The sequence below is a fragment of the Ambystoma mexicanum genome, chromosome 10 (assembly GCF_040938575.1).
Source record: "Ambystoma mexicanum isolate Mex_15411 chromosome 10, UKY_AmexF1_1, whole genome shotgun sequence".
Classification (NCBI taxonomy): Eukaryota; Metazoa; Chordata; class Amphibia; order Caudata; family Ambystomatidae; genus Ambystoma; species Ambystoma mexicanum.
The window spans coordinates 135,336,719-135,408,807 of NC_090932.1; positions in this window are offsets into that span (position 1 = coordinate 135,336,719).

Sequence of the window (72,089 nt, forward strand, 5' to 3'; positions counted from 1 at the left end):
TTGAGGAATACAAAGTTCAAAGAACCACACACAGTGATCATAATTTGCTAACATGTAAATGGACAGGATCACAAACAGAAAATCATGTGTACAAACACAATCTCGAAATAAACAACTAGCAATCTAGAGTCCGTCTGACAGAAGAAGATGTAAATACGATAACAGCAAGATATAGACTTCCAGATGAAGCCCAAGGACAAGTACCACAAATTCGACCGAACTACCTACCATTACTAATACCATATAAAAAACCAGCGAGGAGTCAACAGAAGATAACGTCAAATGCATTGCACACATATGATAAACTGGTGGTTGAAAGAAGAAAAGTGGTGAGGAGGTTAAAAAAAATTGCAATAAAAAGAGACCAGCAGGAAGACTGGGAAAACTGGCAGATGGAGGCTAAGAAATATAATCAGTGGCTAAAGCAACATAGATTACGGATGTATCAACAAGACGCGGAAAGTATGTTGAAAAGTCTTGGCTCAAAGAAAACAAACGATTTCTGGAGAATAATGAAAGCAACAAATCCCTCGAAGCCACCGGAACTGACAAATCAAGTCCCTGAGTCAAGTTGGAAAGCATATCTAACAGCACAATTTGAGAGACCGAAAACACAAACAACTAAAGGATTATCGGACCCGACAGCCACTTGGTGAACGTGGCAAACGCTACAGACATTGAAAGGACTATCAAAAATTTAAAAACATCAAGGGCCCCCGGACCCGACGGGTTGTCAAATGTCGACCTAAAGCAATCGGCGAACGCTTGGGCAGTGATAATAAGCAAAATCGTCTCGCATTGTGCCCAGACAAAAATAGTCCCGGAAACATGGCTAAAGGCCATAATTGTGGCAGTGTATAAAAAAGGCGAAAGAGAAGACCTGGAAAGCTACAGGCCCGTAGCGCTGTTAGACATTGTGGGCAAAATCTATGCAACCCAGCTGTTGATCCATTTCAAAATATGGGCAAATACTGCACACTGCTTTGACACTTTTCAGACAGGATTTCAGAAGAAGGGAGGCACGACAATAAATATACTGATCCTGCAGATTCTGAAAGCGAAAGTTAAAGAAGGAGCCCCAAGAATCTACCTAGCGTTCGTAGATCTCTCAAAAGCTTTTGATAAAATCGACCGAGAAAAACTATGGCTAAAACTGAGCAAGTGGAAATGCCCAACGTCCATCATGGCCCCAATAAAAGCGCTTCATGAAAATACAAAAATTAGAGTAAAATTGAGCAAACAAGGCACCTTGTCGGAAGAGATTGCAATCCAGCGAGGTGTCAAACAAGGCTGCCCACTAGCTCCAGCCCTGTTCATTGCTTTTTTGGGTGACTATCTGATCGAAGAGGAAAAAATACGAGCTTTCCCACCAAAAATTGGAAATGAAACCATCCCACGACTATTGTACGCAGACGATGCCATCATTATCGACCAAACTCCAATTGGGCTGCAACGAAAATTGAACAATCTGGCAAAATATATGTCAACAAATAATCTGGAAATCAACACAACAAAAACTAAAGTGATGGTCTTCGAAAAAAACGCAAACAAAAATACGAAGCAGCTGAATTGGCATTTGGAGAACGCTAAATTGGAAGTAGTCGACAAGTTTAAATACCTAGGGGTAACCTTAGATGGATCATCAGGCGACAAAGCAATACAAGATCAGTTATGGGACAAAGTTAAAAGACTTACAGCACAAACTAGACTGGTTGACAAAAAATTTGGGAAATTTTCCATTGTTCCAGCGAACAAATTTTACAAGGCAAATGTTGTGCCTTCTATCATTTATGGTATGGAAGCCGCCTTCAACTTACCGAACTCAATATGGCAAAAACTGGAAGGCCATGTGTGGAAGGCAGTATTAGGCCTACCCAAATCAACCTCCATACCCGCAATTAGAAGGGAATTGGGCCTGGTCTCATTGGCCTCATCAGTGAAACAAAGCAAGCTGAGACTATATAGAAAAATCATAATGGCCGATTCCTTACCAATATTTGTGGTGATATCAGAAGAATTGAAAATGGGCACCTGTAAAGCGCTCAACAATTGGGCAGCAACAATACAAGAAACGCTAAATGAAATATCATGCACAGAAGAAGATCTCAAAACAACCCCAGACCGAGTAAAGATAAAAATTGAACTCATGGATTGGATCCGTACTGTAGATACAGCGAGAGTAAATAAGCTACTCACCCACCTTCCACCGACTTTTAATAGGGTGAAAGAGCAACTGAATTACTGCAAAAATTTTCTGAATAAAAAGATGAGGAGCACATTTTTGAAGGCAAGATTAAACCTGCTGATGACCCACCAAATTCTAGCCATTAGATCATCGAAAATGGATAAAAGCTGCCGCCTATGCAAAAACAAAGAAGAAGTGGAAACATTGCAACATCTAGTCCTAAAATGCCCAAAAACCAGTACAAACAGAGACAGATATTTACAATCATGTCTGCAAGGGGCGACGACGCTAGATGAAGAGGCGGTCTGGAATAGGCTAATCTCAGGAGAAACAACGAGATGGACCATAGCGGCAGTAAAATTGATAGATCTAGCTTTCGAAATGATTTCCAACACACAGACCCATACGAAACCAGCAGAGATGGCCGGGCCAGTGAAATCGCCTATTGTAATTTAAACACGATGAACAATTAAATGACAGGGTAATCCTGAGAGAGATGTCGCAAAATGACTATGACCTGAGAATTGTCATCGCAAAAATGACCATGACAAGCGCCTTGGCGCATCTGAAGAAGAAGAAAGGTTCTTGTAAAAATCGTTAACATTTTTCGATTAAAAGCAAGTAAATAAAAAAAAAAAAAGAAATACTAACATTTAAAAGTACATCCGCTGAAGTACCAAACCATGTGTGTGTGTGTGTTCCTGCAGAACTTTGTATAAAAATAACACAAAAACTAAAGCCGTAACATACAAAATAGAAGACAATGAAGATTCCAAATGGGTTCAATGAGCTCTCTACCTTATAGCAGAAACCAAATACGAAATAACTGACCCCTTAATACTTTGCAGTTACTGCACTACAAAACTTGACAACAACCAAACTCCTTCACGTGCTATCACAAATAACTTGGAATTATTCCCACTACCAAAACCCCTGTAACAACTCAACTTAAATGAGAGCATCATAATTCAAACAGTGCACCCATTTCAAGCAATAATATGCCTTCAACCAAAAACAGCAAAATTACCTCCCAATGAATTGGTTATAGGCATTTGTGGCAAAGTAGTTTATTTACCATTAGATCTGAAAGAAAATGTGCACACTCTGGGAATGCAACGTCCAATAGAGCAATCTTTAATTGTCTTAGTAAATGGTGTACCAACAAAAGACAAAACAATTTGGCAACAACTCGTAGACTCACACAAAGTTAGACAAGCCTTTCAATATCTAAAAGACAATAATGAATACTACAAAGAAAATAAATAAATATTGAAGAAAACGTAAGGGAAACAACTGAAATAATTCAAGAGTCACCAGAAACTGGTCAATTTGAACTTCTAGACCCTGCTACAGCATCCAATATTTTAGACCATTATACAATTCATCCATTACACTCTAATGACACCATAGATGATGCACTAGAAACATACCAAATGCGACAAACCAAAGTATGACAAATCAGCATATGGGAAAAAAGAATAGAACCATGTGCTTTTCCTCTACTCTTTTCTACTGGCAAAGGAGGAAGGTACGATGATAGACCCCTCAGATGGCGTCATCAGAATACCGCTAGTTATGAATGTATTCTGAAGATCCCAGATTTAGACAAAATGTGGAATACATACTCTAATCAGGAACCCACTTTCAAAATATATCAGCTACACAATTAATACAAAAAGTGCAAGAAAAAGATGAGGTTTTACAATCAAGCATTACAAATCTGTTACCAAACATGCGCGGTACAAAAGAGTACTGGTTCTGACGTCACAGAGATGTATGTTGTATGATAAGAAACCTTGGCCCACCCACTTGGATTGTTACATTAAGTTGTGTAGAATATGCATGGGAAGATTTACATGATTTCCTACGCATATCAAACAAAAACAAAACAAACATAGATATACTAACACCTGGAGAACTTTGCTCTCTAGATCCTGTTAATATTTCAAGATATTTCCATCATTGTTTCATTGCTATGCTACACTTTATTTGTAATAAAACTGTTCCTCCCCTCGGAGAAGTGCAACTCTTCTTTTGGAGAAAAAAATACCAAGCCAGAGGAGCATCACATATCTACACGCTTTTATGGATTAAAGATGCTCCTAAATTTGGTCCAGACAGTTATTCCACTGTTTTACAGTTTATGGAAAAATATGTCACTTGTGAAATTCCATCCAAAGCAACAAATAGTGATCTTCATTCACAAATTGTACAATTTCAAAGACACAAATGTGGCAAATATTGTCGTCCTAAATACAAAAACAAAGGGAAATATTACACCAAATGCTGCTATGCTTTCCCTAGATAAGTTACAGAAACAGGTGAAGTGAACAACTTCATGTCTTCAGTTAGACATAGTGTTAAAGGTAAATCACCTAAGAACACATATTACATAAAAAAAACAGAAGCATCCAAATATATCAATGATTACAATGCAATCATTGCCCTCTAATGGAATGCAAACACAGATGTGCAGTACATTGCAGACAATTGCACTGCAGTTGCACAATATGCTACAGCCTACTTAACAAAAGCAGAAAGAAACAGAGCTTCAAGACCTCTGGAATGACCTATCATCAGACAAAACACTATCTCAGAAATTGTACAGTTTAGGCATAAAAATGCTCTCATAGAGAATGTGGCTCATATGAAGCTGCCGGTCGTTTAACCGGTACTGCTTTGTATGGAAAATCTGAAAATATAGAATGGCTAAGTCTTGGTCCTGCTAAATCTAGAAAAATAGTTCTCAAATCATATGAGGACAAAGAAAAAATAGCCAAAAATGATCCCAACAGCCAAGACATTTTGAAAAACAATTTACTGGACACATACTACCCGAACAGGAGTACCACTTTGGAAACCATGTGTCTATACCACATAGCCAAAAACTTTGCATACAAAAATAATATAAAACCTGATGAAAAAAAAGGTAGATATAGAGTGACAGATTGTGAAGGCAGCTTAGTGAAACTTACCAAACAAAGCTTAATTAATCATATCAAATTGTCTTAGAAACTCCTCAACAGAAAGAACTATATTACATGTCCCTGCTACAACTTTTTAAACGATGGAGAAAAGAAGAAGAAATACTAGATAATTATGACTCCTATGAAGACGCTTTCAAAGCAAATGAAAGCACTATCACTGATGTAAACTTTACGCAGTACAAAACAATGTTGCACAATGACCAGCAATACGAAGAAGAACTCCAGGCCCAAATAGATAAGGACACTCCCGACAGAAGTCAACCTTCTGTAACAGGAAGCCAAGAACCACTGGGACAGCCACTAATAGCAAATGAGGCAGAATTACCTATGACAGAAGTAGAAAACACCATGAGTCACTATGAAGAAGATACAAAAGACTTAACTGTACTACAATCAAAACTGAACAAAGAGCAGCGCACCATTTTTCAAGAAGTAACAAAAGAAATTGCACATGGTGTGCAACATGAAAATAAAGAATGTACCTGCCAAAATTACAAAGCTATACTACTATACGTCAGTGGTGAAGCTGGTTCAGGCAAAACATTCTTAATCAAAATCATCAGCAAGTTCCTTCAAAAATTGACAAACAACAAACTGTCAGCTGTTGTAACTGCCCCCACAGGTTTAGCTGCCTACAACATAGGCAGTGTCCCTTTACACCGATTACTACTCCTTCCAGTGAACACCAAAACAAATTAGATTATTACAAACTTTCTACAGAAGCTGCAATGGACCTACGCAGAGTGTTAAAACAAAGGAAAATGCTACTTATAGATGAAGTGAGCATGGTCTCCAACCTAATGTTGGCTTTGATTCACCTCAGATTGCAAGAAGCACTTAATACAAACTACGAAGAGCTCTTTGGAGGAAAACACATTATTGTTTTCGGAGATCTTCTTCAATTGACACCAGTGAAAGGTGAACCTATTTTTAAAACCTCAGGAAACAAACTCTGCCATAAAACTGTTGGTAGCATAGGAAATGTCAACCTTTGGCACCATTTCCATACAGAGAATTAACAGAAAACATGCAGCAATCTGCAGACCTCACTTACGCCAACATTTTAAAAAGGATTAGAGTTGGTGTACTATCTCAAGAAGCACAAGCAATATTAAAAACCCGGCACATCCATGCACTTTCTGGCGATAACTCATGTGCTATCGATGTAATGGAACAATTAGCACACACAAATGTCAATTGTATGTCCTTAATGCCAACACTTGTAAGCTGTTCCAAATTCAATGAAACAATGTTGAAAAAAAAATGCAACTAATAATTGAAATTTGCTCCACAGACAAACTGGACCAACATGGTATGACACTACCCATGTGTCAACAAGCCACAACAAGACTAAATACCTTAGAAAATTCTATCTACAACACAGCTGATTTGGAGAAAATATTAAAAGTATCCTTAAACTGTAGAGTAATGCTTAAACGTAACCTTGACGTGGAGCAAGGACTAGTTAATGGAGCACTGGGTACAGTTGTTGGCTTTCAAACATACCCACGTGACAACAACATTCAGTTTGTCAATATTCTCTTTGACAAACTTTCAGAAGTAAAAAGGATAGGGCGCTCAAGAGCTCGATTCCTTCTCTTCAAAGACATGTATGTACGCAGAGAACAATTTTCTCTAACTCTAGCATATGTAGTCACCATTCATAAATCACAAGGTCTTACCCTAGACAAAGCATTGATATATATTGGTAACACAGTCTTTGAAGAAGGCATGAGCTACGTAGCACTATCACGCTTACGTACACTTGACGGTCTGTTTCTAATCAACTTTGATGCAAGTAAACGCTGATATTCCTTGCATTATAGAATACAATAGACTACGTTCACTGTACACCCCACATCTAAAAACATATCCTGTTCCACAGAAATGAAAACCTTGTAAAAGAAAACTAATTCAAACAGATTTGCGACAGGATCTCACTGCAAATCCTACAAAGAGAGTAAAAGAAGCTAATACTTTATCAATTACCACAACCAAGAAGACCCTATTACTCAAAGTTACTCTGGTACTTCTTCAAAGAAGCAACACACACTCCAAAAAAATGACTTGGACACAGAACTATCTGGTCCATTCAAATTTTCAAATATAACTGGTGTAAATTGCTACGCAAATGTAGCAATTAATATTCTATTTCAATTGCCACCAATTGATAACAACATTTACTTACACAATACAGACCAATTGTGTTAGTAAATGTTAGTCCTTCATAGAAACGCAAAAAACAATCCTAACAACACGTATAGTGTTCATGGAATAAGACAAGAATTCAACTACTGTGCTGGAATGGTGAAATTCACTATAAATGCACAAGAAGATCCACAAGAATTTCTAATGTACTTACTACAAGTACTGGAAAACAAAAACATACCTATAAATAAATCTTCCAGATTTCATACATGTTGAAACATACATGCACTCTCTGCAACAATGTGACACAGGAACAAATCCCTAATGAGCGCTTTGTGTATGTATCCATACCTAATTGTGAATCTGTTCCATTTTAGCAACTTGTACAAAATGCAAACCATGGTAGATTATGTACTACCTGCAATTCAGGTAATCGCTCCACCTTACTAATACAAACACATAGTAAATACGTAATACTAATTCTTCTACGTTACAATGCAATTGGCACCAAAAACAACTACAAGCTGAATGGATGCACACATGGTCAAGTATCTCTTGGTAAGAAAACAGTCACAACAATAGGTATAATCTACCACACAGGAGACACAACCAATGCCGCTCACTACACTGCATATATAAAAAAGAAATGTGGATGGTTCGAATGTAATGATAGTACCATTACTCTAAAGCAAAGATTACCAGCAAATCTTACAAACGCTTATTTAATCTGCTTAAAATCAAAATTTAATAACTAATCTGTACTTAACCATTAACAAAACATCAATTAAAAAACTATAAACTGTTAGAATACGCCAACAGGTATCTAACTGCCCCAAGATTATATAACAAACAAACAGATAAATGAATAGCACTAAATTATAACAAAAAATAGACAGACAGAATACGCCAACAGGTATCTAACTGCTCCAAAAATCTGCAACAAGCCAATAGATAGAACATTTGCCAGAAACAACAAGTGAACACTGAAAACAAACAAACAAATAGATTGTAGCATAACAAAAAAAGGTTTTTTTAATCCGAAAAGGGTTTTTTTTCTCACAGACCCAATGATTTGCAAAACAAACACAGAAACTGAGCAAATTGCACAGTACACTGGTTTGTAAACTACTAAATATGAGGGTCGAAAAAAAAGCTGAAATGTCTATTATGCAATTTAATAAGTCTTTATAAAATACATACACTAACATGCTCTTTTCTTTTATCTCTTTACCAAACTCATGAAAACAATATATCCAATCTCAACAAATCAAACAGTAAGTATATTCTAATACAACGCATAAATACTGCTCCATAACAAAACCATTGAAGCAAACATCTAACCATACACCACAATACAAAATGTTCACCTCCATGGATATGTTATACTACAGTGCTTGTCACCAAACTCTACAATCTTAATGACATGACCAAAACTTCACATACAAACTATACAAATCAAACTGTACAGAAACTGTAGAGTTCAAATATTAGATAGATATTCGATTCTATGGGAGTGATCTATAGGTGTGATATGGTGCGGTGGTTGTGGCAAGGTCCTAAAATCTTGGGTGCATGGCCCCATATATATACGGTGAATTATAACTTCAGTACTTATAACTTAGGTCTTGGGTGCATGGCATTCGGCCATGCACCCAAGACTCTAGGTCCGGGTCACAACCACTGCAGCATATCATACCCACAACCACCACAGCATATCACACCCATGCTGGTTTATAACTTCAGTGCTTATAACTTCGGTCTTGGGTGCAGGGCCTTCAGCCATGCACCCAAGACTCTAGGCCCTGGCCACAACCACCGTAGCATATCACACCCATAGATCACTCCCATTGAATCAAACATTTTAAATGTCTATATGGGCCCATCCATATCACACTTTCTGCAAAGTTTGGTGAGAATTCATTGAGGGAGAGCGAAGTTGTAAGCCACCCATATCACACCGATGGTGGCTTATAACTCCAGTACTTATAACTTCGGCCATGCACCCAAGACCCTAGGCCCTGGCCACAACCACTGCAGCATATCACACCCATAGAATCAAACATTTCAACTGCGGCATATGGTCAATTATGATGTCCGCTGACACCGCACGTGTCCTTAGAACAGTTTCAACTTGCCTGCGCACAGCACGGATGGGAATACTATCCTTAGGACACCCCTCATTTTCACTAATTACGAACATCCCGGACAGCGCGGGCATGGCGAATACATCAGTAGCACCTGCCACCTAAACAAATACAGTATTTTACCCATCTCTTACTCCCCAAACCTCCCCAAGCACTCTTGCACACCAAAACACTCCCCAAAATTGCATTTCGCCTCTGTTTGCTGCCGCACTGTCGGTGGATCCAAGATGGCGGGCACATCGGAACAATCTGATGTACATCACGCCTCACTCCAGCCAATCGGCGGACATGTTGCATGTCTGCAGACATGACGTGAGCCGATTAGCCAATCGGTGTCCTGCCTGTGGAGCGAACAGGGAAGTGTTTCCGCGGAGCGGACATAGATATCACTAATTTTTGGAGACCTACTTTTTGATCATTTTTAAAAAACTACTGGATGGATTTTCACCACGCTTTCGGGACCAAGCAGCTGCTCCTGCTGCAAATTTGGTGAAAATCCGTCCAGCGGTTTGGGCTGTAGGCATGCACAAAGTTTTCCCCCCCATTCAGTCTATGGGAAAAAAATACATTTTGCGACCCCCCCATAACTTTTCCCCCCCTGGACCAAACCTCACCAAACTTTGCAAAGTTTGGTGAGGATTTGTCCAGTGAGAGCAAAGTTATAAGCCGCCCATACAGTGTTCTTCCTATGGGATTAGCAATTTAACCATAACTACACGGCCACTACTGTGGCCGTGCAATATATCTGTATTCTTGTGTTTCAAATTGATAGGACATTTGCTATCTTTTCTTCTAAATATCTTTGTTTTTTTACTAACTACTAAAGGATTTAATTTATTTTTCTTTCATCAGTTTCATCTAAAATATGCTGGGTTCCATTCATGTGTTGAATTGGCACAACTCTTATCTGAAATTGCACATTTTCAAAATTATTATTGATAACAGCTATAGATGTATTGTCAGCACTATTTCAATGTACCAATTTGGATACAGTGCTTTTTAAAATATTATATTGTAAAACTTTACTTCCATGCAGGCGATCCCTTCTTCTAGCACGTTGTTTACGCTTCTTCATAGGCACTATAAACAAATGCAATAAAATAAAGAATATAATTACTGTATGCACACCTAGTCTTGTAAAATAGAAATAAAAACTGTTAAATGTTGGCTACAATGCAATATTGATGCCCAAAGTGTACCTCTTTTTTGAGAAATTGCATTCAGAAAAATGAGTCTGTGACTCTTTCACCTAATCAGACATTTCACTACTGAGAGCAATCTAATGGTGTTTATGTGAGCAGACTTAACTACTAGGCCCATAGTTATATATATACATACTATGTGCAGCAACTGTGCACAACTAAGGTGCTTACAACACCCATTTTAATTGATTAATGTATCTACGTGTATCTCTCATGCTTCTACAAACTGAATAGATGGGCAGTTACATGACACAAATACAGGCAACAAGACTCTTTTCCACTTGACTGAATATTTTTACAATAAGGGCAAAACTGATTTCTTCAAAGAGAGTGCTTCCATTTCTACAGTTTACACTGAAAAAGCTTACATTAAGGGAATATTTCCTTCCACCATTATACCTCATAAGTGTCTTTTCAATGTCAGGAAACTTCTTAAAACACAGTGCACATCCTACATAACATAACCTAGACAGAACCTGCTCAGACTGAATGGAAAGTCACTTGTAGGTTGAGAGCAAAGAGCTTCATATCCAACTGCAAATCACATACACGGCTGGAATATATTTCAAATATAAAGGTATACTGTGTGTTTGATTCTTCCTATTTCTGTGTATTGAATAAGAAAATATCATATACCATAGAACCCAGGTGGATCCCTGCCCTTCCAAACCACACAATTTCCAAACATATTGTGAAAGAACCAAATATGGTTGCAGTTTATTCTGTATGAATTACTACAAACATGTTGTTCTGTCGAGTACACACAATGTGCTTATTTGCATACAATGGTGCTGTAAATTATGCAATGTACTTTCAAATCTGTGACCGACATGCCACACTCAATTTCACATATATTCTTAGGGAGAAAACTGTGGAAACCTAAAGTACATAATGCAACAAAACACAGAAAAAACACCATATGTCTTCAAACTAAAATGTATTATCTTCCCTAATAAATAACTTCTAAGATTTCTGATATATTTCTTACATACAGACACACAGAACATTCTTTTTAACAAATAAGGAAGATAAAACATTTCCAAAGGCACATTATGAATACATTTATAAATAAGTCTTTCAACAAAACAGTCAGAAAGACCCTTTCGTGGGAATTATATATTATTTTATCACACATAACCATAGCACAACATGTACTATTGGTTGATTGCACTTCTGAAAACAGTGAAATAAAATATGGAAAGCCAGCTTTTCCAAATAATACCTATAAACCGTACTAAATTACAAACCTTAAAATACTTAATATATTGTGTATAACGAACAATTCATATTATACATAAAATATATAAAGACACACAATCACTGACCTTCAGCAGTTCCATAAAACAAATAGATATTCACAATAGCAAACACAGAACATCTGCACACTGTACAATTTGCAATCAGAATGCCCAAATCTCAGAAAATTGTCACTTTCATAGTATTCAGAAATCATTAGCACAAAGATAGGACTGTACAAAGTAAACAAGTAAAATAGCCGGCACATTTCTACTACAATCTATTCCAGCCAAAGAAGCGCCAAATAGTCTTTTTAAAGACTACTTTATACGACATGTAGAAAGACATTTAAATGAAACCTATTTGGTTTTGTAATTAGTCAAAATCCATAAATGCAGCTTTTACTCCGGTTACACTAGGTCCCATAGCCACGGATACATGTACATTTTTTTCCATACATTGAAAAAACACATATTGCAAAGGTTTCAGATTTAAATCACACATGCCCTGAGGTTACAACACGCAAACAGAAATACATGTACAATTCTGTGGAAAAACATCCATAAAATAATATGATCAATGCATCGAAATACAAATAGTTATAGCTGAGGATAGGGCAGACATGCTCATACTTGCAGCTACATGAGCCCACTGGTTTATAGTGACTTTTACGAATGTCACATTTTCGAATGCCTTTTTCTCGACACAAATATAATGGGAAAAAAATGAATGTTTTTTTTATTTTATTTTTTATTTGGGGAGGTTCCTCCAACCCCCTGTTTTTTTTTATTTACACTTTTTTTTAACTAACTAAACCGAGAAAAAAAACATAAAATAAAAAAAAACACATTCACATTTTTTTTTCGGCAAATTTGTTTTAGACAAAATGGCATTCGAAAATATGCATTTGACAATTTAACTGGATACCGAGCCCACCAAAAAGCTTGATGTCCAATTGAACACTGATATCTGTGGGTGTGGACAAACAGTGGTATCCGCAGCTAACCCTAATCTTTTTACAGATTCAAAAAGACATATTAACAAGGTGTAAAAATACAAGTGCAAAACAGGGGGTTCTGTGAGTCTCTCTACTGGCCACAGTCATGGGGGAGTCTCAACCAGAATTATTAGCTCACTATCCCTTTCACAGAAGAGAAGAATCCACAACATTTCAGTCTTTGTTCTGCAAAGGCAGTTCTCTTCTGAACAAGAGTACCAACAGCAACGCGAAACACGTTTTTTGGGCTAGCTGTGCCTCTCTAAAAACAGTGAAGAAGGGGTCCAAATCAGGATTAACCTAGTAACTTACGGTGAGACCAAAAGTTACTTTTCAATATGCAAAACAGGGGGTTCTGGGAATCTCTCTTCCGACCCCAGTCGCAGGGTAGTCTTAACCCGATTTTTTTTAGTTCACTAGCCCTTTCACAGAAGAGAAATGTCCACAACATATCAGTCTTTGTCCTGCCCAAAGGCAGTCCAGCACCAAAATGCTAGGCAATTCTCTTCTGAACAAGAGTACTGTAGGATATTTTGTCTTATTGGGGTAAATTTGGGGTTTGGCAGTATTTTCTTACTATCAAAATATGAGCGGTAGTTTGGTGGTAAATTAGCCTTGAATTTAGATTGGGTTTGGCCTCATTTTATTTTAGTGACCATACCTTGTTATATTATATTGGGGAATCTAGTGATATATTGTTTGCAGTATTTAGTGGTGAGCATAGTTTTCTTCCCTATATTATAACCCCATCATAAAACAAAACCTTCCTTTCTATTAGAGTACCTCCCAGTGGTCTATAGAGATCCTTGGACCTATGCACAGATTCACTGATGCATAGATGACACTAAACCATTTGTTTTATATATTTTCATTTTATTATATACAAATACAATTCACAATTATTAGTTTTTACCATGAAAACATTGCAGCATCATCTGGAAAACAAAAGAAAGAGAATACAGAACAAACAAGCCTTTTAAAATCTGGGTTCATTTTCCCACATTCTGAACATGATGAAATAACATTGCAGGGGTTTCCTATCCTGTCTACATTGCATTACAGCTCAGTCATCCATGTGACCTTACACAGTGACCTCACTTGTACATATCTTCTTACCAAAAGTGTTTCTTTGAAGTTCCCCCACGCAACCTCGTTTCACTCCCCTCACAAACACAGGCCCAGTCAGCACGAATGGCTCCTGTAATCTTGGGTGTCTGGGAAGCACGACGAGAAACTCTCAAGCCAGTGCTCTGTGACACCTTGCACTTCTGTCTTCACAGCCCAGTCAAAATTAACTAACTTCTCTCCGTACGTTTTGACATTAGCAGAACTCGGAACCTTCCTACTTTATCTACTTGGTATGTCTGCAGACACTTTCCTCCAATCAGGTTAAAAGCATGTTTTCAGCACCACCCTTCTCTTTTATACAATGGGATCCTTGCTCACTGAGCAACTGTTTCAATTTTATTTCCTGCCATGCATACTTTCTGCTTTCTGCAACCCAACACAAAAAGAGAGACAAGAAAAAGAAAATATGCCAGTGTACATTTAAAAACGAATTATAGCAGTGCTACCAAAATATGTATGTTCGCCTCATTTTGCACATGAGACTACATTATAATGTTAGGGAGTTAGAATTAGTGTTTAGTAAATGTTAATTAAGTTAGTCAGTTATATGATTAATGTAGTCTCATATACAAGGCATCACAGACAGAAAAATGGGTGCACTTTATTCTCTGCAGTTTCAAGCTGGGCTTTCCTGTGTTATAAAGTCTATATTTTGCATGCCACCAACAACATATTCACATGTTATACTGGCAACACAAAAAATTATTATATGTGTGTGCCATATTACTGCTGGCAACAACAACAAAAAATGCCATCACATTTAGTAAAGCCCTATATATTCTTATAAAGCACTATATATAGTATTACATATTCCCTCCGTTTCTGACAATTATGGCTACTCAAATCCACAATTGGAGGAAACCCAAATTGTGCTCATCTTTCTTTTTTTTAAAAATGTATGTGCATTGGGATATCTTTCATTCCCTATTGTTGCCAATATCATAAGCAACATCTTCATCTTTACGGACAAAATTATTAACCATCCTCCCATCACTAACGCTGCTACAGCTAATCCCACCATAATGCGTTCCACCCAGGTTCCCCAATTAAACACTTCCACTTCCATTACACCCAGGCTACTAACTGTAATGTTTTTCTTTCTCAGATTCATCTTAATATTATGCTTTACTTTATGATTTAACAACAAATCTACATTTGGGTCTATTGGAAATGTATCCCTTTGAAAAAATTCAATATTTTCCACTTGGCTTTCCCGAATATCATTTGTAATATGGAATACTCTTAAACACCCAATCGAAACAGCTGTATCCTTTGGAACCTGCAAGTAAAATACATTATATTTAATTTGCTTGACAATAAATGCTCCATGATTTAGATGCTTAATTGTTATATTTTTCATGAAGGTGCTAACCAACCATCTATTTTTAACCATTTAGGCTTGTGCTAACTCCTCACCACCCGAATTGCTAATCACCACTTCGCATCCTCCTGATACACCTGGATCAGTTTTTAAACCACAAATAGCATCTGTAGCATCAGGAACAAATGGTTTACCTGGACACATGTAATTTTGTTCTTTAAACTTTATAGATGTTTCCAAGTTCGGGATCAAGTAAACCTCAGGCTCCCATGACTGAAATGCCACCACCTCTGGAGTTTTAATTTATATATATTTTCTTTCTTGCCAAAATCCCACGTTATGTATCCGCTTAGTTTGATAAATAAGTTCAGGAGCTATATATGGGATGCACAACAAAAATCCAATTTCCATTCTTTCCAAATTCACATATAGGGGCATTGCATTGCCCATTTCAAATGCAACCTTCACCTGCATTGTTTCAATCTCTCTTTTGGTTAACCTTTCCATCATTTGATAAATAATATTTTGTGAAACAAAATAATAACAGCATTTGTCCTTGAATTAATTGGGAAATCGCAGTTTGGCCCTCCCTCATGTAATTTGTCAACAATCTATCAACAGGATTTATTACGTTCATAATCTCATTTAATATTCGGTCATGCTTGATTATTAGTTTAATACTATGTTGTATAATTTCAGCCTGTTCATTTAGTATTACTACAGTTTTGTTGACAAATTTCACTTGTTCACCCACTCCACCTCTAATTCCATCCAAGGTCTTTTGGATCATTTCTAGATCGTAAGTCAATTGTTGTGCTTTAGCACTCAATGTCCCTACTGAAATGGCATTGGCTGTTTACATTGTAGTACCTATTACAGCTCCAATAATAGACATTACCAAGGAGACCACAAGGATTACTGCTCCACTCTTTCCCCTCCTTTTCTTTATATCCGCTGAATTCACAAATGTCTTTTCTAATTGCATTAACATATCTCGTATTGTCTGCTTAGCGTCCTCTTTTCTAAATTATAGCCACTCTTCAGTCTGATCGGTAACAATCCCAGTTTTGTTAAAGCATTTTTCCATCAAACTATCAGGATTCATGGGTATATATGTTCTAAAAGATCATCCTTCTATTACCCATGATAAACCCAGGCACTTCTTCCACCGCAATGCCAGATGCTGGTCCGGGCTCAATGATAACCTGTGCTTCCATAGTTTTGAGATTTCCTGCAATCATTAAAAGTGTTATCCATGTCGCTGGCGCCATCATCAATGACATCTGTTTTATAGACTTGGTCTTCGCACCCGCCCAGGGCTTTTTTGGAATTTCCTCCTGCGGACTCTAGGACTCCATCATCTCTCGTGTCCTCTGGTCCTGCGACCTCTGAATAAAAAGTGTTAATTAGTTGTTCTAAATTAAACAAAAAACAGACAGATTAAGTACATAGCATAATACAAATTTCACCCTTTCTACCATAAAAAAATTGTTCAAAACATACTGCTTCCTCCTGAAACTAAGCACATTTTAGAGAGAAAACAAACATATACATAACACATAATTATACATTAAAATATATTTCAATATTGTGTCATAATAATTCAATCTGCTTCAGCCCCTTTTATCAATGTTTACCATTTATGGTATTTTCATCTACTATTATCTCTCTAATCTCTATAATAAAGACCACAATTATTTTATTATTTCTATGATGTGGAATACTATGCAAACAATCACTGTGTCTTCCCTTCCATATCTTCAGGGTACTTGAGCTGTTTCTACTTGCTCAAGTCTCCTGATTTCATGTTTGGGATGACAGGGCTTAATTTGTTTAACATGAACAAATTGCTCTGTTACCATTTCACCCTCTGTCTTCAATATTTTGTAGACAACTGGGGACACCTTATCCACAATTTGAAAAGGCCCTTGACAGGCCGCCAGCAATTTAGAATTTTTATGTTTACCTTTTCCAAAATGAAATTTATATACCTGATCCCCTATGTTATATTCTTTCACAGATGTCTTTCTATCATAATATGATGTTGCACTGTCAGCAGCCCTTTCCAAATTTCGCTGCACAAAAGCAAATGCATGTTGTAAAATCTTCATCAGTTTTTCCACATATTTGTGAACTGTAGATGCGCTTACAAGTTCATGTGTCCTGTATAATAAATGTTGTGGCAGTACCGTTTTCCTTCCTGTTAACACCACATGAGGGCTGATACCTGTTGCTTTGGCAGGAGTCAATCTGATTGCCAACAAGACCAGGGGTAATCGTAAATCCCTGCTGGAACCTGCCTCTGCTACAAACTTGTTTAATATCTCCACAACAGACCTGTTGCAACGTTTAATATTCCCAGAGGAGGTGGGTCTGTATGCAATATGCAGTTTTCTTTTCACCCCAGTATCTGCCACACTTTACTCATTAAAGCACTTGTAAAATGACTTCGTCTATCTGATTCTATTCTTTGTGGTAACCCAAATCTTGAAAATATATGATGTACCAGTAATGTTGCTGCGGTTTGTGCACTACAATCTGGTGCAGGAATATACTCTATCCATTTTGACATCAAACAAACCACGCTCAAGATTTAACGGTTCCCCCTGCTCGACCTTTTTACAGGCCCTACATAGTCAATGTGTAATCTGACCATGGAAGGGGTAAGCCTCTTTTCATCAGTGGAGCTCTATGCATTGGTGAAGCAGGTTTAAATTGGGCACATACTAGGCACCCCCTAGTATATAATTCCACATCTTGGGACATATGTGGCCAGTAAGCATAATCTTTCAGTATCTCTAAGGTCTTTTGTGAACCTCTGTGTCCTGCAGTTATTGCATCACGTGCATGGTGTAGCATTGGCCCTCTGAATGAAAGGGGTACCACCCACTGTATTTGTCCTGTTATGGATTCCCTGATCATGAGTCCATCCTGTATTCTAATTTGTTTTTTATTCCTTAACAATAGCCTCAACTCTTCTTTTCCTGTACAATCATTCTCAGTTAAAGGATTTTGTTCGGGGTCCATCAAATGATTATAATAGATTCCCAAAATGAGATCTTCTTTTTGTGCCTTAATCAGATCTTGATCTGATGTATCATAACTCCATTGCACTACTGGTTGTTCTACCTCTTTTGGAGCCTTAGAGCTTTCTGTATTTCACCAATTAAATGTTCAATAGGTAGCAACTCTCCCATCACAGCCCCAATTTTGGCTAAATGATCTGCTTTATCATTTCCCTCCTTATCTTCTCCTGGAGTTTTAAATGTCCACAAATGTTCCTCCAGTGCATTGTTAAATCATTCTCTGACACTAATTTGTCTATGGCCTGTATAATTTTTCCATGTTTGAGTGGTTTTTTATTATATGTAAGCATGCCTCTTGTTTTCCAGCCTGGCAAATACTCTACAAAACTATTTCGTGCATAATCAGAATCAGTCACCAGGACAATTTCATTGAATTTATTTTCAATTGCAGTAGTAATTTCTTTATAAATGGCTGCCAATTCTGCTACCTGACTACTCCTACCCCAATTCTCATCCCTATACTAGGAATGTCTTCACATTTCAACAGGTCATTTCCTATTCCTGATACCAATTGTTTATTACTGCCATTTTCAATGTGAAAAGCACAAGCGTCAACATATACAGTTGGTAAATTATTGCATGTCTTTTCATCAAAAGCTCTGTGTGGTGATTGTTCAAACTCCTGCAAACTAGATTCCATCTCTACTTCATCTGATAAACATTCAGCTGCACAGTCATGTAAATCCGCTAATCCTTGAGCAACTGGGCTCTTTTTATTTTGGCCATACCTCACTTCCACAGGAAAGCCTTGCAATGTCAATGTCCATGAAGTAATTCTGGACTGTGCTAGGTTGCCTGACCTAATCCTTACACTCTGTAAAAATTGTAATGGTTGATGATTTGTCTCAATGATTACCTTTTCTCCTTGAACAATGGGGCGAAAAATGCTGCAACGCCCATACAGTTGTCAAAAGAGCCTTTTCACATCCACAGAATTTAATTTCAACTTGAGAAAATGCCTTACTTGCATAAGCAATGGTTTTGTGATTCACATCATGTTTTTGAGATAACACTGCTGACATACAATGTTCAGTGCAACCTATTTCTATAAAGAAATCCCTGTTTTTTGTGGGGTATGCTAAACATGGTGCCTTTATGAAACATTCCTTTAATTTAGCAACTGCCTCAGTTTGCTCCTTTTCCCATTTCCAGGGTGTATTCAGCTTCAATAGTTTAGTCAATGGTTGAGTATTTTCAGCATAATTTTCAATAAATGTCCTGTTATATCCTGTCATTCCTAATAAACATGTTAAACCTTTCACATTTCTAGGATCTCTCAATTTTTGTATGGCATCAACCTTTTTCTTTTGTGGGTTTAGTCCATGTTCAGTTACTTCATGGCCTAGGAAATTCACCTTTTTCTTGCACCATTGTGCTTTCTGTAAAGATACTTTGGCACCCGCCTTTTGCAATTGGCCAAGAACATGTCTAATTTCATCAAAATGGCTTTTTCAGCTTTCATTTTTTATCAGGACATCATCCACATAAACTATAGTTCCTCTTTCCGCTGCATCAGGCATAGGATTTCTCAAAAATATGCCAAATCGCTCCCACTTTTGACATACCCGAATGGAGTTCTTGCCCAGGCATATTGTGTTTCATCAAATAAAAATGAGAATACATTCTGAATATCCTCTGCCAGTGGCACACACCAATATCCAGATGTGATATCTAAGGTAGTGAATACCTTTGAGCCATTCACCTGAGCAACTCCTTGATCAATGAATGGCAGTGGCCATCTGGACACTGGTACCCTTTTATTTAATTCTCTCAAGTCTGCACACAGCCGCCATTGACCATTTGGCTTTAACACACCCAAAATAGGAGTGTTGGATGTGCTATGAATGGACCTAATAATTCCTCTAGACTCCAATTTTTTAATTATTTCTGCCAATGACTCTAAACATGCAAGTGGTGATCTATATGGCACACAAATGCTGGATTTCTACCACACCCTTCCAGTAATGTGGCAACATGTAAATTAGTTAGGCCGCAATCATATGCATCTTAGGCAAACACGTCTTTAAATTCCATGAATATTTTCCTCAGTTAATTTTTATCGTGTGTGACCGTGTCTCTCTACAAAGCTGCCACTTTTAAATAGCGACACACAGTGGATTTGAGCTATTTGGATAATCGAATTTATAATGTCGACATTCTAAATTGTTTTTTATGTGTAAATTACATTCTCTCATGAACATCAAACCTTTTGTATACTCCTATGGAGAGACAATGTGTGGGGGTATAACAACTTGTTGAGAGAGTTATTTATATTTTTAAATGTTTTATATGTCACTTGGCACAATTTGACATACTTCGTGGAGGGCAAATAAATGGTCCAAAGTTGTGACCTCCAGTCCCACGTGAACTGTCCGTTTAACCATAGTGTGCAGATAGGGGATGTGTATTCCTATGCTGCAATTTTAAAATCACTTTGTGTCAAAATCAGAATATCGATAAAAATATATTGTGGCAATGGTTGTTTGTAAATTATTTCACTATGTGTAAAGAGTAGGGTGATTTCTCTTCTTCTTCCCTTTGTAAGTAGCCGGTGCTACAGCGCTCCCTAGGGCCATGATATCATTGCCCATGTAAAAATCATTTTGTGTTCCACTCACTATCTACACATTGTGGTAGATGGTTTTCCGTCCAATGTTAATCTTTAGAAATGCATCTTCCTGCAATTCGGTTTTCTAAATCTGGATTGTCTAAACCAGAGACATATCGGTTTTTAATTCTACATTTTGTAATTTCCTCCTCTCCATTATTTTCTGCAGTCATTTCTCATTAATAAAGCTCCTTTCCTTTTATCATTTTAGAATGGTCATTTATACCAATGTGAACCCATGGCTGCTCATCTTCCATGTGTATTTCAGCAAGAGTGGTAATGTGTTTTTCTGTGTCTGTTTTAGGAATAGTATTCTGTTTGCATTTCTTTTCTTTTAAATAGAAGCACAATGTGTGCTCATCTATTTCAGTTTGCCATTTCTTTCTGGGATCCAAATAAATCTGCACAGATTGTTTTTCTTTTTCCTTTTGCATTTTATCCTGACATATCAAAATGGTAGTGACGCTAGGTACAGCTATTCTAGAGGTATACCTCCACTGCATCATTCGTTTTGGCAACAGTGTGCCATTCATTTATACTGCTGTTTTGTGATTTAATTTTCTTAGGTCTTAATGTTTTTGTGGTTAAGGACCACAGTACTCCATTTACCCCTATGAGAGGAGACAATCTTATCAGGCAATCTGTCTCCATCAAAAATGGAATTTCACAAATAGATGTGATCAATACTTCTTGTTTCATTCTATGTTTTCCTATTTTTATGTCAACCTCAGTGACACCCACAATAGACACCTCCTCACCGTTAAAGTTATGCACTGGGCCTTCACTCTGCCTCACAGTGATCTTGTTCTGTAGAGATCTCCCTTCATTGATACTTTTTACCAACTCTTTGGACATAATTGTGGCATGTGGGTCTGTGTCAATCATTGCAAACATATTGCATTTCTCTTTCACAGTGTGGGAGCACAATACCTGCCTCCAACTTCCTCTAATACACACAAAAAAGTGTGAATTCTTACTGATTTCAGGATTCACCTTTGTCAGACCTCTTTCACTTTTGGCTAAGCACATTGGTAAATGGAAAGACATTTTCCCTCTTTTTTGTCCATTTCCATTTGAGAAACCTTACTCATGTCCCCATATTTAGAGGTCCTTTGGAGTGTAGCCACTGTTTGCCCTTCCATCCGGGGATCATCAGAGTTTACACTACAATCCTTCAACTGAATATGCATAGAAACATTACTTGATGATGTGTGATTTTCTAATTCTGGGCATTTGTGGATATTTAACATGGAATTAATCTTTTTAACTTCCACAAAAATCTGTGGCTTAAAGAATTCTTCATGTGATTGATCTGTACCCTCCTTTTGAGTATTTATTCTTTCAGCCTGTATTTGGTTAGTGTTTTGATTGTCCAGGGAAAGCGTTCTAGCATCCCCACTTACTCCCTGTTCAATTGTATTACCCATGCCTGAGTTGTCTTTCTTATATCTGCCCCTTTGTTCTTTTGGAATTTCATGTTTTCCTTTTTCATTTGTACAAATCTCCAACGTTTGATTTAACTCCAGGTTCAACCGAACTTTTAGATGTATTTGCAATTTCTGTCACATGTTCATTTGTTGGTATTTTCCTTTTTAAATCATTAAGCATCTCAGATTCATTATGCAAAACCAAATCAGGACATTCTGTCTTTTTAGCATTGCAGGTATCATTAATATTTAGTCACTTATTATCGGAAACCACCCAGTCATTGCCTTCTGCCCTATCTTTTGTTGACTGTTTGTGTGCCGTACAGAGCTTTCCTATTTGTTCAGCCAACATTTTCACTTAGGCCTCGAGACACTGGAATCTTTCCATCTCTCTAGAATCTTCTCTCTGTGTGCTAGGTCGATATTGGTTGTTTTACCCCTGATTGAATCTATTCTGATATCTCTCACGAGAATTATTTCTATTGGGGTTGTTTCTGAACTCTTGATTCATATGTGGAGGGGAGCGGGGTGCACCCATCCTTTGGTTGTAGTCGCCTGGTGGTGGTGATTCATTGTATTGATGTGGGGCATAATACATACTCTACCTCATGTCCTGTCTTTCATTTTGTGAGTATTGTCCCCTATGCTGATTCCCATTTTCAGTAAATAGATCCACATATGGGGGTCTATCCTGATTACCATATTTCATGGTATGAGGATCAAATCCGCTCTGTGTCCCCAATGCCTGGTAGGGACTATTATTCCTTTGATCCTGGTTTTGCCTTTGATTATTATTCATACCTGACATATCAGGCCGATATCCTTTTGGGGCCTGTCTCTTAAGTACCTAGGGCAAATGTAGCTCTCCCTATTACTAGGATCATGTGATTGAAACAGTGGTGCAGGGAGTGACAACCTCTGTTGATTACCCCTTTGTCCAGGTGTCACATTATTTTTACCTGGACTTTGAGCGGACTCAAGGGACATTTTGGCTGACCTGATCTCCAGATTTTGGTCTAATGTCTTTCATTTTATCACCCTGTCTACCCTGACAATATAGCACCTCATATAGTTTTGTACTTTGGTGTACAATCCATTCAAGGGACTTGTCACAATCAAATTCACGGACTAACTGTGATATGATGTCTTTCTGTAGCCCAAAGAAGTAGGCAGTTTTAAACTCCTTGGAATTAGGGTACAAAGATACATCAAAGCGAGAAAAAGCTATTTTTAAGTCTTGCAAAAATTGGCGAGGTGACGTATTAGGCCCACCGTTATTGTGTAAGCAACTTTCTTCGCCTCCTGTAATGATTGGAATGGAGTAAAATTACATCTAATCACTTTTTCAAACTCTGCCCATGTCTTGTTCTGCTGTTCATTCAAACCCCTAATGATACTGGCTGTGGGAGCGTCCAGAGTTAAATGAAAGTATTGTCTGTATTGTTCTTTAGGTATCTGGAGGGCTTTAAATATATCGTGCACCGCCTCCAAGTGATCCTCTATACAGCACTCCCCTCCTTTTTAAATGGTTTGATCAGAGCCTTGAATTATTTCATTATTTTAATGGGGCTACTTGTTGCCATGCATGGAATTACACTATTCTGTGATTCAACCCTTGTTTCGGGCATATGGGATTGGTGGCGGCCCCCAATGGGTGTATCAAATCCCCCATGGGTGCTGCAACCAAGTTCAGTCACCGGCCCAGCCACTGGGGCACTAGTTCTCTGTGTAGAAATAGAATTCATCTCAACTCCATTGAATGTGGTGCCCTTTCGTTTGTCCTGGGACCTGGAAATGCATATTTGCTGTTCCAAATTCTTGCACTTTTTAAGGAGCCTGTCTGCCTCCTTATGCAAATAATTGTTTTCATCACTCATCTTATTAATCACACTTTGCAGATCGCTCATTTGAATTTGGCATTCATTGAATTCTTTGTTTCTTTTGTCACTTTCTTGAAATATTTTAACTATATCTTGTTCAGCATTTTGAAGATCACATTCTTTTTCAAAATGTTCTTTTTGTAAAATCTGCATCTCCAAAACACTTCATCCTTATCTTGTCTAATATGATCTACCAATGCTTTCAAGTGTTATAATTCTTGCTCACTATCCTCAAACTGTTTCTTTCTTTGAGACAATTGAGTGTCAAGATCTTTACATTTTGACTGCATGTCCTTTTGACATACCTCCAGTTCTGCTCTTAACCTTTCCTCTTTTTCACTAGCTCCACCCAATTCAACTCTTAATCTGCTAATCAGCTTAGCATCATTTTCTTGCATTCGCAGAGATCTATTTAGGATAAACCATGTCTTGACACATAGCCGTATCAGACAATCTTTCTCTGCATGTTTATCAGCTGCATTGAATAGTCTCAAAAGGCAGATCTGAATTATGCTGCCTTCTGCAAAGATGCTGCCTAATGGTTCTTTCTGTACTTCACCATAGACGCGGTCATGCCATTCTGTGGCATTATTTGATGACCATGCCCCATGTGCATATAGCTTTGCCTCCAGATATTGCACTAACTCTGGGAATGGGGCCTCCATTTGAGACATTCTGAAATTCACTTCTAGTGTCACACTGCTCTCATAAAATGGGTTCCCTTTAATGCATGTATGGTAGTGTGAGACACACTTGCCACACCCAATAGGTGTTCTACAGCCACTTTCCTGGCTAATGCACCATATATGTAGGATATTTTGTCTTATTGGGGTAAATTTGAGGTTTGGCGGTATTTTCTTACTGTCAAAATATGAGTGGTAGTTTGTTGGTAAATTAGTCTTGCATTTAGATTGGGTTTGGCCTCATATTATTTTAGTGACCATACCTTGTTATATTATATTGGGCAATCTAGTGATATATTGTTTGCAGTATTTAGTGGTGAGCATAGTTTTCTTCCCTATATTATAACCCCATCATAAAACAAAACCTTCCTTTCTATTAGAGTACCTCCCAGTGATCTATATAGAACCTTGGACCTATGTACGTGATAGAAACCCAACAATTTTATATAGAGCGCCACCTATAGGTTGTGGCCAGTATCACTGGCTTATCTACATCCAGCGATCAATATATTATATCAGATTCCTTCAAAACAACATGCAAGGCGCACACACACAAATACACACACACCTGCTTCATCACTGAATATTATCATCTTATTCTGGGTTGTTATTTTACCTGCAGGGGCAAATTGCCAATTCACTACTGAAGAGAAATGGACCTCCCCTGTACTGTTTCATGGTATATGAATAAATTCACAGATGCAAAGAAGACACTAAACCATTTGTTTGTATATATTTTCATTATATTATATACAAGTGCAATTCACAATTATTAGTTCTTATCATGAAAACATCGCAACATCATCTGGAAAACAAAAGAAAGAGAATACAGAACAAACAAGTCTTTTAAAATCTGGGTTCATTTTCCCACATTCTGAACATGACGCAATAAAATTGCAGGGGTTTCCTATCTTGTCTACATTGCACTACAGCTCAGTCATCCATGTGACCTTACACAGTGACCTCACTTGTACATATCTTCTTACCAAAAGTGTTTCTTTGAAGTTACCCCACGCAACTTTGTTTCACTCGCCTCACAAAGACAGGCTCAGTCGGCACGAACGGCTCCTGTAATCTTGTGTGTCTGGGAAGCACGGTGAGAAACTCTCAAGCCAGCGCTCTGTGACACCTTGGTCTTCTGCCTACACAGCCCAGTCAACACAAACTAACTTCTCTCCGAATTTTTTGCCATTAGCAGAACTCCGAACCTTCCTACTTTACTACGTGGTTTGTCTGCAGACACTTTCCTCCTATCAAGTTAAAAGCATGTTCTCAGCACCAGCTTTCACTTTTATACAATTGGATCCTTGATCACTGAGCAACTGTTTCAATTTTATTTCCTGTTGCGCATACTTTCTGCTTTCTGCAACCCAACACAGAAAGAGAGAAAAGAAAACAAATATATATATGCCAGTGTACATTTAAAAACGAATTATAGCAGTGCTACCAAAATATGTATTTTCACCTCATGTTTCACATGAGACTGCATTATAATGTTAGGGATTTAGAATTAGTGTTTAGTAAATGTTAATTAAGTTAGTCAGTTATATGATTAATGTAGTTTCATATATAAGGCATCACAGAAAGATTGGTGCTCTTTATTCTCTGCAGTTTCAAGCTGGGCTTTGCTGTGTTATAAATTCTATACTTTGCATGCCACCAACAACATATTCACATGTTATACTGGCAACACAAAATAACTATATGTGTGTGCCATATTACTGCTGGCAACAACAACAAGAAATTGCATCACATTTAGCAACGCGCTATATATTCTTATAAAGCGCTATATATATTATTACAGTACCAACAGCAACCCCAGACACATGTTTTTGCCTGGCTGGACCTCATCAGTGAGGTGGAGCTGTAACTCTCTAAGAACAGGGAGCAAGGGGTCCACATCTGGCTTACCCCAGTAACTTAGGGTGAGATCTAAAATTGCTTTTTAAAATGTAAAACAGTGGGTTTTGGGAGTCTCTCTACCAGCCTCAGTCGTGGGGGAGTCTCAACCAGATCTTTTTTGCTCACTATCCCTTTCCCAAAAGAGCAATATCCACAACATATTAGTCGTTGTCCTGCCCAAGGGCAGTCCAGCACCGAAATGCTAGGCAATTCTCTTCTGAACAAGAGTACTAACAGCAACCCCAGACATGGGGTTCCTCCTGGTTGAGCCTAGTCAGTGAGGTGGAGCAGTGCCTCGCTGAGAGAAGTGAGCAAGGGGTTCACGTCTGGATTACCTTAGTAACTTAGGGTGAGACCAAAAGTTACTTTTTAATTTGCAAAACAGTGGGTCCTGGGAGTCTCTCTACCTACCTCAGTCGCGGGGGAGACTCAAGCAGATATTTTAGCCCACTATCCCTTTCACAGAAGAGAAATATAGATAACATAAAAGTCTTTGTCCTGCCCAAGTGCAGTCCAGCACCAAAATGATAGGCAATTCACTTCTGAACAAAAGTACCAACAACAACCCCAGAAACGTGTTTCGTCCTGGCTGGGCCTGATAAGTGAGGTGGAGCTGTGCCTCTCTTAGAGCAGTAAGGAAGTGGTCCACGTCTGGATTACCCATGTACATTATTTTGAAAGCCCAAAATAAAACTAAGCCGGCCTTCAACACTTCAAAAGAAATATGAGAACACCTAAGCAGTTTAAATAACACAGAAATACAATTCTATGCTGTATCATCCTCATAACAACATGATTAGTGCACAGAAAATGTATGGTTTATGGACGTGGCTATAGATATAACCCCGCTTATGGGCACAACGAATAAAATGATGAGAAGCATCAATGCGCCTAGGCCAGTGCTTTTTTATAGACCCGGTTATCGAAAAGCCCCTTCATGGCTGTTTGCTGTTAGCTGCAGCTATATGAAAAAAAATACAAATAAAAAAAATGTATTTCCACTCCCCCATTCTCCAAACAAGTGTACCTAAAACGTAAACCAGTCCCCCCCTTTACTCCCCATGGTCCTCCTCCACACCACCTGGTTATTCCCAATCCCCCAAAACACTCAACTCAATGTATCTATGATGCTACTCCACCCAAAATGTTGGATAGCCGTGATACCACATATCCACAAACACATGATATGCCATTTGCCAGAATATAGTTGCAACTGGACAGGGTGCCCTGTTTACCCATGGGTAGCAATGTGGCGCACCGAATGGGTGCTGAATAGCCACGGTTAAATACCCCAGTCATTGTTGTTGCTGGGCGCGATTCTCAATACACCAATCCCCCCTTCTGTATGGCCGGGGCATTTATCTGAGCATGGAATATAAATGACAAAATTGACAGTACTGATACAATGGTCCTTAAAAGGTGTCAATGCAATAAATTACTACTCATGAAGTTATTTAAAGTGGATGATGATAAAGTATACATAGTAGTTAGGATATGCAAGATTGGGGTTAGGTAGGGTGGATAAAGTTCAAAAACAGGTAAAACATGATTGAGAGTATAGTGCATAGAGAGTTCTACAATAAGAAGGACCCAACTACATAAAGTGTTAGCTTTTATACTTACCAAAATCAAAATCACAAAAAGAGGACTACTCGCACACATTACAAGACATTCAAACTAGGAATAGAGAAGACGGCTGATATCATGGCTGGTTTAAAACTGTGTGGCTGATGGAAGACAGTTGGCTGCTTTGGTTACTGGCTTTTTGTGAAAAACTAGGTTTTCCCATAATTGTTCAATCTGAAAAATACAGGACACCCAAACATCATACTAATTCATTGTGGAGACAATGATTTGAGGAATGTACAAGATGTGTCCCTTACTTTAATGATAAAACAAGACTTGGAAAAACTAATGAAACCTTTTCCTCACACCCTCTTCATCTTCTCCAATCTGACTTACAAGCAAAAATGGAGAGGGACCCCCAAATGCAATAGTAAAATCAAAACAATCACAGTGTATGTTAATAAAGCAGTTTCAGCATTCATGAGAGACCACAACCGATTATGAATTTCAAAAAACAACCTACAGTTCTAAAGGGCCAATTTCTATAGACATGATGGAGTAGACCTAACCGAGGAAGAAAATACAGCTTTTCTTCATAACATCAAAGCACTACTGCAAATGTGCACAAGCACTACACTCAGTTCATGCCAAAACAGTTATTTAAATGACTACTTATCACATAAAAATACACAAATACAATATAACAATACCCCAAAAATTGTTTTAATATACCCACCGTTAGAGTTCATTTACAGTTTGTATAAATGGGGATACAAAATGTTAGTTGAGGGGTCGGGGGGGTCACTTCCAGTTTTATGATACAATTGAAGTTGAAACATCAATACAGTAAAACACTGCTCATGTGCTTATGTAAGGTAGATGAAGATAATGAAAGTACAGTATAATACATGACAGTGAACTAGGTGGGGATACATTTAATAGGTACAATTACACAAGATTAAATAGCATGGGTGACAATACAGAGGCTAAAATACAGGGGGCCTCATTACGAGTCCAGCGGTAATCCTGCTGATGCTACCGGCAGGTTGCAGCTGGACCCTTAATATTTTACCGGCACCTGACTTCCCGGTGCCATTGGGCTATTACAAGTCCGGCGACCTGGGAATTCAGGCGACGGTAAAATGTAAGTCCCGACTCTATGGGATTGGGGACTCAGAAGCACCGACAACGGTGCTGGTGCTTCAGTGAACCGTCTGCGTACCGTGGCCACAGCTCCCGGCTTTCTCAGACCCGTCGGGCACATCGGCCACGGCAGGCAGACTCGGAGTTTGGTGATCCAAAAACAAGGGTTGTCACTGTTTGGGGCATCCAAAACTAGAGTAGGGTGGCTCCTTTTTGTATTGATTTGTTCAAACAATGCTCTTCTGTTTTTCGCCACAGTCTCACATGTAAGAAAGTCTGAAAACACACAGTCAAAATAGATAAAACTCAAAAATACCTACTGTGTCACTGACCGTGGCCTCTGGCCATGGCCACTGATTTTTCACCCCCAACGTCTTTATACCTATAAAAATAATTTTCAAAAAGAAATAACACACAGGCACACCAAAATCTATAGCCAAGGGCACAGACCTACTCATACCTGCGGCCTTCTGCAGTCCACTATACGCTTGAATGTAGATGCAAATATCGAAAAAAATAGCACAATAAAAATGCTTTCCTGCCCCCCAGGCCCTCACCAAGTGTCCCTCTCATCAGTGCCAGCAACCCCACTCCCCAGATGGCCCCCTCACTTCCCCATGCTCTCTCCCTTTCCCCACACAACACACGCTGTGTGTGGGACACGGTTTGCTTTGCGATGCCAGCTATTTGAGGCTATATCCACGGTTACAGAAATCTTTGTGTTGCAAACTCAGTCCCGGCACCTCATATAACTCCCAAATGTCACTTTTGTTTCCTCCATCAACCTTGTCACCTATAGACTAAAATCATTTGCTAATATTTTAACCGGCAAATAGCTTTTTAACAACTTTTCATTTCGTGATATCCTCGGCTAGAGCTGCGGTTATTTCTCGCATCGAGAGAAAAGCAAATATTTAAATAACTACTGCACAAAATAACTCCAATCCACAAAAAGGCTTATTTTAAATGCTTCCTGTCCAAGTTGTTTCGGTCGTGGTCCAAATCCATCCAGCGGTTTTGGCTGTGCACTTTGGCAAAAATGTGCGTTCGTTGTCTATGGGAAAATGAATGGGAAGTAGGCTGCACTTTTGGGGAAAAAAATATTTATTTTCTTCCTAATAACATTTTAGTTTTTTAACAAATCTTTACCAAACTTAGCAGTCTGGGGGGCCCGCTTGTCCTTAATCACTATCAGAATTTTGGTCAAATCCGTCACTAGACTGAACACTTATTAACAATAGAATTTTGAGGGGTTGCTATGTTAGTCCGACTCACCTTAACTATAGGGCGGCTATCTCTGCCCTATAATGTATATATTTATATATATATGAAATGCACAGTGATGGCATTCCAACTTCACCTGGTAAAGGAAAACCGCTGCACGAATCGAGCAACTTACAGTTAAAATACATTTTACTGCAGCACCTACTGTATTACAATACAAAGGCATTAGATAAAAATGATGTTACTAAACTGTCTCACTCGCACAGTTCCTGGTGCATCTTTGTTAGTTGTTGTCCAGATGCCGTTCTTTGGATGCCTAATGTACCAGCCATGACATCAGCCACCATTTTAAATAAGTGACACGGTACATTTCTGTTCCAATTCACAATCATGTCGCCAGTCCTCTGATACGTGAACTGAGGGACGGTTTATATATAATGGCTTCCTGCATTTCCGCAGACAGAGTGACAGGGGTATGAATCTTGGAGGACGACTAAATTATTTCTATTCTGAGCTGAATTTCAAACGGCTTCGTGGAAATGGAATAGATTGCATGGAGAGGGAGGATGTGAACTTCTATATATATGATCACAGGGCTTCTGTCTGCTTAGTGCCTTTTTATCTAGCACCGTGCTGGCAATGCCTGTGCTTATGTCCCGCTCTTTGAACTGGCCATTCAAGAAAAAGAACAAAAAAGGACACATCTCTCAGCATTGTCATCCTTTTATATTACATTGTAAAATCGGCAATGCACAGAACTTTGCCCCTGGTGTCACACAACTGGATGGCCATGAATTGGGTATTTTGCTTCCAATTATGTGTACATCAAATATGTTTATTGCTTTCTATTGGCAATGTGGTCCTGTTTGGAGAACTTAAAACGTAAAGTCCGGTGTTGCTAGAGACATTAATTTGCCCTAGAAGATACTTTCCTTGTTTATTTTTCTTCTTTTAATTACATTTTTGATAATCTAGTTGAACATGTTCAGCCCACACCATGTGGAATAAAGATACAGTACGTCTCATATGAATTAACCAATTATTGCACAGCATTCCAAACTTAATAGAAAGCTTTCGGGTTATGGCAATTACTCACTTTGCTTCATATGTTATCAACATATGTTATACCCGTACATTACGAGAGTGATCGATGTGTACTGCTTTCAAACATGGGGGAACATTAACCAGAAGGGGTGCATTGATGAGTCGATGATGTCTCCTAAAGGAGGAATTAATCAAAGTGGCACACAGCTTGAGAGGAATGTTATTCTATTGTTTGGAAGTATAGCAAAGTCTTTATGAGGAAAATGGCACAAAGCTTGAAAGGAAGGTTATTCTATTGTTTGGGAGTATAGCAAAGTCTTTATGAGGAAAATGGCACAAAGCTTGAAAGGAAGGTTATTCTATTGCTTGGGAGTATAGCAAAGTCTTTATGAGGAAAATGGCACAAAGCTTGAAAGGAAGGTTATTCTATTGTTTGGGAGTACAGCAAAGTCTTTATGAGGAAAATGGCACAAAGCCTGAAAGGAAGGTTATTCTATTGCTTGGGAGTATAGTGATGTTTTTATGAGGAAAATGACACAAAGCTTGAGAGGAAGGTTATTCTGACAAAACCTTTTATGAGGAAAATGGCACAAAGCTCGAGGGGAAGGTTATTATATTGCTTGGGAGTATGGTGAAGCCTTTATGAGGAAAATGGCACAAAGCATGAGAGGAAGGTTATTCTATTGCTTGGGAGTATGGCAGGGTCTCTATGAGGACAATGGCACAAAGCATGAGAGTAAGGTTATTCTATTGATTGGGAGTATAGTGAAGTCTTTATGAGGAAAATGGCACAAAGCTTGAAAGGAAGGTTATTCTATTGTTTGGGAGTATAGCAAAGTCTTTATGAGGAAAATGGCACAAAGCTTGAAAGGAAGGTTATTCTATTGCTTGGGAGTATAGCAAAGTCTTTATGAGGAAAATGGCACAAAACTTGAGAGGAAGGTTATTCTATTGCTTGGGAGTATAGTGAAGTCTTTATGAGGAAAATGACACAAAGCTTGAGAGGAAGGTTATTCTGACAAAACCTTTTATGAGGAAAATGGCACAAAGCTCGAGAGGAAGGTTATTCTATTGCTTGGGAGTATGGTGAAGCCTTTATGAGGAAAATGGCACAAAGCATGAGAGGAAGGTTATTCTATTGCTTGGGAGTATGGCAAGGTCTTTATGAGGACAATGGCACAAAGCATGAGAGTAAGGTTATTCTATTGATTGGGAGTATAGTGAAGTCTTTATGAGGAAAATGGCACAAAGCTTGAAAGGAAGGTTATTCTATTGCTTGGGAGTATAGCAAAGTCTTTATGAGGAAAATGGCACAAAGCTTGAGAGGAAGGTTATTCTATTGCTTGGGAGTATAGTGAAGTCTTTATGAGGAAAAAGACACAAAGCTTGAGAGGAAGGTTATTCTATTGCTTTGGAGTATAGCGAAGTCTTTATGAGGAAAATGGCACAAAGCTTGAGAGGAAGGTTATTCTATTGCTTGGGAGTATAGCAAAGTCTTTATGAGGAAAATTGCACAAAGCTTGAGAGGAAGGTTATTCTATTGCTTGGGAGCATGGGAACGTTTTTATGAGGAAAATGCCACAAAGCATGAGAGGAAGGTTATCCTATTGCCTGGGAGTATAGCAAAGTCTTTATGAGTAAAATGGCACAAAGGTTGAGATGAAGGTTATTCTGACAAAACCTTTATGAGGAGAATGGCACAACGCTCGAGAGGAAGGTTATTCTATTGCTTGGGAGTATGGCAAAGTCTTTATGAGGAAAAAGACACAAAGCTTGAGAGGAAGGTTATTCTATTGCTTGGGAGTATAGTGAAGTCTTTATGAGGAAAAAGACACAAAGCTTGAGAGGAGGGTTATTCTATTGCTTGGGAGTATAGCAAAGTCTTTATGAGGAAAATGGCACAAAGCTTGAGAGGAAGGTTATTCTATTGCTTGGGAGCATGGGAACGTTTTTATGAGGAAAATGCCACAAAGCATGAGAGGAAGGTTATTCTTTTGCTTGGGAGTATAGCGAAGTCTTTATGAGTAAAATGGCACAAAGGTTGAGATGAAGGTTATTCTGACAAAACCTTTATAAGGAAAATGGCACAAAGCTCAAGAGGAAGGTTATTCTATTGCTTGGGAGTATGGCAAAGTCTTTATGAGGAAAATGGCACCAAGCTTGAGATGAAGATTATTCTATTATTTGGGAGTATGGCAAAGTATGTATGAGGAAAATGGTGCAAAGCTTGAGAGCAAGGGTATTCTATTGCTTGGGAGTATGGCAAAGTCTTCATGAGTAAAATGGCATAAAGCATGAGAGAGTTATGTTATTTTGCATTTATATAGCGCCTTATATACCATTGGTATGGTCTGAAGGCGCTGGTAGGTTGAACGCCCTTGGGAACTGAAGTTCAGATCAGTAGAGAGAGTAGAGGGAGTCAAAAGGTGCGTGTGAGCACCGGGTATGTGTGCAGCTCGTGCGGTATTCATGTGATAGCTGCTTCTTAGCTGTAGGTGAGGTGGTTGAGAGATCAGGAGTATGTGTTTGCTCCGGCAGGGTTTATCCAGACTGGATGTGGCTGCGTTAGGCCTGAGAAGAACGCCTGGCTGGGGGTGTGTAACCAGCAGTGTTTACTTAGAATGATGTGGAGTGAGCGGCGGATGTTGGTACGAGAACAGTTATACCGAGTGGTGTCATAGTATCTCTGTGTTCTAGTTGAGTGGTGATGTAAAGAAGAGGGTAAGCGTGGTGGTGAGATATGCTTTTTTGAAAGTTTTCTGCATTCCAAACCATACTATATACGTCTATATACGCAATTCAATGCGCTCGCTTGCTCCAGGCACTAATCCGCTTTATGCCCTCATACGTATTATGCACTCACCCCTTCTACGTACTCGCCCCCTCAATGCACTCACCCCCTCTACGCACTTACCCCCTCTACGCACTCACCCCCTCTACGCACTCACCCCCTCTCCGCACTCACCCCCTCTCCGCACTCACCCCCTCTCCGCACTCACCCCCTTTCCGCACTCACCCCACTCCTTGCACTTGTCCACTCTACGCACTTGTCCACTCTATGCACTCGTCTGCTCTACGCCCTCGTCTGCTCTATGCACTCTCCGCTCTATAGTGGTTATTCTATTGCTTGGGAGTATGGCAAAGTTTGAGGAAAATGGCATCAGGGAATAAGAAAAAGCAGTTGGTGGAAAGAGCGAAGTAAATGCAAAGGCATATGTCTAATGAGACATTCCATTGGCAAAGGAGGAGCAGAAGAGTAGTAACAGTGGTGGGCCATACAAAGCAACATAAACATGATTCCAAATCAATGGGAAGCCAATGAATCGTAACAAGAACTGAGAAAATATGATCTAATTTGCTCAGGCCAGTAATGATTCAATTAGAAGTAAATGTCAATCTATTAGGCTTCCTCGATTTTTTTTTTGCTGTCGAATGACACTGTGCCTAATTATTTTTTGCTGCATTTCCATTTTTTACCACAAAAAGGTGGAGACCCAATATACCCCTCGCACCTACAACTCCCCCCCTTACATATCATTCCCAAACTTACTTCATATATATTTGCGGTTAAAAAGGCGGTAAAAAATGTGGTGAAAAAAGAATTAAGCCAATTGCCATTCATCAAAAGTAAGGAATACTGTAAATGTGACAGACCAACTAAAAGTAGGACAAGTTAAAGTGAGTTACTATAACCCAACCGTGACTGGACAAGTCCTGTAACATAGAAGGGCTAGCAGACAAAGATAAGGACATGTTAGACAGAAGAGACACTGCTGGTAATAGCAGAATGCACTAACCAAACTGATCTGGACATGATGTCCGTAGCCAAATTTAAATTCAACGTTGCATACAGAAATAACAGAGAGAGGACAGACATGCAGGGCAGAAGCACACAATTCAGGAGACCAGAGAGACGGCACACCTACAACCACCACAATCTCTGTCTAAACAATGACTTACATGCCATCCATTGATAAACTGCAGACACCCCCTGAGAGTGAATGGGCAGAAGATTCCAAGTCCACTTCCAGTCGGGGGAAGACCTGGGTATCATGTAAATACTTGAAAAGTTTCATCCAAAGGTTTTAATCATAACATGAAAGGGCATAGAGTAAAAACAAAAGATGAGAAAGAGATTAACCTGAGGGACACAACATGTGATGGGTACAAAGAAGAGGTAAACATAGGTGTTTAGGAAAAGTGGAAATCCGTTCCCACCCGGTACACATTACCGCCAGTGCCAGTGTAAAAAGCAGAGGAGACATCTAGAAGGCGAAAAGCCATAGGAATGTAATTGGTGGAGGAATACCTGAGGTTGTCCCAGACAGCCATGGCAACATTCTCCATACTCCTGCTGGAATGGAAGCAGGCCGGATGAGACTTCAATATCATGTGTGATTCGCGATAGGCATGCATTTGAGAAAGGGCACATCCTTCTAGAATCGTAGCATGGGCAGTAAACACTGAGCTAGGGAGATAGTACACCCTAGTTTCTGTGTCCGAGCACAATCCAGAGATTGAATGGGTAAAGATGTCAAGAATAATTCAGTTACTGTGGCCAGAATATCTTCCCAAGATCCCGGTAACCTATGAGTAAGCTTCATTGCGACTGTACTTTTCTTGGAGCCGGTTCTTGGTGTGGTCAATACTTACATCCCCTTTGACTTCCTGTCAGCAACCCTTAATAAAAAGATTTCTTGAATGTGAGGTACTGAAAGATAGTGAGTTGTAGATGGCCATGGTGCTTCCACTAGCATGCACCTAGGAAAGAGCTCAGAAAGTAGAGTGGGACCATTTTTACACAAAAACAATCATAAGGCACACCATCGTTAAACAATATGAATTGCAATTGGAACCCAGAGACTACTCTACAAGACATTCCTATTCTGAACTCTTTTAAGCCTTGCCCTAAGGCCGGCTTGTTACCGCACAAGAACATCATTGGCTTAAACCAGCCATCACTCTGAGGAGTCGCAAGCAATGCTGTGGTGTAAGAAAAGCCTGCATCTGTTCAAGTTCACACTGATACTGCGACTGTTCAACACCTGGGCCACCACAGCTTCGATGGAAAAACTCCAAAGATGTTGAAATCTAGAAGCGTAACACATTCAGGTATGAGACTGGAGGTATTGTAGAGTTAAAACATCTGCTTCCATGATCACAATTTCTTTTCTTCTAAAATTGAAGACAAGTTTCCTGGGCCAACATTTAGCTTAATGTCGACCAGGAAGTTACATAAATCCAAATCATCTTACAATTTGTGAAAGGGTCTACAAACATAACCAGTGGTGAAAAGAGTATTTTTCCACATTAAGGGTCTGATTGACAGGATGTTTTTCAATGGTACTGCACCATTATAAAACACATGTGTATAAGGCGCTGAATCTCTTAAGCCGATTTTCCAATTAATATCATTCCCGATGCAGCCTTTGCCATTTTCTCACTGGTTCCTTCTGACATTATTATACAAATATTTTGTTTCTAGCTCGACCTGAATCCCGGATTTACAAATGGTAGTGGAAACAAAATGTGACAGCCCAAATGCTAGTCCTCTTAATATGATCTCATAAACCCAGGCTGGCATTGACGGAACTAGCTGTCATTGCATGTGTCTGGAGACCAAACCCTTTGAGTCAAATAGCTGCTCTCACTCAATTAGTAAATTATACAAATTACACATCTGCTTTATTTCTAAGATTAAAGTAACATAGTTGCGGACACTGATCCTTTGCTCAAGCAGCACCATCGATGTGGAACTCACTGCCTGATCCAATCAAAGGAGTCAAAGACCTTATCTCGTTCAAGCAATATTTCGATGGCGTTAGCGACAACAAACTGCCTTGAAGGTGAACAGGCACACAATAAGAGCTATTTCAAATTTTACCCAAGCACTGATTGTGATCCGGGCACACCTGGAACACAGATGGAAGAGACGGGTTATAAGAGTGATTTGACCTTTGACCCGGTGAGTGAATCGTGTGATCACATTGAAGCTAGCCCACTGAACGATTTATCATCAACTGGTGTGCAAAGTCTGCCAGGGGAATTCAAAACAATGTTAACTATTGATAAGTCTGAAATAATGTACACAGTTGGGAAATTAAAAGCCTTTGAATTCCTGGGTCCAAATGGACTTGCCAGTATTGCCCTGAAACACGAACCAGAAATGCGGGCTTGTGTTTCAGGAATTTTATTTGGAGGACATACTGGCAACTGATAAACTCCTGGTGTCATGGAAAACATCTGTATTCATCCCTATATATAAGAAGTTAGACCAAACGTGTCCCGGAAATTATCGAGTGTTAGCAATGTTGAATATAACTGGCAAATTGTTTCGTTTCTTTTATGTTAGACCAGACACAAAGATGGACTAAGCCAAAGGGGTTAGTGGACAGATTTCAAACCGGGTTTTGACCCGGCTCTTCGATAACCCATAATCTAAGACTCAATTGGCCCCATTACAACTCTGGCGGTAGCCCTGCCGGCAAAACCGGAGTTGCATTTTTACCGGCACCCGCAAATTGGCAAGAACCGGGTCATGCCGAGTTTGGCGGACCTGGTAATTGCCCATGTACGGGTGCCAGCAATAAGGCACTCCCCATCCCCATTCGGCCCCATAGTGCTGAATGGGAATGAGACGTCGGATGCACCGGCACCATTCAGAATGGTGCCGGTGCATCCGATGTGCAGTGCTCGCGGGTGTTGCTCTGCCGGCCAGGTTAGACCTGGCGGGCTGACAGGCGCCCGCAAGCACAACTCGTAGTATGGTGGTCCGGGAACTACGGTACCGGCACGCTTACTGGTACCGTAGTTCGGAGACCGCCATGCTTATAATGAGGCCCATCGGACTTGTTGTCAACATGGGCCAGGGCTTGTAAGAGCCCTATGCTCTACCCATTATTTATTGATTTTCAATCCGCATTTCATTCCGTATGAAGAATGAAATTATGGCAGAAGTTCGAAGCGTATGGGTGTCCTGCTTTTTTGCTTCATTTATTTAGGCTTCTTCATGAGGTCTCAACTATCCAGGTTAGGTTGAATGGCGGGGGTGCCCTGAGCCGCCCATGAATAGCCCTAGAGGGATTAAAGAGGGCTGTGTCTTGGCGCCCCTGCTTTTCATCCTTCATTGGCTGATCTGCTGGAGTGGTTGAGCAAGGTAAGAGCATCCCCCTCTCAGATTTAAGGACATCACATTAGGTCCCTCGCATCTGCAGACGACCTAGTAATTATGGACCAAATATTTTCTCGTTTGATCAGATCTGCCGAAGCATTATTATATGATATGATATTTTATTACTAAGCAAGGGAGGGGAACAGGGGAGAACACAACACAACAACGATCTTACTAGGCCCAGTGACATTGAGAACGCGCAAATACATGGGAGAGGGGGAGGGGAAAAAGTGCATGAAAGGGGGAGGAGAGTGGAAAGTGCAGTGCAGAGGAGAGTAGATAAATAATAATAAATAAAAATAAATAGGAAATTGGAGGCAATAAACAGTGGTAGTGCAGCCATCAAGTGGCAAGTGCTCTGTTTAAGGCAGTAGACTGGGTAAGTGTGATAAGTGCAGAACAAGAAGAAAATGGAAGGGGGGGCTGTATGTGTACAGATACAGACCCCAGTGAAAGGGGTGGCCCGCAGGCAGTGCAGGAGGGTGGCAGTGTGAGCAGGTACCTGGACCCAGGGGCCAGAGGGTGGCCAGGTGCATGGTGCCAACTTTGCTGATGTAAACCATTTAATTATAAATCGACAAAAAACACAGATATAAATATGGAAAAACTATGAGACTCAACTTGCTTATCAGGGGTGTCAAAATAGAATACACATACAGATATAGCTATCTAGGAGTTGAATTTGAGTCCCAGCTGGGACTCTTGGAATGTTTTTCAGCTCGTCAAAGAAATGCCGCCCAACTAACGTCGGTCATAGCCAGTTTTACCAACGAAACTGACGTTTGCAGCTGGCAGGGTACATTGCGTTTATATAAGCTGAGGTTTTGCCCTGCAATTTTATCCGGGCTAGAACGTTTGACACTGGCGAGTCTGTCATGGGTGGGGAAGCTGGAGGCCACCTTTTGGAGAAAAAAACTTTGGCATGTCGACCTGTTTCCGAATCGAGATAGTACGCCTAGAATTGGACCTAACATCAATGGTGGCAATAGTTTTGAAAAAACGTGGCCTCCTTTACATTAAAGCCAGGACAGAGCCTATTTGACTATTGTTTCACCTGCCAGGACAGGAAATTAAATCGAAGAGGGATAATGTACATGTGAACTCTGTATTATCTCTGTTTAAATTCATTAATTGGTCCCCTGATTGGAAATTGGGTTCCTTTGAGTTGAAAAAGATCTTTGAGTGGAAGGTTGAGCAATAGGATTGGATAAATAATTTTACACATTTGACAAATCTAAAATCACACGCACATGTCCCTCAAATGCTTTATACTTTTGGGAAACCTAAACACATCTGAGACTATTCACTTCTAGAAATGTACATCTGTTTATCCTATTATTTCATTTAAATAGACTCCTAGTTTTAGATGTAATTGGCCCTGCACAATAAAACACACCGAGGTAAAATAGAACTTGTCGCATGTGCAACAACTTGGGGTGCTACGAAACAGCTAAGCATGTACTAACTGAATCATGGACGCACTGTATCCATTACATTTTGGGCATTTATCCACAATTTGGATTTCATTAAAGGTCAACCTTTTTGGAGATATTGGGCCTCGTCACTTGTTGGGCGGTATCCTGGTGCTATTCCTGTCGGGATAGTGCCCATGCCAATAGCATTAGCACTATTCCCCATTCGCCATTGGGCCCACTCAAGAATTCCCCATTGGGACCAATGAGTAATTTTCAGTGCAACTACCGTCAGTGGTATAACTACGCTGTAATCATGCCGAAAATCGGCAATTTCACAGCTGGGGGTAAATCCTGCTAAACCTGTGATTTGGCGGACCCTTAAATGCAGCGGCAATAGCGTTACCGCCGCAATTACGGGTTTCCGCCAAACTCGTGATGAGGCTGTTAGTCTTCAGTTACAAAATACAAGAATAATATTGCATTCAAATTTCAAGGAACAAAGGCATATATGAGTTAGTAGCCATGTTAAAAACACCTCTAAAAACATCAACAAAACAGTAATCTATAAGATTAAAATGATAAATTCAAGGAGTGCATACACATCAACTCTGACATACATAAAAAGGAAGGCAAAATATGGAGATAAAAAAGACCACAAGACTGCTCACAATGCGTGCTAGCCCAGGGTCTCATTGAACATCTACCAATCCAGGTTTGATGGATACATTTACCCACCCAATAGACCACACCCAGGTTATCAGTCGATTTACACAATGTCAACGATTCATCTACAGAACGTATGTGAGCCCTTAAAAATGAAGGTTTCAGGTATTTTGTTTTCAGGCATTAAGACCGTCACATATCAACATAAAATGGATCCGCGTCTCTAGACCCGATCCCCAGACTCGACAGATATCAATGGTTGATTTAGACCAGAAACTGGTAATCTAAGCCACTTTAAGATATTCAGTCTTAACTCCATATACAGGGTGCAAGCATATTGGTGGTTGCATAACATACAGATATTCTTCAAAGCCAAAGTCCTGTCTGATTAACAGGTATGAAGTACCCAGACTCAACCTGCGACATGTGTTCCCCAGTCCTAGCCATGACAATATTATTGAAGCTGATTTTACTCTGGTTTTACTATATTTGTCTACAGAAGCCGGATTTTCCCATAGATTTTGCCAAATCTAAAGAAACCAACTAGCTTTTAACATGAGCGAACCAAGGCAAAGACTCCCTACATTTGTTTAGGCCTTCGGTCATCTAAGAGGCTCTCCTAGGCAAAATTGCCACTCTTCAAATTAAAATTAATAACAAACAAACTAGCCTCCAATCTAACCCTCTACCGATCGTTATACCTACCATAAACTACTCCATCCCTGACTCTCTGACGCCTTTTAGCTTCTCTCCATTCTCCATTCCTGAAGTGGAAAAGATCATCGCTAGCCTTAAACCTTCCAACTGCCATGGTGACCTTTGTCCTGCGCCTATTATTAAGGAAGCAGCGCACGACCTAGCACCCTCCATCACTACGCTCATCAACTCCTCCTTTAGCTCTGGGATTGTGCCGGACAACCTGAAGGATGCGTGGGTCATCCCGCTCCTGAAAAAACCTACTTTAGATCCCATCATACCTACAAACTATAGGCCAATCACCCCTGTCCCATTTCTACTAAAAATCCTTGACCGTGCGGCGTACCTACAAATTCAAGAATACCTTGAATCAAACAAACTTCTGGGACTCAGGCAATCAGGGTTTCGGCCATGCCACGGCACTGAAACTGCCCTTATCGATTTAAAAACGCAGATCGAAGATCTCAAAGACAAAGGCAAACTTGCGCTATTACTTCTCCTGGACCTCTCGGCTGCTTTTGATCTTGTTAATCATAAAATTCTTTGTCACCACCTCAAATCAGCTGTTCACTTCTCAGACAAAGCCTCTACTTGGATCAGTTCCTTCCTCAATAATAGAACAATGCGTGTGTTCTCTCCACTAGCAGCCGCCCCACCTGCTCCGGGCTCCTGTGGCGTGCCTCAAGGGTCCTGTGTCTCGCCCACGTTATATAACGTGTTCACCAAACCCCTTTTTGATATTCTGGACCATCTGGGTGTCACGTATACCAATTACGTGGACGACACCCAGATACTAATCCCTATCACAGGTGACTACACTACTGATTCCCTCGCCATCAACGCCATCTACCAGGTTATCCAAGCTTGGATGGCTCAACACGGACTGTGTCTAAATGATGAAAAGACAGAGCTCCTCATTCTTGGCTCACCACAAAAACTCACTAAACTCGACCCTGCTTTTAAGTCCTTCACCATTGATGGGAATACCATCCTTATTGCTAAGGACACGAAAACCTTAGGGATTTACATTTACTCAACCTTATCCTTGACTAGACAAACTAACTCAGTCTCATCAGCAGCAGCTTATACCTGTAAGCTTATTACTGCATGTCGCCCGTTCCTTTCTACAGCTGTGTGACCTTGGCCAGGACCCTCGTACTGTCCAAGGTCGACTACTGTAATGCCCTTTACCTTGGTACCAATCGCTGTAACTTAAATAAGTTACAAATTGTCCAAAACAATACGATTAGAGCGGCCCTCAACATTCCCAGGCGCCAGCACATATCTGACACTAGGCGTAACCTGCACTGGCTCTCTATCCCAGACCGCATTTCCTTGAAGTCTTTGGCTCTCACCCATAAATGCCTTCACAACCAAGCACCCTGTTACTTGACGAACAGATTTGCCCACCATAGTTCCACTAGACCTCGCAGATCGGCCCAAGCCAACTGCCTTGTCATCCCACGATTCAATCTCCAAAGATCAGGTGGAACCAGCTTCCCTATCTTGGCAGCCAAACTTTGGAACTCACTCCCTAATGAGCTGAGAGCAGAACCTTCCTTCCTGAAATTCAAACACCTTACCAAAGCCTGGCTGTCCTCCCAAGACATCTAACACTGCTCACTGCCCTATTTGTATTCTGACCTACCTTTGTTTTTGCATTCTGCTTAGCTACTTACTGCTACTCTCCTGATTGCAAAATCTTGTAATTCTACTGTAAAAACATTGTTATACTGCCATGTTATGCATTTATCATGTTGTATCCAAGTTATGCGCCCGGTTGCCCCTGGGCCTGGTGCGCTATATAAATAAATAAATGCAAATACAGTACAGCACTGTCTTAAGATACAATTCATCCATGATTGGCCTCACGTTCAATGGTAACACGGGGAGCTTTTTTTTAAAACCTGTTCTCCACTATAGCTAGGCTTTTAGTGTTCACATATCCCCAGATGTCTGCTCCGTATGAGGCGCAGGCTTTTGCTTGCAACTCATACAGCTTAAAGGTGGGAATTATAGCACCCGCCACCCACCCCATCAGGTCTTAAGAAAAATGTTCTCACTGCCCTGCTATTCTTTTCTAAGGTTAGGCAGGCCTTGTCAAGCTGGGCTGTCCTTCATCCATTATCTGTGAATCTGGTACCCAGATAATCGTAGAAAGGGACCTGGTCTAGGATACAGCCATCCACTCTTACATTCAGGGTGCAGTGCTTAGTATGTTTTGCCCTAAAAACGATTCCCCACATGGATCTTAAACTTCAGTTGATTGCATTTAATAATCCATCTGTCAAAATGGCATCATCCCCAAAGAAAGAGGGGAGGAATCTGTCCTTTCCAATGCTTGGGGGGTCCAAATATGTTTTGACCAGTTCTTCTATAAGTTCATTGATGTAGATGTTAAATAAAAGGGGAGGGAATGCACACCCCTGCCATACCTCATTTTTTATGCTAAATGGTTCTGTCACCTCACCTGCTAGACCCCAGAGCACAACCGCCTGGTTTTTCTGAATATAATAGTTGGACTAGGCGCAAAAGATGAGGGAGGAACTTTCCTATTGATAAGAACTTGCCAGAGTAAACTGTGTGCGACCCCACCAAATACAGTTTTAAGATCTACGAAAACTGCATAAATCCTTGTCTTGCATAGCACTGTGTACTTCTGCAGGATCATATATAAGCAAAAGGTCCAATCAAGGGTACTAATACCTCCCAAAATTGGATTTAATTTCTGCAGCATCCCAAAGAACCTTTCTGGTTTCCAGGTACATGGTGGGATGGCTTGCAGCGCAAATGTGAGTCATTGTCCGAGAATTAGTCAACAATTGCATTTTTCCAAAGAAGTCCTTTTCCAGAGACTCCGTTTTTTAAGAAATAATGGTTTGTGTCCTCGATATGTGCACACAGGCATGTGATAGCTGCAAGGAAATGCTTTAACATGGAGGAGCAGCAAGGCTTGGTAATAGCGTGGGTTGCCAAAATGTCTGGGTGCAAGGTAGGGAGGTTTTTACTGTATCTAGTTTGTTGCTTTGAGGGAAAGATTTTGTTCCTCCCACTGACTGCTTGCATTAGTTCATCTTCGATGGGGGGCACATAGAGAATAAGACATTGTTGAAGTGGCCAATCAGGGTAGGACAATTTCTGTTTATTCTCTATAGGCAGGAGCCAATAAAAGGGTTAGAATGTACTTACACCTTATGTCTATTATGTGTTGTGATATATTCTAATTTTGTAGTTTTTGGCTTTATATACTGTAGCCCAATGTGGTGGGTTGAGAGTTTTTAGTCTTTGCTGTCTCACGAGACCTGCTGACCTCCCGACTGTTATTGCATTTTCATCAAACTGTATTTTCTTGCAATTCATGCATCTTGTTATTGTTTCCCGAAAACCACTAAGGGTCTACAGCTGGTGACTCCGACGTGATCTCCAGCACCTCCCGAGGACGCTGGGGTGCCTGGCCACGGCGCCTGCCGTCAAAAAGCAGTTTGTGCGCGCACCAGTGGAGACGCGAGCAGACACTGTGTTTCCCTAAAAGTCTTCCTGGTTTCTGGATTGGGGGCGCTAAGCCAAAACGGGCTGTGAAGGCTGCTCACAAGGACACTGTATCGGGGGACTCAGAGATAACATAGTAAGCCAGTTGCACATTTTGTATAAGATATAGTGATTTTTTATATTCTGTTATGTTATTGCATTGTGGTGGGGAACTCCTCTTAGCAGGGAAAGAAAACATTGTATTTTAGTGATAATTCGATGATAAAAGGGCAGGAGATCCCTCAGTTCTAGAGTGAAGGGAATTTGAGGAGGTTTGAGTACCCTCGTATCGCGGTAAGGAGACAGAGGAAGGATCTACATAATTGTGTAAATAAGTGTTTTATTGTTGGACGATGTTAGCGATTGTGTATAGAAAGGTGTTTTTTTTGTTACGTATTGGTAGCAATTGTGTAGAACAAAGTGTTTGGAGTCAGATATTTGTAGCAATTGTGTAAATGAAGGTGGGGTTAGCAGTTGTGTGAATACAACGATTTATTGTCGGGTTGTGAGCAATGAAAATGGGGACTTTTAAAATGTTGGTAAGGAGAACAGCCATTACGCCAGAGTTAACAGAATGCTGTGGTATTATGGAGACACCATTGGACCACATGTGTAAGGCACTTCAACAATATAAGAAAAAATAATGTAAAGTATCATAATGAGTGCATTCAGTGAACTGTGAGCAAAATGTCTAGACCTGTCCTGAAGAGGGCACGCACAACAAGATTTTATTAGAACATGCGCACACATGATTGTTGTCAACATATAAGTAGAAACAGTTAAAGAATCAGCAGGACATTCTAAATTTATTAAAAATGTTTTTAGAAGAAGCGAGCACCCCTGAAAGCGGCAGGTATGGGTCCAATCAAATGGACAAAAAGGAAAATGTCCCCCCCACCGCCATATGGGTCCTACTCCTTACAGCATGCTGTAGAGTACACAACCACTAGTTTTCTCCCCAAGCATAAGATGGGCAGGGAGCTGCGGAGCAGCTCGGGAGCAGGTGTAAGTGGAACTAGGTCACCTGGCCTAAGCCTTGCCCACCTGGTGCCTTCCTGGTTGCCACTCTTTTTCACCACTTAGCAAGCCCCGCCCACCTGGGGCCTTCCTGCTTGCTGCTCTTTTCCCTATTTAGGAAGCCCTCCGGCCTCTTTTCCTTTGCAGCTGGGGAGCAGGTGTAAGTGGATCTAGGTCACCTGGCCTAAGCTCTGCCCACCTGGGCTTTCCCGGTTGCTGCTCTTTTACACCACTTAGCAAGCCCCGCCCAACTGGTACCTTTATGTTTGCCGCTCTTTTCCCTACTTAAGGAACCCTCCAGCCTCTTTTCCTTTGCAGTTGGAGAGAAGTTGTAAGTGGATCTTGGTCACCTGGCCTAAGCCCCGCTGCCCACCTGTTGCCTTCCTGGTTGCCACTCTTTTTCACCACTTAGAAAGCCCTCCCCACCTCGTGCCTTCCTGATTGCCACTCTTTTCCCTATTTAGGAAGCCCTCCGGCCTCTTTTCCTTTGCAGCTGGGGAGCAGGTGTAAGTGGATCTAGGTCACCTGGCCTAAGCTCTGCCCACCTGGGCTTTCCCGGTTGCTGCTCTTTTACACCACTTAGCAAGCCCCGCCCAACTGGTACCTTTATGTTTGCCGCTCTTTTCCCTACTTAAGGAACCCTCCAGCCTCTTTTCCTTTGCAGGTGGGGAGCAGGTGTAAGTGGATCTAGGTCACCTGGCCTAAGCCCCGCTCACCTGGTTCCTTCCTGGTTACCGCTCTTTTTCACCACTTAGCAAGCAAGCCCGCCCACCTGGTGCCTTCCTGCTTGCCGCTCTTTTCCCTACTTAAGGAGCCCTCCAGCCTCTTAACCTTTGCAGCTGGAGAGCAAGTGTAAGTGGATCTAGTTCACCTGGCCTAAGCCCCACCCACCTGGTGCCTTCCGCAGTTGCGGCTTTTTTTCACCACTTAGCAAGCCCCGCCCACCTGGTGCCTTCCCCTGTTGCTGCTCTTTTGCCTACTTAAGGAGCCCTGCAGCCTCTTTTCCTTTGCAGCTAGGGAGCAGGTGTAAGTGGATCTAGGTTACCTGGCCTAAGCACCACCCACCTTCTTAGCCCTGCCTCTTCTTTCCTGCTCTTAACTCTTGGATCAAGGGCGTCTCTCGCCCAGGCGTCCAAAGTGAAGGGCAGTCAAAGAAAAGGGCAATTCCTGTTTGGACCTGTTCAGACAAGGGGGATCCGGGGTCTGACCCCCTGCTAAAACAGTAGGTAAGCATGCACCAACATGTGTTTAAACTCTCTGTCCCCACAGGCTATCCCCACCCTCTCTGGTCCCCCTGTGTTGTTCCCTTGTGCCCCCCCTTCCCGCACACAGGAGTCTGTCCTGATACATTCTGTTTTCACCATCACCGTCTTGTGGCCAATGCTGGATTTTACTTTTATGGACTTCATTGATTCACGGTGCGTCACCCTTTCTCAACTCTCATGCTGGACTTCCTTTGCATCTTGTACTCATGGTGGCCCTGAATCATGCTGTTGCCATCTTCATCATGTATCCTGGCTTGCAACATTGTGTGTTACTAATGACTTCTGCAATTGTATTCGCTCTCCCCTATTGCTTCTCCACTCTTTTTGACTTCTTACTGTCTGTTCTCTCCTTCTCTCCCTTTCTCCCTTTTCCTATCTCCTCCCCTCCACCCCTTACTTTCTTCTATGCACTCTATCAGAATTGTCCCTGGACCTAGTATGATAGCAACCTCGTCTGTCGCTCCCCCATCCCATTACTGCCCTCCCCACCCCCTCCAGCACTATCTGAAATGTTGTCAGGCCTAGTAAGATAGTCGCTTGTTTTGTTCCTCCCCTCCCTTCTGCACCCCTCTCCCTCACCTTTTGTTTTCCTCCGGCTCTACCAGAAATGTCGTCAGGCCTAGTATGGTAGTCACCTGTCTGTTTCCCTTTCCTTCCCACCCCCCCTCCCTTCCTTATTATGTCTTAGCACTTGCACTATCTGAAATGTCATCAGGCCGAGTACGATAGTTAATTTCACATCCTTACTGTTCATGGCCCGTAAGAATGTCATCGTATTTTCCCTTGTTTCCTCCCTTGCCTTGAAGCGCTTTGAAACACATTGTGTATAGGCACTATACTATCATATCATATCATATATCATATCAAGGGTACAACAGGGAAGCCTGGGGATGCCACCAAATATCCGTTCATTTTAGAAATGTAAACCAAGTCTTGCCGACAACTAAAGCAGCAGTACAAAAGGGTGAAAAAGAGCTAACACAAGCAGTAAAGGGCGAAAACTGGCAGCAGTGGAGAGGGAAGGGGCAGTGCATACCTAGAGGCAATGATCAATGGAGGACAGGACATATCCTATTTTAAACAGATAGGAACGTTGTCCACAATCCCCAGATTTCCATCAGGCAGAGCTAGATGATGATAAGGACTGCCACTGGGACACAAACGAGGGATCACAATCCATGGATGAGGACAGGTATCTGGCAGATTACAATGCCTTGCATATAGAGGGAGAACCTGAAGAGACTATGATGGGTGGGAGTCAGGGGACTCCGAGGAGGCAGTGACATGGAAAAGGTGGCTCTGCCCGTGGCCTGGTCGTATGGCCCTAACCAAAACCAAGAAGCGGATGCGGGTCAAGCATTCGTAACAGCACGGTACATAGTTCCTGTTGCTACAGAAGAGATGGTGGGACCCCATTGTGTGCCTTGGCCTCTTATGGATCAGGAATATTTAATGCACACCTTGCCCTCCCTCACAGCAGGATCTGGCAAGTAGATTTGTGCCCTTGAAAAACATACAAAAAACATACAAAAAGCAACACTCTGGCTGTGGGAGACATGAACAGGCTGTTTGTATCCCTACTAGGGGAGCAGGTGTACCCATATGGAGAAAGGTGGGCATATGGAGAAAAGCGGGCAACAAGGGAACAAGGCGGGCAACAAGGGAATAACATCAAACAATACTGCTCACAACGGCATTGTGTTTAATAACTGTTAAGTATGGAATGTTTAGAGAGACATGTACCCCGATAGACCCAACATGCAAGGTATCATGGCCAGCAAAATGAAGGTAGATGTGGCACTAGAAATCAAATGCAACAGATACTAGAAATGTTGTGGTTAAAGACAAGGGAAGCATGGGACAAAAAAATGCTGTTTTCTATCACGTGTTGCACAAGGGACTCCACTTACAAGTACTAGCAGACTTAAATAACGTTGTTGGCATAGAAGCAAAGTCATTGCCAGAGATCCAGGCACACATAATACATTACTGTTGGCAGAAAAAGAAGAAGGATCAGGATTGGGCAGTGCAAATGCAGAGGGCAGAAGCTAAATGGGTGCAGAAAAGATAAGGCAAGCTGAGCATGGGAGATGCAGTAATAACTGGCACTATGGAGGGACAACCTGAAGCAGGCTCCCCACAGGGATATGTAAATAGGCCTAGAATGTTAAGAAAGGAATGGGAGATTTTTGGGGGAGTAGGAGGAAGTTGAACTTCAACATCTGAGAATACTGCCCTGCTTTCAACCTGCAGTCCCAGGTCACCCCTTATGGCCCAAGCCCCGCTGCTCATGCCCCAGGTCCCATACAGCAACACATGCAGCCTTGGTACCAAATTTCACCCAGCTGTCCACACAGCTGTGTGATAAGAACTCCGTGCCACATGGCACAGTAACTCACTACACGGGCCAAGTGTATTAGGGGGAAATCCATTCCCGCTCCCAGGAACAACAATTCACCTGCAATAAGACAGCCCTTGGGGATCATTGGTGTGCCTGGCACTATCAGTAACTATTGGCCCAGAAAAGGAGTCCTGGGTGGGAGTGAAGATAGGGGATAGAACATTTGTTTTTTTTTATCAACACGGGAGCTACCAAATTGTTAATCCAAAATCTGGTAAATGCAAACAAGTTAAGAGAAGACCACAGTCACAGGTAAAATATTAACAACAGTTTATTCACTTCAAGCTGACTCAGGTTCATCTAAACCCAAGTGCAGTGAAGTGCAACAAGATCTCTTCAGCTATTATACACCTTGACTTGGTGAGGTTGTCATTTCCCAGACAGTTTATGGTTTCCTGCAGGGTGTAGAATATTCTATGAAAACATGCATAAACATACATTACTCATCAGTATTGTAATTACATATTCTAATCTTTCCAGAGTTCAGGCTCTTCCTTGCTCCAGGACACGTTCTCACACATCTAATCTATGTTTGTCCGACCAAAGGTCTTCCAAATGTAGTTTATTTAAGATACCCCTTTCCTGGCATGCACAGAACTTCTTCTGCATTGTTAATCATTGGCACATATATCTTGAGACCGAGACCCAGGCAATTAGCAGAGAGAGATGAGGAAGGCATATATTATCTCCTATCTCACTTGGACATGACTGTTCAAGGTCCAAGGCTGAACAAACATTGAGCCAAGGATTGTACGTGTCACCACAGCACTCTTATGCTGCAAACCTATTTAGTTTTAAGGAGAGTAAATAAGAGACACAAAATGGAGTCTGTTGCGAACAAAATGGAGGGCTTAGGCTAACTACATTTGGATGCAGTTTGACAACCCCTATGTTTAGCTTAAGCTAACCCATTTTGTTCAAACGTCGTTGTAATCATGTATATTAATGGCCATACGTTTCTGGAGGTCCATATCCTGCATAATCAGTGCATGAGCAACCTTTACAGGGGGACAGCGTTCAGGCTGTAGCTTTTGCAGAGCCCGAAAACATCAATTACACAGCATGGACACCAAAACTGGTAGACATTGTATGCAGCAGTAGCAGAATAAAATAATTCCAAGAAATATTTCCTGTGTAGAGTCTATTTTCTAACCCCAAGCTGTAAACAGATTCTAAGCCCAGGCCCCACTGTCACAACTACTTTGTCAATGTGAATGTTGACCCCTAATGTGTGTAACCTTTTAATAGCCTGAAATACGGTAGGAGAAGAATCTGATATGTAAACACAGCAAGATGACCCGACCATTCTACAAATCCCTCCTCTTTCAGCCAACATGGTATCTAGCACCATCCTATTTTGAAGTGCAGCCAGCATAATGGCTCTCTGTTCTAATGTCATATTGAATAGTATATCATTTGTCTCATTGATTGTTTTTTTCTAATACTCGGGCCAACCTTCTAAAATCTCAGGAATTGATCGCTGGGCCCCAAAATGGAACTATCGCTTTTGACACATCCCTTAATATTTGGCCAGGTGTATCGTCATTGATATTACTCCTAGGGAAATGTTCCAATAATTCTAACATTGATTTCAAGTAAACCCCTGGTAACAGTATCCCTAATTAACATCTTCCTCTCCAATATTTGGGTAACCATGGATATGCTTGCTTCCCACAAAGTAAATGGATCCCCCAATGTACAAGGGCCTTGTCTCATTCACCAAAACTGCAGTATGCATACATTTGTCATACTGTATTGTGAAACCAAGGCCTCTTCCCCACTATACAGGACTCTCACATCTAGGTGTGTCTTCTCCCGTACCCATACTGCACTGTAAAACCCAATATACAGGATACCCAAATCGAATTGTTTCTAGCAATAACTGACTTTATACTGTAAAACCCAATTTATTCGGAACCTAGCCCCCCCACACCCCATGGTAAAGGACTCTCAAATCCAGGTTTCCTCTGCTGCACTGGACAAAGATTGATCCAGCTGAACAATCTCGAAGCCTACGGTACGTATATCTCACACCACCAGTGTGGACACAGGCACGGCTTAGCATCCATGCACCGTAGAATGCTGTTATGGCTACGTTCTTCCGGTCTAGCATTGCATATAGCCACCCAGACTGAAACACCTGACGTACCTCAACACCTCTGTCACTAGCATACAGTGACTACCAAACAAAAGGAACTCAGTATAGCTGGCCACACATCTACTCTCTCAACAATAGCAATCTATCGCAAACAACCAACAGCACCCACCCACATGCCTGACATCTGTTTGGGATGCTTAGTCAAGCCTACCCAGCCACCCAAGTCCTAGGCCGGCAAAACACACACATGCATCTCCTAAGCTAAATTATTTAGAATTTTCCAGCACATTGACTACGGTCAATGTTTGTTTGTTTGTTTGTTTGTTTGTTTGTTTGTTTGTTTGTTTGGTAAAGCGCACCAAGCCCTAGAGTAGACGGGCGCAACAGAAACAAGAAATCTTAAAACTTAATTACAGTGCAAAGGTAGCAATACACAGAACAGTGATTGTGATAGGAACAAGATACAAGGTACAAGATACATTAAATGCAAAGCAATGGTCTTGGTCAGTCAAGGAAGCACTATCAAGAGTATCAGTATATGCACACCTACGTATACACTGCGTGCACAGTTAACCAAGCTACAGTGTAGTTAGGTGGAAACAAAGGGTCGTGTAGGGGATGGAGAGGTAGAAATGTAGTTCGTCAGTTAGGTGTCATTGGTGTGTAGCCAATTGAGAATCTTATGTCTGAATTTAGGGTAGGGTTGTACTAGTCTGAGGTCAACTGTAATTTGTTCCAACATTGTGCAGCTTTAACAGGGAAACTGGTTCCTTCTGCTGTCGAGCGTTTGAACCTAGGAATCTCCAGCATAAATGAGTTGGCAGATCTCGTAGGCTGGGTAGCTGTTCTCCTAGTAATTTTATCCATTAGGTATGGAGGTGCTAAGTTATTCAGGCATTTGGAGGTGAGGGATGCTGTTTTGAGGAGAATTCTGTCCGTTATTTTCAGCCAGTTAACCTCTTTCCTGAATTTGGTAATATGCTCTATGTAAGGAATGTTCAATGCTGCCCTCAGGGCGTTATTCTGCAGTCTTTGAATTTTGTCTGTAATATATTTGTTGGCTCCTGAGTACAGGACATTACAGTAATCTAATCTTTACATGATAAGAGCATTGGCTTGTGTGGTGCAACTCGCTCTCGAGAGGTATGGTCTGGAGGCTCTGATGAGTTTGCAGGTGTACATTGTGGATGTGGCAAGGGAGTTGACTTTCTTTTTGAGAGTGAGAGAGGAGTCCAAGTAGACTCCTAAAGTTTTAATTACAGACATCAACTTGATAGGGTTGTTATCAATGTGGAAGCATGTGTAGTTTGGGCTGAGTTTTTGGATATTGGCTTCAGAGCCTAAGATTAGTAACTCCATTTTTTTGTCATTCAGGCAGAGGCCATGGGATGCCATCCATGCCTGAATGAGGGTGTATATTTTGTTCACCAGGGCTGAGTCTGCCTCGAAGTTGCCTGAAAGGGGTATGAGGATCTGAGCGTCATCTGCATAATTAGTGTAGGTGACACCCAGTCTATCCAACTTGTCAAACAAAGGCTTGGTGAAGATATTATACATAGTAGGGGATACGCAGGAGCCTTGTGGGACCCCACAGGTTATTTTGATAGGGTCGGCACAGGCTGAAGTAGAGAAGACTCTCATGGTCCGGTTAGTTAAGAAGGATTGGACCCAAGCTATAGCATCATTGGTGAATTTGGCGGCAGATTGGAGGTGATTGCATAACACTGCATGGTCCACCAAGTCAATATGCTGCTGACAAGTCCAGTAGGAGAAGCAAAGCTATTTTTCCATTGTCCTTTAATTCTTCAATTTGTGTCTTAAGGTCTAGCAACGCTGTTTCAGTGCCATGGAGAGGGCGCAAGCCTGATTGTCATGAGCCAAGTAGGTGGTTGGCTTCCAGATAGTCCTGGATTTGTATGTAGGCAGCTCTATCTAAAATTTTAAGAAGAAATGGCACAGTGGTAATGGGTCTGTAATTAGTAGGGATGGTGGGGTCCAGAGTTTGTTTTTTTAGTAATGGTAGAACCCAAGATTCTTTATGGTTGGCTGGTACTGTATTAGTTTTAAATGAGGAGTTTATCAATTTAGAGATAAAAGGGGCTAGGTCTCTAGCTGCATCCTTTATTATCTGTGCTGGGCACATGTCGCCTTTACAGTTGGAAGGTTTGAGGGAAAGTATTATTTTTTCTGTTTCAGTTATGGAGATAGTCTTGAATCTAAAAGGTGTGGTTGTCCTAGTCACCGAAGTTTGACTGGTTTGTTGGTCAGTGAGAGGTAACGAGGCCTTTTTTTTATAGCAATTTTACATTGTAGGGGCACAATGTTATTCGATAGAGCATTTTGTATGCTTGTACACCATGCTTTATCCTTTGGGGCATTGTCTACCGGTTGGATTGGGGATTCTAGTTCACGGAGGATGGAGAACAATTCTTTTTGTTAGATTGGGCTTTCTCAATCCTATCATTGAAGGTGTTCTTTTTGGCTTTAGTAATTTCTTTTTTGTACATTTTTGCAAATTTATTTATTTTTGTTATTTTCAGAGGGGGAGTGGCGCCAAATAGATTGGAGTTTCCTTTTTTGTGATCTTAAGGATTTAAGTTGGGGGGTGTACCAGGCATTTAGGTGCGCTACTTGCCTAGCGTTGCGCTGTTTGATAGGAGCAATCGTGTCCAGTGCCTTCGTCATAGCATTGTTGAAGGTATTTACCAATGCGTCAGGGTTGTTATTTTCCATTCCAGATATAGCAGGGAGGAGAAGAGGGATACGTTTTTCAGCAGTAATATCCTTCTTACTTCTGATGGGGAGAGGTGGTGCCATGTTATTAGGCTTGGGCTGAGGAGGTCTAATGCGGCAGAGAAGTTTATTAAGTGGTGATCTGTCCAAGATTGTGGGACAATATCAGTAATGCTGATGTTGCAGTTTAGTTTGGATACCCAGTCAAGGGTCTTTCCTTTGATATGCGTTGGTGAGCGGACTTTTTGCGTAAGACCATGGTCATTTAGTAAGGTTGTAATAGATTCAGCATGTTTGTTGTCAGTATCATTAAAGCCTAGATTGAAGTCTCCCAACAGTAGTGTTTGAGAGTGATCTTTAGTGTTGTCAGCTAGAAGGCTAGTTAGGTCGTCTTCGAAGGTGCCTAGAGGCCCAGGGTGTCTATATATCAAGTGGATCGTTAGAGTATGGTTGTTAGAGAGGGGTAATTTGGCGGTGAGTACTTCACAAGATGTGAAGGGAGTTGAGGTGGCGAGTCTAATGGGGTAGGTTGTTTTGAAGATAATGGCTAGGCCACCACCTCTGGCATTAGGCCGGTCTACTCTAATGATTTGGTAGTTGTCGGGTACTGCTAACATGAGCGTTGGTCCTGCGGCCTCATGTAGCCAAGTCTCAGTTATGACCAGTAAATCGAGGTTGTCATTGTTTAAGATGTCTGCAATTTCAGTAGCATGGGCTACCACTGATCTAGAGTTTATGAGGGACCCTGTTAGCATTAGGGTACTGTCAGGGTTGGCAGTTGGCGAAGTTTTGTGAGAAAGGGTATCTCGGGAGGTGTGATTTTTGGGGGGAGTTTGGTCAGTGGTATTGGTAGTTTGCATTAATATGGACGAGAGGTTCTTAGACCGGGTCATAGTTTGATTATTGGCGTTGTTAGGTAAGTTTCTATAGGGTTCATAGATAGGAGACAATCTAGACCTAAGTCTCAAATTTCTATCCTTAGGGGGGTTTGCTATGATTGCAATGGCCATAATGGTTATGATGGCACAGGTAAGTAGTGCCGTCTGGGCTATTTTGGTTAAGTAGGCCGAGGTCATTGTCAAACTATGCTGAGGTCATACTAACATCTAAGTGATTAATTCAGTGTAGATGAAGGAGGGGTGGGATTTCTCTACTGTACCTAACAGATGCTAGTTGTGGTTAGATTGCATCTAGGCTAGTCAATGCAAAACACAGATAGGCTAAATGCAGTTGTAGGTGTAGGGTACAACTAGGCGAGTCAATGCAAAACACAGATAGGCTAAATGCAGTTGTAGGTGTAGGGTACAACTAGGCGAGTCAATGCAAATCACAGATAGGCTAAATGCAATTGTGGGCGTAGGGCACAACTAGGCTAGTCAATACAAAACATAGATAGGCTAAATGCGGTTGTAGGTACAGGGCACATTTAGGCTAGTCAATGCAAAACACTGATAGGCTAAATGCAATTGTGGACGTAGGGCACTTCTAGGCTAGTCAATGCAAAACACAGATAGGCTAAATGCAATTGTGGGCGTAGGGCACATCTAGGCTAGTCAATACAAAACATAGATGGGCTAAATGCAGTTGCAGGCGCAGGGCACATTTAGGCTAGTCAATGCAAAACACAGATAGGCTAAATGCAATTGTGGGCGTAGGGCACATCTAGGCTAGTCAATACAAAACACAGATAGGCTAAATGCAATTGTGGGTGTAGGGCACATCTAGGCTACTCAATGCAAAACACAGATATGCTAAATGCAATTCTAGGCGCGGGGCACATCAGGGTAGCATCTAGGTTAAAGATTACACAGTTTGGCTAAGATGCAATAGCGTAACTCCTGAATTTGAGAGAGCACGGTTAGGTAACGTGTAATGAGTAGCACCTAGATTCGAAATTATACATTTGGGTGAAATGCAGAGATGCAGCAATTGAGTATAGTAATAATCAGGATGTCCTTTTAAAGAGCACACAATCGCAAATGAGATGCTGCACACTGCTAAGCAATAGAAATCCAGATACAAATCAATAATTACGTAGTGTGAAATGGGATGCAAATCAATAATTACATAATGTGAAATGGGATGCAGAGCGCTGCAGAGGCAGCAGTAATGAAGATGCGCTTTTAAAAGCACGCAATCACAGGTAAGGTGTGACTCACTGCTAGGCAGCAGTGATCATGATGCCGAGGTCAGAAGGCGGCAGGATGCACATGGAATCAAGCGGTACCAGCTTGTACTTGTGAATAGATGACTTAATAAGTGTGAATAGTACCGTGTCATGTGGCCGGAGGCGGAAAGCTCTACGTGCTGTGTCTACTAGAGTGCACTAGCGTTGTAAAGTATGTGCCAAGAGTGAAGCATAAAATGACACGGGGCACACTGCCAATGTAATGCAAGCGAAGCACAATGCCTTAGATATGCGCGCAACAGAAGTGAATGCATACAAATACAATTGCATCACATGCCGTTAGTGCTATATTTGTCAAAGTGCACAAAGAAAGTTACAGAAGACACGGTGGTATGTTATCAGAGTGCGTTGGTGATTTGAAGTGCGGCAGCAGGTAGCTAGAAGTTGAGCGCTGGCCATGTAGGTCGTAAGGAGCACAGTATGGATGTTACAAAAGTTATAGATTTATATATAGAGTTGTCTGCGGCAGAGAGTTTAAGCTTGAGGGTTTTTAAGCGCTCTTCACTGGAGGTTAACACTTGACGGATCAATTTAAGGATGCCGTTCTCTTTGGCCAAGCAGACCCCTCTCACAAAGCACTTCAGTGCCTCCCAGATCATGCTCGCCGAAGTCACTGAACCCACATTGTTTTCCAAGAATGTTGAGATCTCATCGCGTAGTTCTGAGCCGAACACTTGGTCCTGCAGTGAGCCCGGCTTGACGCTCCAATGTAGCAGGCGAGACTTGTAGGTGGCTGGATTACAGATGAGGGTTACCGGGGAGTGATCGGAAAGGTTTTTCGGTAATATTTGGCAGAGCATGGCTGGAGCTAACCTCTGGTGGAGATAAAAAGGTAATCTGTTCTGGAGCTGGTGAAGTGCACTGCTGAATGAAATGTGTAGACGCGCTGTTCCCAGTTATTATATCTCCATGTGTCTACCAAGTTATAAGCCTTGCAGATTTCCTGTATTTTGAGGGCGGCCTTGGAGATCGGCAGTGTTGTGTCGCACGACCTGTCCTTAGCTGGGTCTAGGGCGGTGTTGAGGTCGCCTCCCAAGATGATCGTTCCCGCTGCCAGTGTTGCGAGGTGTGTGAGCACCCAGTCAAAGTTATTTGCTCCATTTACATTGGGTCTTTATGAGTTGACTAAAGTGACCTCTTTTCCTTCCACTATCCCTCTCACCAAGAGGGATCTGCCTTCGGGGGTCCCTAATGGAGTTTACTAGTCGAAACCCGGATCGCCAGTTGATCAGGATTGCCACTCTTCTGGCATAGGCTGAGTACGAGGAGAAGTACCTATGACAGCCCCAGCTGCGGGCCCATTGGTGCTCTTTTTCGGGAAGGAGATGCGTTTCTTGGAGCATGGCAACGTCTACGTCATGTCTCTTCAGGTATTGCAGGAGCTTCCTTGTTTTTGAGGGGCGATTGCCCCCTCTAATGTTCCAAGTGGCGACCTTGAATTATTCGCTTATTGTGAATATTTTTGCTGCTGTTGTTAGGCTTGACATGAGGGATCTTCTGCTGTTGATGGTAGCGTCGGCAACTGACACCTGCCGGTCTCCAGAGCAAGCGGAGGAGGGGGAGTGACAGAGCACGGTGAGCTGAGGTGATGACAGGGGTTGGCGGTCTGGGGGCGCATTCCCAACCTTGTTCTCTAACGTCCTTCCTTACACAGGCAACCCCCAAATTGCCTGTTGGTGCTCTTGGTCGGGGTTGGATCCGCAACGGCGCAGATCCATCCCTTACTTTCCCACCCATTAACAATGAACAGTTGAATTAACTTTGCTGTGCGAGGGGCGATAGGGGCTTCCCAAGTTGCACGGCCGCGGAGTGATAGACTCCAGTGACATTTGGACCAGTTGCTGTGTTTTTGTATTCTGGTTTTAGTGCCGATGACCTTGAGACTGTCAAGAGGGGTTTCTGCGGCTTCTTTCTCTTTGCATTCGTGCTTGGTTGGTGCTCAGCCCGGGGCATCCTTCCCGATCCAGGAAAGCGTTGACCTCCTCCGGTGTTTGGAAGAAATGGACTTTCCCCCCATGCTGGACCCTGAGGCACGCCGGGAAGAGCATTGAGTAAGAGAATTGGTTCTCTTTTAGTCTTTGTCTTGTAGCAGTAAAGGATCTTCTCTGGGACTGAACAGCTGGTGAGAAGTCCGGATAGAAGTGTATCCTGTCCCCATCATGGAGGAGCTATCCTTTCTCCCTGGCCAGTCGCAAGATGGTGTTGCGGTCTTTATAGTTGAGTAGTTTCGCTATTATTGTCCTGGCGGGGTCCCTGTGATGGGTTTGACGGATGGGATTCTGTGTGCTCGATCCACGACAAAGGGGTGTGAGAGGGCATCTCGGCCGAAAAGGGTAGTGCATAGTGATTCTGCGACGTCCTCCATTTTTGTGTCGAGGCAGTGTTCTCTCACCCCAATAATCCTGATGTTATTCCATCGGGAACGGCTTTCCAAATCTTCGCACTTGGAGCTGGTGACCCTCATTTGGGTCTCGAGCTAAGAGATTCTGCCTTCTAGGGTCACTGTGTTATCATCGAGGTTGGAGATGCTTTGTTCCACCTCATTGAGGCGCTCGGTGTGGGTGTCCATTCTGTGTTGGAGGAGATGGACTTTAGAGGAGATGGCGTCCATTTTATTTTTTAGACTCCCGATGCCCGCCTTTAGGTTCAGCAAGAGACCCTTTATGTCGATTGCGGCAAATTCATGTCTAATTCTGCAATTTGGTGTTCACCATTGGTTAGGGCCTCCGGTTCTTCTTGGAGTCTAGGGATTTTGGGGGCAGTTCCAGCTTCGTAGGTCAGCTTTCTCTGGGATTTGTCTGTCTTCCCCATTGGACCAGGACTGCCGGAGGTGACTATTCGTTACTCCTTGTGGAAGAGCTTGGATTTGTGGTTCCAGTTATCACGGTATGTGAGGGAGCTTGAAAGTCGAGCCCAGCTCTGGTGTAAGTTGCTGATAATGCGCTCTTCCGGGAGCCCAGTGGTGTGCTTGCCGGGAGGAGAGACGCTGCTTGGCGATGTAGGCCTGATCCCTTTAGACCCTATGGAGATGCTGCGGCAGCCCACGCCCGCGGCTCCCCGCGGGGCCGCAGGTCTGCTTTCCCTTTTGTGGCGGCAGATGCGGCTTGTGTGAGCGGCGCGGGGCTGGAGCAGTATGGGAATGCAGTGATGCAGTTGAGACTGAGTTACCACCCAGCCCGCGCCATACCTGTGCCGAGCAGTCTGTTACTCGGTGCCGGCCACTGGGCTCAGCCTGTCCTTCGTGTGTTGTGCGGATCTTTTTCCTCCAGGGAGGGCCATGGTTCTCGGGTCGTCTGTTCATTCCTGGATGTCCGTCTGGGTATGCCGCGCCCGGCATCGGGTCCGGACGTTAGAGGTGGATCTGTGCTCGACCCTCTCCGGCCACAACCACGGGCCACATGTCACGGATTGTCAACTGAGCAGGTGTGGGGTCCAGCTCTGCTTTTCGTCCTCTGCTCACGGATGTGCCGCACGGCACTTCTCTCGAGATTGCAGTGGAGGGGAGGAGCCAGGGTCACTCTGGGACTCCACTCGGGCACTGATGACTGCAAATGGCCCCGGCCGTGGATGGGCATACGCGGATGACGCTGTCATGATCTCTGCTTCCAAAAGGTCAGGGTTTTCCCAACTCCCTTGGAAGCAGATCCATAACCCAGGTTCCGAGTGCCAACCAGTCCCAATTGGGACCTTTTGGACCCAGTCCTGGCGCCAGTGGCACCAGGCTCATAAATATGCCCAGTCCCAGCGCTGGAAGCGCCGGGCTCATAATGCTTGGGTGGACTTACCTGCAGCAGACCATGCTGCTTACTTGCCTGCCAGTTGAGCCTCTGATCCTCTTCTGTTTGGAACTACTTTTCCTGTTGGGTGGGGCTGGAGCCACTCCCTAGATTTAGAACACTGGAACTCTTCTGGAAGGCAGGAACTCTTTTCTTACCAGGAACTCTTTTCTTACTTAGGCGTGGCTGTGGAAGGAGACACCTAAGCACTACAGGAGGCTATTTAAACCACACCCGGTGGATGAATCTTGCTTTGCGTTATTCTGCACCCTCTGCAGCAGGACGCTCATCGTGTCTTCTGCATCCAGTCCTGGGCCTAAGGAAAAAGGCTTACCATCCTGAATCCAGTCTTCAGCAATACCTATAAAGACAAGAAAGAACAGGTTAGCATTCCGGCATCTGAAAGGCAAAGGCTTACCTACTCTTCGTGCGCTCCGGAGGTCTTCACACTGCATTCCGGCATCTGAAAGGCAAAGGCTTACCTACTCTTCGTGCGCTCCGGAGGTCTTCATACTGCATTCCGGCATCTGAAAGACAAAAGCTTACCAACTCTTCGCACGCTCCGGAGGCCTTCGGCGCTGCATCCGCATCTGAAAGACAAAACAAGGTGCGTTTAAAGACATTGGGGAACTTTAATACTCACGTGCCATTACTCCTTTCCGCATCTAATCCAGTGGGTATTCCGGCACCCTGCAGCCGCTCCGAACTCGTACCTGCAAAATAAAAAGACAGTTAGAGCGCATCGTGAAGCAGGCAACAAGCGCTTACTCACGTGCTTCCAGGCGCTTCTATTCATCACACGGGCTCCATCTTCAACTCACTTCAGCCCGTCATCCGCCATCGCCGGAACCCTGCAAAACAAGAGACATCATTACTAAAGACTTTAAAAAGACATTTGAATGACTCGAAACTTACCGTTCGTGCAGTAAACGACGGACAGCAGTCCTCTGAAGTCAAGAGGCCTGCGCTACCTATCCAGTGAAGAAACTGGCTACAGCACCCTGCCCCGAGGCAGATGGAGAGCTCGGCATTCACTTACCTAAGGTGAGAGCGTTAACCTTTGGGGGTCTACAGGAGAGGAGAAGAGGAAAGAGATAGGGACACCCCAATAACCCCAGTTCATTAACCCCATATTTTCTATCTGCAGACATCTTACTCTACACGTCAGGCATACAGTGCACAGAGGTCCAGCCCAAAGAGCCAACCGGGTGCTACACATCACCTTTGAAGATACGGTAGTCGCCCAGTCAAGACCGGCGCCTCTGCGAGAATCAGGTGAGCGTTACAGAACGCAAAGCCTACCGTAAAACTCTCGCCCAGGCGCTATGGAAACCTCGGATACTGACCCCCTAGCCCGGTTACTTGGGGAACTAAGGGCAGAAGTGCATGCAACTCGTCAGGAAACGAATGCTCTAAGAAGGGAACTAATTATTTCCAAGGAGAGAACAGACAATCTTGCTAGACAAGTGCTACAGTCACAAGCCGGACAGACCCCGTTACCCGCATCAGGGGCAAATCTTCCTTCAACATCCTCTATGAATCCAGTGCAGATCAACCTACCTGGGAATGTACCTCTGGCTCCGCCCGAGTGATTTTCTGGTGACCCAAAGAGGTTTGCAGTATTTATCAATCAGTGCCAGTTGCACTTCTTATGCCGGCCAGCAGCCTTTCCAACTGATCAAGCTAAAGTAGCTTTTGTACTTTCGTACCTTAGTGGCAATGCGGCAGACTGGTCGATCCCTCTAGTTCATCAAGATGATCCGGTTCTCCATGATTTTCAAGCCTTTCAGCTTAGTATGGAAAAACTGTTCGCAAGACATTCACAGGGGCAGGCCTTGGACAATGAGCTTCTTTCGTTGCGACAGGGTAATCAAGACCTTTTGGCTTATATTGCATCTTTCAATAGACTAATAGTGGAAACTCAATGGCCTGAGGACAAAAGGATTACGCTGTTTTCTAGAGGTCTACGTGGAGAGCTCAAAGACGTTTTAGCCCAAGTAGTGAATCCCCCACAGGACTGTTCGGATTACATAGACTTGGTCGTTCAAATAGATCACAGGCTGCAGAACAGGAAGGCCGATCGTTCCAAGTTTGATGCTCGAGTATTTTCCAAACCGCCAACTCCTTGCAAAGGAGTAGACTCCGGGGAACCCCTGCAAATAGGGGGTCTGAAAGGTCCTCTAACACAACGGGAGCGGGAAAGGAGGAAACAGTTGCAATTATGCCTATATTGCGGAAACTCAGGGCACTTTCTTCGAGACTGTCCGGTGAAACCTGCCAAGAAGGCAGTAGGAGCTGCAGTTACCAAAGTTACAAACTCTGAGCAGGGAAACGACCTCGCCCGACAAGAATAGAGGTCCTCTTGCCGAGCGTAAAAACCAGTTCCGTGACCTCGCATTTCGTGATACCTATGGTCCTCATTAGCCCTGATAATCCGGATCGATTACATGCAATTGAAGCTTACGTCGACAGCGGTGCCATCGGCAATTATGTGGATCATGAAATGGTTTTGAGGATGAATCTAACTCTTTGTCCCAAGGCTGTAAAGGACGTCATTACTACGGTGGATGGTACGGAGATAGCCTCCGGGCCAGTAACGCATTCCACTCAAGAAGTGACGCTAGTAAGTCAAGATGGACACCATGAGAAGATCGTGTTCGATGTGATCAAGGCCCCTCAGTTTCAGATTATTCTAGGAATACCTTGGTTAGAGAAACACAATCCTCTGATCGATTGGCGAGCAAGAACGGTCCAGTTTCCAGAATGTGTCTCTACTTGTCACCCTCCACCTGGTGTTGCACTGGCCGCAATTTCTTCAGAGACTCCCCAGTTACCTCCCGAATACCTAGAATACCAAGATGTTTTCCGGAAGGATCAGGCTAACTCTCTACCTCCTCATAGGTCTTATGACTGCCAGATAGACCTGATACCTGGATCTACTCCTCCTTGTAGTAGAATTTATGCCCTCACCGAGCCTGAGAACCTTCACCTTCGACAATACCTGGATCAATACCTGGCAAATGGGTTTATTCGTCCTTCCAAGTCCCCTGCTTCTTCAGCTTTGTTCTTCGTTCCAAAAAAGGAAGGAGACCTTAGAACTTGTATCGATTATCGCTCCCTGAACCAGATCACCGTTAAGAATAGATATCCGTTACCTTTGATCGCTGAACTCCTGGACCAAGTCAGAAAAGCATGCATATATACAAAGCTGGATCTTAGAGGAGCTTACCACTTGGTACGAGTAAAAGAGGGCGATGAATGGAAGACGGCCTTCCGCACCAAGTATGGGCTATTTGAATATCAGGTCATGCCCTTCGGACTTTGCAATGCCCCGGCCGCCTTTCAATATTTTATGAACGATGTCCTCAGAGAGCTCATAGATGTATGTGTTGTTGTTTACATTGACGACATCCTCGTTTATTCTTCATCGGAATCTGAACATCGGAAACACGTGAAAATGGTCCTCGAAAGATTGCGTCAACACAAACTTTTCGCTAAATTGGAAAAATGTGTTTTCAACGTGACTGAAGTTGAATTCTTGGGATTCATATTATCACCTGGCGGAGTGCGTATGGATTCAAAGAAGGTCGATGCAGTTCTCAAATGGCCATCACCATCCTCCGTAAAAGGTGTGCAAAGCATGTTAGGCTTCGCTAACTTTTACCGCAGGTTTATCCCCGAGTTCTCTCGAATAGTCCAGCCCATCACTGCCTTGTTAAAGAAAAACAAACGTTTTGAATGGTCTACCGAGGCGGAACAAGCTTTCCAGGATTTGAAGACTAAATTTATCTCTGCACCAATCTTAAAACACCCTCGCCCCGAACTCCCCTACATCGTGGAAACTGATGCTTCAAGCCTTGCCATGGGGGCAGTTCTATCACAAAAGGACCCGGTAACCAATCAGTTGCATCCCGTGGCATTTTGGTCCCGCAAATTCTCGCCTCCTGAAGTCAATTACACGATTACTGACAAGGAACTTCTGGCTATCAAGTCTGCCTTTAAGGCTTGGCGGCATTATCTGCTGGGGGCCCGACACACCGTTACTGTGATTACGGATCACCGAAACCTGCAATATTTGAAAACCGCAAAAGCCCAATCCTCTAGACAACTCCGTTGGGCATTATTCTTTGCCGAGTTTGACTTCATAATTACCTATCGACCTGGTACAAAGAACGGTAAAGCCGATGCCCTTTCTCGGATGGGAGTGGAAGAACACTTGATCAACCCTAAACCGGTACCAATCATTCCCGAACAAAGAATTCTGGGTGTGATCGCCACAGAATCCATAGAGGAAGTTAAGGATAAAGCCAGGCAACTTGTAACTCCAGCAGATATACAGAATTGGCATCTGCAGGGAAAGGACTTTGCAGTAAAGGACAACTTATTGTATTTCCAAGAACGATTATACCTACCCAGCACAGATTTACAGAAAAAAGTAATCTCTTGTTATCACGACTCTTTAATGGAAGGTCATCCCGGTATAGCCAAGACCTCAGAAAAGATCAAGCGCTACTTCTGGTGGCCGTCTTGGAAAAAAGATATCAGAGACTTTATAATGTCCTGTGGAGTATGCGCCCAAAACAAGAGTCAAAAGGAAAGACCAGCAGGCCTCTTACGCCCTATTGACATCCCACCTCGCCCTTGGCATACGCTTTCTATGGACTTCATCACCGATCTACCTCCATGCTCCGGATACAATACGATTCTAGTAATCGTGGACTTATTCTCCAAGATGGCGCATTTCATTCCGCTCAAAGGCTTGCCAACAGCAGCAACTCTGGCCCGAGAATTTCTCGAAAACATCGTCCGACTGCACGGTTTTCCTTCGGTTCTAATTTTGGATCGAGGTAGTCAATTTATTTCTCATTTTTGGCGAAGTTGCTGTCGGTCAGCTCAAATTGATGTGAGACTATCGACCAGTCACCACCCTCAGACCGACGGACAAACCGAGAGGACCAATCAAACTCTGGAACAGTATTTACGCTGCATGCTGCAACAAACTGAAAAAACTTGGAAAGATATCCTTTGGATAGCCGAGTATGCCTACAATAACTCTGTCCATTCGGGAACTGGGAAAACCCCGTTTTTTCTTTTGTACGGCAGTCACCCTCGAACCTCGGAGTTGGATCCCCTCCAAGATCTTGAAACACCTGCAGTAGACTACCTGCATTCTACAATCACCCAAGCCTTTAAGGAAGCTGTTTCTCACCTTCAAAGGGCTAAAGAACAATACAAGAAGGGAGCAGATCAACATCGGAAGGAAGCCCCTCTCTATCAAGTAGGGGATCAAGTCTGGTTATCCACCAAATACCTATCTCTAAAAGGGCCACGCACATTCAACCCAAGATACCTTGGTCCCTATTCCATCACTACCATAGTAAACCCAGTAGCGGTCAAGTTGGACTTGACCCCGCACATGAAGATACATCCGGTCTTCCACGTCTCTCTATTAAAACCTGTGCAACCTCAAACCCGACTAACCAAATCTCCAAAACCTATCCTAGTGGATGGAGAACTCGAGTTTGAAGTCAAAAGCATTCTGGACTCCAAGATCTCCAAATCTAAACTATTCTACCTAATTGACTGGAAAGGCTACGGCCCCCAAGAGAGATCCTGGGAACCTGCTGAATATGTCCACGCTCCTCGCCTAATCAAAAGATTTCACCGAACATTTCCTGACAAGCCAAAACCCCCGGAGAAGCCCGGTTTGGGAGGGGCCTTGAGGGGGGGTACTGTCATGATCTCTGCTTCCAAAAGGTCAGGGTTTTCCCAACTCCCTTGGAAGCAGATCCATAACCCAGGTTCCGAGTGCCAACCAGTCCCAATTGGGACCTTTTGGACCCAGTCCTGGCGCCAGTGGCACCAGGCTCATAAATATGCCCAGTCCCAGCGCTGGAAGCGCCGGGCTCATAATGCTTGGGTGGACTTACCTGCAGCAGACCATGCTGCTTACTTGCCTGCCAGTTGAGCCTCTGATCCTCTTCTGTTTGGAACTACTTTTCCTGTTGGGTGGGGCTGGAGCCACTCCCTAGATTTAGAACACTGGAACTCTTCTGGAAGGCAGGAACTCTTTTCTTACCAGGAACTCTTTTCTTACTTAGGCGTGGCTGTGGAAGGAGACACCTAAGCACTACAGGAGGCTATTTAAACCACACCCGGTGGATGAATCTTGCTTTGCGTTATTCTGCACCCTCTGCAGCAGGACGCTCATCGTGTCTTCTGCATCCAGTCCTGGGCCTAAGGAAAAAGGCTTACCATCCTGAATCCAGTCTTCAGCAATACCTATAAAGACAAGAAAGAACAGGTTAGCATTCCGGCATCTGAAAGGCAAAGGCTTACCTACTCTTCGTGCGCTCCGGAGGTCTTCACACTGCATTCCGGCATCTGAAAGGCAAAGGCTTACCTACTCTTCGTGCGCTCCGGAGGTCTTCATACTGCATTCCGGCATCTGAAAGACAAAAGCTTACCAACTCTTCGCACGCTCCGGAGGCCTTCGGCGCTGCATCCGCATCTGAAAGACAAAACAAGGTACGTTTAAAGACATTGGGGAACTTTAATACTCACGTGCCATTACTCCTTTCCGCATCTAATCCAGTGGGTATTCCGGCACCCTGCAGCCGCTCCGAACTCGTACCTGCAAAATAAAAAGACAGTTAGAGCGCATCGTGAAGCAGGCAACAAGCGCTTACTCACGTGCTTCCAGGCGCTTCTATTCATCACACGGGCTCCATCTTCAACTCACTTCAGCCCGTCATCCGCCATCGCCGGAACCCTGCAAAACAAGAGACATCATTACTAAAGACTTTAAAAAGACATTTGAATGACTCGAAACTTACCGTTCGTGCAGTAAACGACGGACAGCAGTCCTCTGAAGTCAAGAGGCCTGCGCTACCTATCCAGTGAAGAAACTGGCTACAGCACCCTGCCCCGAGGCAGATGGAGAGCTCGTCATTCACTTACCTAAGGTGAGAGCGTTAACCTTTGGGGGTCTACAGGAGAGGAGAAGAGGAAAGAGATAGGGACACCCCAATAACCCCAGTTCATTAACCCCATATTTTCTATCTGCAGACATCTTACTCTACACGTCAGGCATACAGTGCACAGAGGTCCAGCCCAAAGAGCCAACCGGGTGCTACACATCACCTTTGAAGATACGGTAGTCGCCCAGTCAAGACCGGCGCCTCTGCGAGAATCAGGTGAGCGTTACAGACGCAGGCCGCGAGCGCGGGCTACCGCCTTAGGGGTCACCGGGGGACAGATTTTTGCCAGAATTTCGCTGGTGAGTGTAGCGAGTCTAGGAGGTTTAGGCGGACTCAGGTCAGGGCGGTAGAATTCCAAAATTATGCAGGATTATTCAGGATTAATATCTGGCTGTGCGGGAGCTCGCTACAGTGCGGCCATCTTCTTTGGCCCTCTACCGCCCTCTATGTTAATAGATATTTGATAGGCACCTATACAACAAATGGTGTTTAAGGTGCCACAAAAAAATAGGGATTGGGGGAACAAGGGAGAAAGATAACAACAGTCTTACTAGGCCTTGTGACATTCAGATCAAGTGCAGTAACAAGAAGTGCGAGGGAGAGGGGGGTGCTAGTCTGCGTCAAATGTGAAGAGCTATGGTGAAAAGGGACATGCAGGCTAAAGAGGAGAGCGAGAATTGAAAGGCGGGGTGGTGGAGGGAAGAGGGCAACAGGGGCTAGGCGAATGCTAAGGGGAGGCCAGGAGGGCAAGTGCCAGGGATTGCATGGGGTGCAGGGGTTGAGGGTCCACATGCTAAGAGCGATGAAGGGGGCGGATGGGGTGGGGTGGGCATGGTGCCCTGTAGAATTCAGAGTGAACTAGGCAGCCAGTCAATGCGGCAGATGTGGGTGTTAGCAGGGGAGGGGGAGGGGGAGAGGGAAGGAAGAAGAGAAAAGGAGGGTCTTGGGGAGATTCCAGAATTTAAGGAGATCTGTCTCAAGCCTGAAATGGGCAGGGAGGGCATTCCAGAAGGCAGCTCCAGCAGATGACAGAGATCTACCTCCACTCTTGGCTTAGAGAATCATCTGATCTGCAGAGAGTTAGAGCTAGAAGACAGAGGAGCTCCAGCAGGGAGGTGTTTAGGGGGAGAGAGTTGGATACAGTGGGTCCCAGACCCCGGAAAACCTTGTGGATGATGCAGAGGGTCTTTAAATTGATCCTAGCAGCAACTGGGAGCCAGTGGGGCGATTTCTGGGCTGAGGAGATGCAGTCCTTTGGCTTGAGGCCAAGGATTAGTCTTGCAGTCCTATTCTGGATTAGTTGAAGGGGGCGAAGGGAGAATAAAGGAAGATTGAGGAAGAGGAGGTTTCAGCAGTCCAGCTTATAGAGGACCAGAGCTCTGGAGACATTGAGTTTCCGGGGGAAGGTGAGGAAAGGGAGAATGCCTCTGAAGAGAAGCATCTAATAGTGCGCCTTCATGGCAAGGTCTGTGATGTGAGGGGAGAAGGATAGAGAGGAGTCAAAGATGACACCAAGTGTTTTTGCCTCACAAGATGGTGAGGAAAGGGGACTCATAGATGGTAGCCAGACGGTAAGAGGGAAGGAGGGAGCTGGGGTCCCAATTAGAAGGATCTCAGTCTTACTGGTATTAAGGCAGAGATCATTGGCAGCACACCATGCCTGAATAGCAGTCAGATGAGGAAGAGGAGGAAGTAGAGGGAAGCTTGGAGGAGAGCTGCGTGTCATCTGCATAACACTGAAAGTGAAGAGAGAAAGAGGAGATCAGATTAGCCAGAGGAGCAAGGTAGGTGGTGAAAAGCCACAATGATAGGATAGAGCCTTGATGGACACCGCAGGTGGAGAGTATGATAGGGGAGCGAAAAGGGCCCAATTGAACCTGGGAAGATCGGTCAGAGAGGAATGAGGTCAACAAGTCCAGTGCCAGGCCCCTGATGCCAAGAGTGTCACAAAGCCGGTTTGTCAGAGTGGCATAATTCACCATGTCGAATGGCGGAGGAAAGGTCGAGAATGATCAGAACAGATGGAGAGTTGGAATCAAGGTTTGAGAGCAAGTCTTCACGGGTGTTCAATAGTGCAGTTTCCATGCCCCTGGCTGCTCTGAAGGCAGACTGGTAGTCATTGAGACAACCAACAGATTCAGTGTGTTGGATCAGTTGGGAGATGATCAGTTTCTCCACAAGTTTGCCCAGGAAGGGGGTAATGGAGATAGGGTGGTAGTTAACCGGGCAAGTTGGATGGGCAGAGGGCTTTTTGAGGAGACGATTCACAAGGGAGTGCTTGAAGTGTAGCGGGAAGTGGCAAAGGAATGATCACAGAAATCGCCCAAGACTGGTGCAAGGGAAGCAATGCTGGCCTTGCTAATTGTAGAGTAACAGAGAGCACCTTTTTGAAGGAGACTTTCATAGAGAGGACTTGTCTAGAGACCTTGTCTGGTGCTATGGGTGAGAAACATTAGAGCAGGAGGGGGGGCAAAGGAGGCCTGAGAGCTGGGGAGGAAGGAGGGAGGGGAGTAGAGGAGAGTGAGGACAGGATGTCCTGAGTTTTGGTTAAGAAGAGGGAGGCCAGTGAAGTACAGGGTTTAGGGATGGCAGCGGAAAAGTGGAGACTGAAGTAGGAGTGGCAAGTTCCTTGCAGATTTTAAACAGTTTTCCTGTGTTGGCAGTGGCACCAGAAATGTGGGCTTGGATGTGGGCCTTCCTCTACGAGCGGATGGAGAGTCGGTATTGCCTTTAGAACAGGCAGCAGACCAGTCTATCAGAGGATGCGTTTGAAGCCTGCCACTTCTTCTCAGCAACACTGGACTTGTGTTTCAGGTCATACCAGGTGTTGCGTTTGGAGGCATTTTTCATGCCGACCAGCATGGCAGAGGCAAAGATGTCCAGGGTGTTGGTGATAGAGAGGTGAAGATTAGGAAGGGCAGAGTCAGTTTGGGAGTCTGTTGCAGGCGTGGGAGGGGGAATGAAAGTGGTGGCAAAAGCAGCAACTGACACTCGCTTGATCGGTTGAATAACGGAGAAGGGGACTTGCATTGCAGGCAGAGACATAGCCGGGGAACATAACAGATCCAGGTGAGAGGAAATGAGAGTGTTAGGGAGAATTCTGGCTAATTCCCCTTACTTTCGGAGTCCCTCAGCAGCTTTTCTGGATTTCTAGGATTTATTTTTTTCACCTGGTAAGAGTATGAGCATTTTTTCCCACTCTTACATGTGTTTTGCTGTGTGTGTTTAACATTTTTGTGTTCGAGACTGTGGAGCTTCACCTACTCCATAGGCATCATCTTTTTACTGTGTGTTACACAGCACCTTCAGTGCAGTGACACAGGGTTGTCTTTTTCAGACTTCCCAACTCCGACTCCATTTTCTGAGACTGACTACTGTCTCTCAGAACATGTAAAGTTGCCATTGACTTTATTAGTCTCTTTTAAAACTCACAGACCCAGTACAAACTATCATACATAGAGTTCTGGAAGGGGTTGATACTACCCCTTGTTGTCTGTTTCAATTGGAACATTGTTTCATTCCCTTTTCATTAAGACTTGGCTTAGTGGCAGTGGTAACTACCCTATTTTTCCTACTGCGTATACCTTAAATTGCCCTGGTATTGTTTTAGGCTATCTTGGTGGCCTCGAACTTAAACCCGCTACACCATATATGTTTTTATACGGTTCTGGCTGGGTTTAGTCACCATTTCTTTTCGTAAAAGTCTTTCGTGTGTTTTTTTCTGCGCGCCAAATCAGGTTTGATTCCTTTGTTTGCCTACCTTTGGCGGGCTTCTGCACAGAAGCCCTCCTTAGGCACTTGAATGTCTGAGGGGGGCAGGATATGAGGGGGATTTAGGACTCCTTGCACAGGGTCTCCTTGGAGACCCATGTCACACTCTGATATGATTGGCTGTGGTGACTGTCCCGGCGGGACAGCCACCTTGCTGTGTGATTGACAGCCAGGCTGTGTGAATGGTGGAATACTGCATGAAAAGCAGGTTTCTGGGACTGAGAAGGTAGAGTCGCCACTGGATCGAGAGAGCCGAGGAGAAGCTGACAGAAGAGGACCTCTACCACCACTGAACGGCCTGGTGAAGCCCTGCTGCGGGTCCGAATCTTCAAACTTCGACGACAGGGAAGATCTGCAAGGAATCTTCTTCCCTTGAGCTGGTGGGAACAACCAGTTCACCAAACTGCTCGCCAGGCCTCCTTTCTCTGGTCGAATTTGCTGTACAGAGCTACAGTGAACTGGATAGCCAGGAGGAA